Source organism: Lepisosteus oculatus, chromosome 7, assembly GCF_040954835.1.
Source record: "Lepisosteus oculatus isolate fLepOcu1 chromosome 7, fLepOcu1.hap2, whole genome shotgun sequence".
Lineage (NCBI taxonomy): Eukaryota > Metazoa > Chordata > Actinopteri > Semionotiformes > Lepisosteidae > Lepisosteus > Lepisosteus oculatus.
Genome location: NC_090702.1, coordinates 4,140,412 through 4,210,185, shown reverse-complemented (window position 1 = coordinate 4,210,185; position 69,774 = coordinate 4,140,412). Strand labels below are relative to the sequence as shown.

Here is a 69,774-nt window from a genome sequence, read left to right as displayed (position 1 = left end):
TGTGATTACAGAATAATCTTTGGAATTATAACCTACTTAGGGGGCGGAGCAGTGGCTCTGTGGCTAAGGATCTCCGCCTGTGGCTGGAAGCTTGCCGGTTTGTATCCCGCAGCCGGCAGAGGAATCCTACTCTGTTAGGCCCCCGAGCAAGGCCCTTTACCCCAACTGCTCCAGGGGCGCTGTACAATGGCTGACCCTGCGCTCTGACCCCCAGCTTCTCTCCCTCTCTGTGTGTGTCATGGAGAACAAGCTGGGGTATGCGAAAAGACAAATTCCTAATGCAAGAAATTGTAAAGGGTTAACAAAGAGATATTATTATTATTACATGTTAATGAGTTGTCGGTATGACACTGGAATTCACATCTTTTCTACAGCACCGCTGAATGGGGGTTGGGCAGAGAATATATTAATGGCTGTGCATTTTTTAACAAATGTTCATGAAGGGGGGAAAAAAAAAGATGGAATGATGGCGTCTTGAGTGTCTCAACCAGTGAGTGGGTTCACCCTGCGTTCTGACCTCCAGTTTTTTACGTTTTTCAGGGTGATGACAAAGACATATTTAATAATAATAATAATTGCTTACACTTATATAGTGCTTTTCTGGACACTCCACTCCAAGCGCTTTCCAGGTAATGGGGACTCCCCTCCACCACCACCAATGTGCAGCATCCACCTGGATGATGCAACGGCAGCCATAGTGCGCCAGAATGCTCACCACACGCCAGCTATCAGTGGGGAAGAGAGCAGAGTGATGAAGCCAATTCACAGATGGGGATTATTAGGAGGCCATGATTGGTAAGGGCCAATGGGAAATTTGGCCAGGACGCCGGGATTTCTACCCTTCTGCACAAGAAAGTAGGTATATTATGATAATAAATAACTTGTAGGTGTTCCAAGCAAGCAGCTTGTTAGTTCAATCAACGGAGCTCATCTGCAATGAAAACTAGCAGGTGTGGGGGCATCCAAGATCAGGACTAGAATCTCCAGTTTTAACCAGGGCGGAGCAGTGCCACTGTAGCTAAGGATCTGTGCCTGGGGCTGGAAGGTTGTAGGTTCAAATCCTGTGGCGGGCAGAGGAATCCTACTCTGTTGGGCCCCTGAGCAAGGCCCTTAACCCCGAACTGCTCCCGGGGCGCTGCATAAATGGCTGACCCTGCACTCTGACCCCTGGCTTCTCTCCATGTCTGTGTGTCTCATGGAGAGCAAGCTGGGGTATGCGAAAAGACAAATTCCTAATGCAAGCAATTGTATATTGGCAATAAAGTGATCTTAATCTCTTAATTTTATATAGCGCTTTTCTGGGCTATATAAGAGTAAGAGCTTTATAGGTAATGGGGAATCCCACCTGGACAATGAGACTGCAGCCATAATGCACACACTAATCTCACCCCACATCAGCTCTCAGTGGGGAGAACAAAGTAATGACACCAGTTCAGAGATGGGGATTATTAGGAGGCCACGTTTGGTAAAGGCCAGGAGGAAATTTGGCCAGGACATCATGGTTAACACCTACTGTTTTCGAGAAACGCCCTGGGATTTTTTAAACTACTATAGAGAGTTGGGACCTCGATTTTACATCTCATCTGAAGGACGGCACCATTTTACAGTATAGAGTCCCCATCACTATACTGGGGCATTAGGACCCACACAAACAGCAGGGTGAGCGCCCCCTACTGGCCCCACTAACACCTCTTCCAGCAGCAACCTTAGTTTTTCCCAGGATGTCCCCCATCCAGGTACTGGACAGGCTCACACCTGCTGAGGTTCAGGGGGCTGCCAGGGGTGAGGTGCAGAAATGGTTGAAATACTGATTTCTCTGTGGATCTATATTTCTTTACTAAACCCAACACCTAGCAACATCCTTGCAGATCTTCATTACTTCTTTCCAACTTCCCAAACATGAATTGGATTTCAGACTGATGGCTGATATGAAAGCACAGGAGCTGCATAAACGCTCCTGTGCTACTTAAACTTTCTACAGTTCAGGATGCCACTCATGCACTCTCCCTTCTTGAACTGTAGGAGCTTAGATGCAGCTCCCTTGCCCTCAGCACCTGGCTTCTTGTGCTGCTACTTCTCCTGAGTAATATCAAATTAAGCACAGGGCCAATCAGATGAGCTCTCTTCTGCCTGTGGAATTCCATGCCACATGAATCCTATCAGCCAGGCAAGGCAGGTGTGTCCAATTTACTCCTGTGCAGGAAGAGACTAAACCTTAGTTTGTTCCATTAACCTTCAGTACAGCATTGTGTTAGAAGAACACCAGATCCTAACTTTGTAAGCAGCAGGATTAAGCCCAGAGATGCCTTGGATGGGATAGCAGTTCATTGCAGGTGACTAGCAACATTTTAATGTCATTTTTAAATGGAGACTCATTTGTCCCCCATTGTTAAAAATGGTAACATGGGTTCTTTGCAGCAGAGGTCTTTGCTCTATATTTATTGATCTTCCTGATGTCGTTCTTAAGCATAACATTTGGGGTTTTGTGAAAGAGAAAACAAACATAAGACACACCCTTCCAAAGAGGACCTGAAAATGGAACAATTTAGGTTGATGCTGATATTCCCTTGATACAACTTGAAAAAGTATGGAATTTAAGGTGCAGCTACAGTATAAACACTGGCATGTGACTTCCAGTCTGTACTCCGTAAACATTAATGCTGTTTTATAAGAATTGCAAGGTTTCTAGGCAACCAAAACCCTCCTTTGTACACCTGAGATATTCAACATGTTCAACTTTTGTTGGAGCTGGATTGAATTTCCATTTGAGGTCAATCAAGCTACATCTCAAAAGGTGTGTTCACAAAAAAATGTGCAGGGCCATATTTTAGGACATTCAAAAGGAATGTTTGACATTCTTACATGGCTTACTTTGCTTTGATATCCTTTTACAAAGCTTTTATCGCACTGCCATATCTCTGTCAGCCTTATCTTGATTTCACTGTGCTCTGTGAACATTTACTCAATTTTGCTTTCAGTTTATAACCTTGAAAAGTTAGTAGAATATTATCTTTTACAACTTATTTTTGCTTTTGTTCAGCTATACACAGCATGGTTTAAGAAACCTAGTTGCTGTGCATAACAGCTTTTAATCATAGAGTGAAATCTATGCTCAATACTGATTGCAATCATTTGCTGTAACCCTATATAGTGGTTTATAAGGTTACCACTCACTCATTGCTGCCTTACACTTCAATAAAAAATGTGCAGCACCATGTGCATGCAGAATGATTTGCCAGTTATTCACATCCACATTAATGGGATCTTGTAAACCAGGCATTTCATCTTTTAAAGGTTGAGGTAGGAGCACGGCATCTTATTTAAATCACAGTGCAGTTCAGTGTGGTGGCTCTGTGGCTAAGGATCTGTGCCTGTGGCTGGAAGGTTGCCGGTTTGTATCCCGCGACCAGCAGTGGAATCCTACTCTGTTGGGCCCCTGAGCAAGGCCCTTCACCCCAGCTGCTCCAGGGCAAAAAATCAAATCTTCTCAAATCACTTGTTAATATTTGTCTCCAAGGCTGACTGAGCCTGTAAGTTATGCAATATATTAAACCCACAAACATTAACCTGAATGCTAAAAGATTGTATGGATACGTGTTTAAAAATGATCATGCTGGGCTTTACCTTCTAGTTCCTTTCAATGTGCAGATAATGGGGGTCTCGAGGTGGGCTGAACTTCTCATTTGTAATAAGTCTCGTAAAGAATTGTTTACCTGAGCACAGAAGCTTCTTTAAAACTGTACTTTCAAGTATTGTAATGCATATCTACAGTACAATTAGCCCTACCTCATTTTATATGGAAACTTATGGAACAAAGAACATGGGATATAACTAAAGAGTAAAAAGGGGAAAAGAGAAAATGAAATACTGAGTCACTTTGAAGTGACATGAGTCACTTCAAAGACCAGCCTGTGCTTAAATCCTCCGAATTTGTTTCCTGTTTTCGAACTGTCGTCTCTGTCTTTAGCGTAACCATGTTTTCCATGTTATCAGCTTCACTTGGAAGGGAATTCCTCACCAAAGAGGAAATGTTTACGAAGTCTATCCCTTTTGCTTAAAACCTTCCTGAGCCTTATTCCGGAAAAATCGACTGTAGTATTCCCTGGGAGGTGGGAACGCGTAAGTGAAATGAGTAAAGTACTGGCACATTGTGTCTTCTCAGTGTGGCAGCCTTTAACTAGCAGTATGCTTACACATTGGCCTTCAAATCTCACCTCCCAATGGCTCAAAAGAACAGTTAACATTGTCGGCCTTCAAGACCTCAGTTTAAGGAAGTATTCTTACCTCTGCTGAGAGTGTGCGTGCGTGCGTGCGTGCGTGCGTGCGTGTTCAAAATATTATTGAAATATTTCCAGTACTGGACAAATTCGATTCACCGATGAGCACAGACAACCTCTGGAAAATGTAAATGTTGAGCTTTGCCTTCCCTTGCAAAGGCACACCCATTGCATACAACTGTGAGGGTTAAAAGGGGAACTGCAGTCCCAATTTCTCAGACCAGTTGTTAAATCTCAGTAATGGACTAAATTGATTGACATTGTAGAAAACAATTAACACATTTCTAATTAAGCAAACAATTGTGAACTCTGTGAAGGTACTGTAAGTCGCCATGTTGTCTCAAAAACTCACCTTTGACTTCCCACAGATAGTGATGTGATGCAGCTCACTATTCGATCATACATTGCATGTGTCATTGCTGTGACTAAATAGTGGTTGTGCAGTACACATTTCACTGCAGAAATGTTCCAATGTGATCTGCATGCCAAGTTAAATGTAGTATTTGCCAGCAAAATGTCTTGAAATCAATAGCAACATTTCTATGGGATTGAAAGAGATGTGTTCCCAAGCTTGCTTGGTTACAATGTCATGGGGGGGCATGCCTCACCAGACGTTTTCTTATCTCATTCTGAATCACAGAACATGGTACTGCACAGACCTGGAAATTCCATCTAGTCGGTGATGTCAATTAGAGATTTTACAAGTTGCTGTGTGCATTTTACTTCTATTGCGGTTTGAAATGCACTCGTCAACGCCGATTCTTTCTAACCCCAAAGTATGAAATTAGTATCGCAGTTCCCCTTTAATTATTAAATCTCTATGGTCTCTAGGAACCTTTTTTTATTATAGGCAGGATAACAGTTGAGTTTGGGAGGGTCTAATAAGTGAGTATACGGGTATTAGACTGGAAAACATTTAGCTGTAAACAGCTGAAAGATAATAAATCTTAACTCCTCTCATTTTGGCATGAGGGCTTCGGTTAAACAAGGTGTCAACTATGACCACTAATGGTATTGCCCATTGCAAGTGGAAAAATCCTCCAAAATATATTAAAAACCATAAATATAAAGCATTAGAGCTGTAACGGTAAGCATTTCAGTCCATCTTGTTGATTTGTGAGTTTATTGATACAGGAATGATTCAAAGAGAGGAACTCGCAGATGAACACAGAGCAGGAGATCAGATGGCACCATTTTGCACTAGATGTAACTAAATATCTGCTGGGCTTCTCATTAATTATAATTGAGTATTTGTCTGGTTTGTATATTTAATGTATTAAGAGACCTTACTTAGCTTGATGACTTGCACTCATCTGCTGAGAATTTCTGATTAGGGCCTTTTCTCCAAGATCTTCATCAAAACACTCCTTTCAAAGGCCTGCTATACGTATGCTGTTTTTTTCCACATCCAAATCAACTTCTGACCACAAAATACATTTTTAAATTACACATATTTTGTCTTTTGTGCTGCTTTTTAACTTCTCGTTCCCTTTCTCCCAAATTCAGATCCTGAATAAAGAGGGTTAGTGCCCTAGAGAAGGAACCATAAGACCTCAAAGAGCAGAACTGCGAAACCTACGACTGTATCGGGGCGGGTTGTACCCTAGAATGTCAAAGAAACAATACGGAGAAACGGTTTGAGGGAAGTGGGTCCCAGGTGGTGAAAGGAAATAAATTTCGCTAATCCATCCTAACAGTGCTACGCAGCAATGCATCGCCAAATGGATTCAGCCCGTTCCAGGATTTTGAGTTATCGGTGGAACCTCAAGACCAGGACACCTCCATCTCTGACGGTAATGGTCTGGACTACAACATTGCTAAGAATCCAAAATGCAAAGTATTAGTTCTTGGAGGCTCCATTCTCTGAAGCAGTGCCGTCATTTTTCTCTCTGGAGCTGTAGAAGGTGAACAGGCTGCAAGTTTTGGCAGGCAAAGTCCAAGATGTACCCAAATCTACACGTGACATGGGGGATGAACAGCCCATTTAACATCCATAACAAACTCGAGCACTGTGGCCAGACACTCGCCAAGAGCAATCCATCCGGCACCAGGCATGTGAGCAGCTACAAAGTTTAATCTGATGGCACAAAGCACGAATGACGACATGGTCTGCAGAAGGTGGCTGCAGCCATCTTAGCCACCGGTGCCCTTGCCATGATCAAGACCATCTGCACAGACACGATGCATTACATCCGGACAAGAGGACTACCAGTCATCCGGGCCTGAGGATCCACAAAGAAGTCCAGGGGGAGAAGCCAAGGAAAAGGAAAGTACTTGGAGAGTGACGACATCGGGGGAAGAAAAACAAAACGAAGGCAAAGGTAATTAAAGACTTCTATCTAAATGCTAAAGCAGAATGGGATAGAATGGGTTTTTAGGATCTATGGAGAATTGATGACAATGCAAAGTATTAATAGACCTGAACTAGGGGATCACCTGCTGGAAGTAACATTCTTGGAAATAGTTGGCTTGTATTATAAAAAGCTAGCTCTTGCTAACCAAGTAATTTTTTGAGCTAGAAACAGCAGTGATGGACGAACACAGAGAATGTGATTGGGTGTATTTAGTTTTGCAGAAGGCCTTAGACCTGGGGAGAACGGATACTGTAAGGGCTGAAAGTTTGAATTAGGGTGGGTTTTTACCCCTTTGTCTCTGCAGAACCTGCTCAAGTTCTCTCAGATTAGCTGGGAGTGGTTGATTTGAATAGGGAAACAACAATTTGTATCTTTCCATGTGTGTTTTTTGCAAACTTCAGGTCAAGACTTTGATTTTTGCCACTCAAGGGCATTGCTTCCGTTTTTGTTGAGCCACTGGAGTGTAGCTTAGGTCTTGTGCTTTTGGTCATTGTCCTGCCCTTGCTTGATCCATTTTTCCCTTGGTGTGGACACATCTCTGATGGGGGGGGGGGGGAAGTGGACTCATAATGTATTGATATCACCAGCATGCTTCACAGCAGGGATAATGTCTGGATAATGCACTGTGCTGGGTTGGTGTCAGATGTAACACTAAGTGCAGTATCACTTAGTTTCTTTAATGAAAACTTCACTGATGGGTATTTTTTCAGTACTTGCAGACCAGCTTTGTGGAGTCATTGGGATATTGTTGACTCACGTTTCTGCCCATCTAAGCTGTTGACCACGTTCAAAGTCACTGTAAACGTTATTGTGGCATCCCTAACCAAGTCTCTTCCTTGCCTGGCTGAGCAGTTTGGTGGTACACCCTGATCTAAACCTTGTCTTTCTAAATGGTTGATTTAACTGTGCTCAAAGGGATATTCAGTCACCTTGATTTTTACTCCTTTCTCCTGATCTGTGCTTTTTGTGTAATTTTATATGCTTGATTTGTGTAGAAAACGTGGCCTTCATGGTTGGTTTTTTGCTTTTAATGCCAGACTAAGGGATCAGAGAGACAGGCAAATTTATTCTGGAAGCATGAGAACCACCCACTACAATTGCACATGTACAGAGGCCATTTAGCTATGTTCGTTCAGGTTATACTTATACAAGTCATGGGTTAGCAAAAGCTGCAAAGAAAAAAAATGACATTTAACTTCTTTCATTCATAAGCGTTAACATTTGTGTGTGTCTTTTATAATTCAACACAATGAGACAATATTGAAGAGAATTATACTTTCACATGACAATGTATAGTCGCAGTTCTTATAATTAGTCCAAACCTGACATTTTCCATTTTCTTCCAAAGCGTAACTCTGATCTATTCACACATTTATCATGACAATTGAAAAACCTTGATGTTGACAATCCAATGAAATGAAAAGATGAGTCTTTATAATATCTTCAGGCAGAAGCAATTCAAGACAAAAGTCTTTCATTTTACTGTAAATGAATCACCGCTGTTGCAGTCTCGCACAAGGCTGTTGCATTAATCCTGTGAAAGAGAAACCTAAAGAGGAAATCAAAGCAAATTAGGTTTTTGCTGGAAGGAAAACTTAAAAATATTTGTTGTATTGTAACAGCCCCATAGATTGTAATGATTGTTTTCACTGTTTTTTATTAAAAGTCGCTAAAGTTGACTTGTTTTTGAAGTCAACTGTATCGGTAGGCTACAGAGGGTCACTGGAGCACAATTACTGATTGTTCCAGTGATAGTTTCTAAACTTGAATTACAGCCCATTGACTTGGCACCATTCGGTTTGGAATCAAATGATTAACTCTTTAAATAAATATCCACAGCCTGATTAAAGTTTTACCAGTTGCAGTCAATAAAATAAGCGATCTAACTTATAAACAATCCACTTCCAACAATCATTCAAGACAAGGGTAATAGCCATTGATAAGAAAATTCCTGATGCAAGCAATGCGTCGATCATAAATCTCTAAAATTTACTTCTCTTACTGTACATGCAAGGTTGTGGGAATAGATAAGACTATTGATCCTGAAGGGAAGTTGATGTGTTACAGCAGCCCAAGACAAGCCAAAAAAAAAAGACATCAGGAAAGATAAAAAAAATTAGAATACGTACAGTAATACAAAATAAATACATAGGTGTGTGCAAAATATGATCCTAGTCACTGTAAAAACAAAATATGTGCATAGGTATATACAGATTTGAGTGTCCAAAAAGTACAATGGAGCAACATGTTGTCCATAGACGAGCAGATGAAGGGCGAGCAGGCCTAGCCTAGGGCAGTGTTATACAGTACACCCTGACAGCCGCCGAAGGAAAGACCTTTGGAAATGTTCCCTTGAACACCGTAGCTGGAGCAGTCTGTGTCTAAAAGTGCTCCGCTGCCCAGTAACAGTCCCATGAAGAGGATGAGAGACGTTCATGATGGCTGTGAGCTTGGTCAGCATTCTCCTCTCCACCACCACCTCCAGGGGGTCAAGGCTCAGCCCCAACACAAAGCCAGCCTAATAACTGATATCTAAGAATCCTAGAGTATCGCTTGTACAGCAGTAGAATAACATGAACATTAGGTCTAAATTTACATTTCATTGTATCCATTCAGTTTTTGCACTGTTGTTGTTTTAAATTTTCTGCTTTTTTACAAAGCTGGATGAATGCCTGCCTTTTTTCAAAGTCAAAAAACAAAACTAAGTTCTCTCGTCATTAATTCCCTCAGTAACTTTTCTCAAATTATATTAAACGATGGGTTTTGTGAACAATAAATAGTTTTTATTAAAAACAAAAGATGGGCTTTACTACATAAACCGGAGAGGCAAAAAAATGTAAGCACCTCCTTTTGGCATCATGTTGTACCAAAGACCAGAATCTAACCATGAAAGTAAAATAATGTGTAATAAGTCAGAAAAGAATCAATGTGATAGTACATACAGATGATTTATGAGGTATGAATGTTTTGTGCTATATATAAAACTTGTCACTGTGGAAACTGATCAAAGGAAAATAAAGTTCTTCCCCCATTCCTGTGGCAACTTTTGCAGCATGAAATTTTGAAATAAAGGATCCATTTATTAATAAATGTTACAGTAAGTGTGCATGGGGAAATAATGTAAAATTACGTGGCCTGTTGGCACAGTAGTTGGCATTGCTGCCTGGATGTGCCGGGGCCCTGGTTCAACTCTCGATCCAAGGTGTTATCTGTGTTGAACCTGCATGTTCTCTGACTTCCTCCCGCCAATACAAACTTGCGCTTGTAGGTCAATTGGCTTTTGGGAAAATTGGCCCTGGTGTACGTGTGTCCGCGATGGACTGGCATACCCTGCCTTGCACCCATTACATGCTGGGACAGGCTCTGGCTTCCCTGTGACCCTGAATTGGAAGAACTGGTTAGAAAACGGAAGAACGGATAATATTATACCCTGTTAATAAGTCACTGTGTCCTGCCGATGCTTCCTGGGATAGGCTCTGGGCCACTGTGACCAAGAGTTGGATAAGCGGTTATTGAAGGCGATGAGGTTGTTTGCTCTCAAGACACCCTTATCCAGGGCAACTGCCCCCATATACAATTATAAAATGGAAAAACAAAAATGACAAATTGATTATTAATGCTTGCTAGCCTGATAGAATTCACTGATATGTTTAACTAAGGTGTTGCCTATGATAGGCTGGGCACTTGAGTTTCACAGCAGTGGTTTGCCTTGTGTTTCTAAAATACTTTACAGACGGTGACTGAACCTCTAGTCTGGATCTCCTAAAGGTCTCTAATGTCCCCGTTCACTGGAAAATGGGGAAAGGCTTCCTTTCCTTTCTTAATAATGTATGGCTTCAGCAATTCTAATTCTCATATGTTAATTACAAATTACAGTAGTCTTATCTCTCACTGGCGCTGTCAACTGAGACTGAGCCCTGTGTGAAACCCTGAAGCTCCAGGCCGACTCCACAAGACTGAGGGCTGGCTTGTGTGTACGTCTTTCATGTCTGTAAATAGCCCACATGCACAGTTATCCCTTAATGTCAGGGTGTCTCCTTCTAAGGCATGCAGGATATAGTAAATTGCTGGTTTCTGCCATAAATGTTGCTATACAAATAAAGTAGGGTACTGTCTCTTATATTAAAGTGTTCATACATGTAAAATATCCAAGGTTTGTAATTTACAGAGCATGTGAAAAGCAAATATAACTGTTTCTAATGGCTGTTATCACCCTGTATTATCCCAGACCTTGCTGAGTCCAGATGACACAAAATATCTATATATTTAAATGGCAAATGTACTGGTTTTGGAGCTTGGAGTGCATTGCTTCAATGGGAATTGTACCTAATTTGTGTTACATGACTGCTGTCATGAGTTATCTTGACTTTTTTAAATTCATTTTCTTCATTGCCAATGATACAATTTTTGCTCCATCCTTTACTTCATCCCTGTTTGCAGCCAAATGAAAAGCACTTTGAAATTATCCTCTATCTGTCACTCAGACACATGATCATGGCTTGTGAGCTGTTTCATAGGACCATATATTGTAAATGCATATACTGTAGCAAGTATAAGAAGCCAGAGAACTAACAGATTCAAAAGATGTTGGCTTAACAATTATTCAGGTTTTCATATTGTCTGCTTCACTTCATAGTAGGATTTTAAAGTAATATTTCAACAGTCCTTGAAAGTCAGTGTTTATCATGTTCTCATTTTGTTTCTCAAGATCTAAAGGGGCCTCTCCTATCTCAAAGACTTTACAAGGTTATGATGAAAGCTTCGCTGCTCATCCTGTTATTGTTAACAAACCAAAGGTTTACAGCATTTTCTCACACTAAGCTTTGTGGAGCCATTTCAATGCATTAGGGCAGTTAAGCTGTTTACCACAACAAATAATGACATAAAATATGAGAAATGACCTCTCCAGGCTTCCCTTTCTCTGCTTTGCCCTGTTTCCAGTAAATGGGCTTTGTTGCGAGTCCTCCAGCAGAGCTCATTTAGGGGGATACAATCTTTTTGTTTTTATTAATTATTAATATCAAAGCCTTTCTGATGATCTAATCGCAGAAGGAATGGTTTCGGATTTTTAATCAGGCAAAAGGTTTATCTGGTGCCAGGCTCTTGTAGGGTGTGTTACGCAGCCTGTGAAGGGACCTTTCTGCACCAGAGTCTAAACTGCCTTCCTGTCTCTCCCAGAATCCCTTGGAACTGCGGTTTGTTGCACATAGCCAGCGGTGACCCAGAAATATTGCACATGTGCACAGTACTTACCCTGCCACCACTGGATTAGACCCTAGTGCTGAGCTTCACAGTGGGAGAGTATAAAGGAGAAAATGTTTTAAAAATACCCATGCTGGGGTTTTTCCATGCCTTGTATATTCTTGTGAATGCTGAACAAATACTATACTGTATATGTTGTTATACTCTGTTAATTCAAGTATTGAAACCACTTCATCATTTAATTAATTGGACCCTGCTTAGCTATTGAACAGCTGGGAGATTTTCTCATACTAGAAATGTTTCAAGAATGTCGTGCACTTAACTATTTAGAGGCTGAAAGTAGTTAAACATCCAGAATTGGATATGTATTTGTGCAGTTACTGTTGATTTCCATTAAGTTACCAAGAGCTTGACTAGAATGAAAGCTAGTACCCAAAGGGGTATTTTGAGACTGGTATTAATAACGAAAATGTATGCAGGAAATTAACGGAAGTATCGGGATCTTCATCTTCCTATGTAGATTTAGACTCGTCTGTCCATCTGCATTCGTAATGGTCAATACCAGTTACTTTGAGGCTCCAGCTAAAAAAAAAAAACTCCAAAAAATTACAAATGAGAGGAGGCCTTTTGGCCCAAAAAACATCCCTTGGGCTCAGCAGGTTTAATAAGCTGACTGGACAACACATTAAGAAACACCCACACTAATTAACTTGTTCTAATAAGAACCTGCTACCCAGCTTGTTAATGCATTGGAAATCAGGTCATGGTGTCGGTGTGATGATTGTCACCAGCCTCCCTGTTCTTAATTGTTTTGTGTGGAGGGGGAGAGCATTGAACTTCCTTTCCTCTTCCTGTGAAGCTGTTCCTTAGCACACATCAAAAGGAAGAAGCTTTGCAGCCAAGTAAATAAGCAGTTAAAAGCCTTGCTTCACTTCTTCGAAAGCTACTTTTAATTAGCAAAACTTCAATCCAGTCTGGTATTCATTAAACTGGGACGTGTGATGAGTCTTTGTAAAAGCTGAAGCAATTCTACATGATTTCTGCAGACATGTTTTTCCTGTTCTAGTGCAACAATTTTGACTATTTGCACAACCACGATGAGGAAAGTCTAACAGTTCTGTACTCATTGTTTTCGTCACAAAATGGAAAATCCACCCTGAAGTAGTGAATTACTGGTTTTGACGAGACCGCAATTCGACAGAAGCTGGTGACACTATTTCAATTTATAGTTTTTATGGGTATATTAATTGTATTTATTCCTATATGAACTATATGTTGGGGGCTGTGTCTCAGGCTAAGTCCGTTATTCCTTGCAGATGTTAATTCCCTAAGTAATTTAGATATAAACTGCAAGATGTACAGTACTATTATAACCCTGGAAATATATAAGAACCTACCACATTGTAATTGGATAGCTATAGTAAATGCAAAATAATAATAAAATTTAACTTTTTGTTCATGAATTAAAAGAATACATTGTTTTTCTTTGGGGAAAAGCTCCCTACTTTAAGTTTATACTCATATGGTTCAGATTCATTGTACTGCCATTGTGCTTATGGGGAAAAATTCCTCTTTACACTTTTTCACTAAACACTACATTGCAGCTTTTTGGCTCTTTCCCCTGACATACAGTATATTGGGTGCTGCCTGTTTTCTACAACTTTATGCATTGGGTGTGAACTCAAGTTTGCCCCCCAGGGGGAGCAATAAGCACTCCTTGCAGAGCAGAGTCTCAAGTAAAGAAATAAAGAGCCCAGAAGCTTGCCTTCGGAGCGTAGACCCTGGAAGAACTGAAGACAGCCCTCATTAAAATGTCTGCTAGCACCTAAATTCCTTTAGCCAGGCTGTTTTTTAAAGGTAATCCCCAGTGTCTATACTAGTAGAGGAATGCTAGTAAAAATGAACACTTCACATCTAAGTAGAGAGATTAGACTTGTTTTTTTTTTAGATAGGATGCTAAGATACAGGAGTGTGGGGAAGAGCTTGGTCTGCTGTAGATCTTTGCAGACAAGAGAGTTTCATATGTTTCCCTTACCTACTAAGTAAGAAATTCTTGTATGCAATCTATTCTAATCCATTAGGCGATCACATTTAATGTTTAACATATGATGTATTAATTTATTTGAGCTCAGTTGCCCTTGCAGGATGCTGGCTATATTTCATCCATCCATCTTCACAACGGCTTCTTTGAGGTCAGCGTCCCAGGGGACTCAGAACCTATCCCAGCAAGCATCCCAGTAAGGCAGGGTACACCCCGGATGGGACACCAGTCCATCACAGGGCCGACACAAACACACCAGGGCCAATTTTCCTAGAAGTAATTTACATATCACCCTCTCTTGGGACTGTGGGAGGAATCCAGAGCACCCGGAGGAAACGTGAATGTGGAAAGAGCATGCAAATTCCACACAGACAGCACCCCAGCTCCAGAATTGAATCTGGGGCTTCAGCACTGCGAGGCAGCCCTGCCACCCCACAAGTGCCTCCCTACTGCCACCACAACACAGACAACAAGCCCAAAGGTTAAAACTCCCAAGTAAGAAATTGGCCTTACAATGGTCACAAACATCATGGCAAAACACAAATTCCTCAAAAGTGTATCAGAAATGATAATAAACGAATCACAATCTTTTGAACAGGAACTACATAAACGAAAAGTGCAAGACATGTAAACAAAAAAATATATAATGCATAAGAACAGTTACCACCATCGATTGAAAGAAACCAGGGGATTAGCTTCAAGACCATGGTAGGGCAGCTTGTTCCATGCTTCCACCACTCTTTGGGTAAAGCAGTGCCTGCTGTTCTTGGTTTACAATACACTATCATTAACATTCTACTGGTCTACCCTGGTTCCTGATTCACTGCTACAGCTTGCAAGGAAAAAAAAGAGACATCTATATCTGATCTTACCGTCATGTGCACACATAATAAAAAAAAAAAATCCCCCGAAAAAAATACTAAGTTTCTTTGAAAGAATTAAAAAATATACATTTTCAATGCACCCCCTTTAATCTAAGTGATATTTCCATCATGAGTTCCACCTGCTTTGCAGGTTTTTCAGCTTCCCTGTGTGAGTGTGCAGTATCTTTGTGATTGTTTACCCAGGTCAAAGTCCAGTTTCCAGACTAACTGTGGAATAGTTAACATTCTCGGTTATCTCAGCAACTCATAATCTCTCCACTCCTTAACAGAGTGTGACCTGACAAATTAGGTCCCTCTAAATTTCCAATTGTGAGTGCTACCGAATCTGTAGTAGCTCCCTTAACTCGCCTAGTTCTATACCTATAATTTTTCTATCAATTGCCTTTATTCTAGACTGAAGAGATTACATTCCTGTATAGTTATCCATATGATAGTCATTTGCATCCCTAGAGACTAGAAATCAGTTTTGTTCCTCCTCTTTGCCCTCTTTCTAAGGCTATATTTTTTTGTGGTATGTCGACCAAAACTGTACATGGTAGGCTAATTGAGCTTTTGCTAGAATGTAACTTCCCTGAATTTGCACACATTTTTGCTATTTATATCGACACACTTTTTTTGTGCTTTTCTATTACTTAAATAGAAGATCTCTTTCATGCACAGAAATCATAATTTGATGTGGTTGGGGGTTCTGTAATGCACACAGTCTCCTGAACAGCAGTTTGCTTTTTGTTTGGTAGCTTTCTGTAATGTATTTTCTGAGGTTTGTAAAACAGTAGTAGCATACAATTATGAAAAGCTGAAATGGTGATAGTCTTGGTTTGGGATAGCATGTGGAAATGCTTTTTTGACTTTTTTTCATCCTGGATCTCTGTTTGGGCTTGTGTTGGAAAGGCCACTGTTGTTTGCAGGGAAAAAACTTGAAGCTGGCAAACCTGTCTGGATGTTTTTTTTTCTTTGCCCCTTAAGTAAACATGACCTGAGTCACACTGATTTTGCTTTGCACTTTGAGTTTGTTTTACTTAGGTTTTGGAGACAAGAACTTTGGCAACTGAGTTCACATTTCACTATTACAGTAAAAACAAAATAGTGCTTTTTTTCCCCCAACACCAGAACATTTGTTCATATCAGAGACCACACTGTTTAATGTTTTGTTTTTTACCTCCGGCTTTTGAATCTGACATTTGAAGTTAACCAAGCACAGTTTGAATTTTGAATAGGTGCTTTTACAGTAGCCGACACATTTACTGCTTCTGCTAATTGTGAATCTCATGAAAGACTAATTCACTCAGCACAATGAAGAAAGTAGTTTGGTGTGATTCTCAGCACTTGAGTATGAATGATTTCCTCATGTGTGTATTTTGTCCAAATAATGCAATATCCACATTGCACTAAAAAGGCCTTGCTTCTCTTCCTGCAAAATTTGCTAATAGAAAAAATAAATGCTGCTGCAAAAGGTTTACATTTGCATGGGAGTGAAACAATATGCAAATATTTTGTAGTTAAAGTTTGGAGTAGGGAATATTTGCTCCTGCTACCGAGTTCTAATAAGACTAATAATTTTATTTAGAGTAACACTGTATATATGCCTGCACTCTACAATAACAGTTATGATGTATATTTTATCCATCCACCTTCTGTTTCACAGCCTGGACAAGATGACACTCCATCGCAGATTAATGGTCTTAGTAAATCTTAATCACGGATATAAAGCAGGAGGAGCAAAAAGTCCAAAACCCTTTGTTAACCAGTTGTGGATCAATGTGCATGCATTACTGCTGCCTTTTTTGCCTGTTGAAAGAACTATGCTCAGCTATACAAGACCTTTGATTCTCTCTTAAAATGACACTGTGCCAGATCACGTAAAGAAAGGGCCGTAATTGCAGCTAATCAGCTGCTAGAGGCAGCTAAACAAACTAATCTCTGTAAATGGTTTCACAGCTGGTGATCATGAGATATTTGATTAGTGGTTAAGGCACCTTCACCACTTTCTCAGATGGGGTTAATTCAGACTTTGTTTATGAACGTCTGCACAGAGCTAATAGGGGCTGTTTATAACTTTAAACAAGCAGACTATTGGTTTCCTTAGAGCAGGTTCAACAACTTTGTTTTCTGGTGCCATGACTTTAGAAATCAGTTTTTCTAGAATATAAATCTGCACACATTGCAGAGTGACTTTGCATTCTCAGTGCATTTATCTGCGGACCGCCATACAGTATATGAAAGATGTTTTCCAAACTCTGCCTCGTCAGTTAACAACAGAAGAACATAAAACATACCACACAGGAGGGGGCCACTTGTCACTTTTTGCTCACCTTGATTGTTCAGTAACTAAACTTTTCTTAGAAGTACCAGCAATATGGACCACAAAAACCAGACTGTTCCATTTAGACTTGTGGATAAGCCCGACTCTTTGTGGAAAGAAGCATTTCCTAATCCCAATTCTAAATATAAGCCCTTTTAGTTTCTATTTGTGACCAAGCATCCAGTACTATGGTTTTTGCTCCACAGTGTGAAATGGCCTATGTTACAAAAGTAGGCAATGGAATTAATGCCTTGCAAAAGGTGTAAAATACTCAATGTACCTTATTCATTGTGTTCTCCATTGAAATATTCCTTGTGACCTTCTTTTAAACCTCCTTGGCTCTTTCTGAATGATTCATGTTCTAACCTTAACGGATTTATTTCACTATTTGGGCACCTTGTGTTTGCCTCTGGGATGGCTGTTTTCTGTGCTTCAAGCAGCATTGTTACCATCCATTTCCTGCAAAGTCGCATATCTATCCCATCTCGTTCTCCTTTTTCCTTCACAGTCGGTTTTCCTGAAGTCATAGACCTTCGTTTCGTAATTGACAAAGTACCCTTTAAAATGACTAGCAAGGAAGAAATAGTTGAGATTTAAGGACATCTGGTATCCTCAAATCTTCCAATCAAAACACCGGGTTTCAGAATAGGAGAAAACTATCGTGTATGGACTGGAACTGCGAACATAAAATTCATATTCTGAAGGATTACTATTTACTAATTTAAAAATAATTCCACTTGTGGATGGTTTAGGAATATGTAACTGGAAGGCGGGTCTAAATGGTTGGGCCTTGGATTACAGAATTATTTCGGATCACTTCCGACAAATTGACCTATAACCCAGAAATGACACACAAATGAAAAAAGCACCCTCATACCATTCCTTCGTTAAAAAAAGAGGGAAATCAAATTAGTAAATTTTATTTGGCATTGTAAAAGCTCAACATTTGTTTGTATTTAACAAAACTGAAACAAAAAAGTTATTTATAGATCACATTAGCAAAATCACATTAACTCCAACTAAAACCTTATAAAAGTCAAGGAAGTAGCTAAACTACAAGAAATGGAATACGAAAAATATGACTCATAAAAAAATGACTGCACTTACAGGGTTTTAAATGGTTTATAAAATTAGATTAGACAATATTTTCAAAGCTGTAATATTGAAATAGACAAATGAACTATTAACAATAAGGCAGGTGTCGACCTCTTTAGACAACATCTCTGGTATTGCGGATGGCACAGCAGAGAACCATGCTGAAGATCATGCCAAAAATCTAGAAAGAGGAGAAATTGTGGGATTAAAAGGACTTGCAGAGTGATAAATGTCCATAGGAACTTTACGATGTGAACTAAGCGAGTTCATATAAAAAAAAAAACCCTAAAAAAATTCTGAAAAATCTGTTCACACACACTGCAACGGTTACAGTCAATTATCTCTGAACGCTGCAAATTCCATGCTGCTATGGGGGAAATGGCACATGTCTCGCTGACCTCACTCTGCAGGCACCAGGAAAACAATTACCATTTCAGCAAAAATTAAAATTGCCCAAGATACATGGCTGACCATTGACGAGGTAGGCTGGGCATTTTTACACCGCCATTCTGAGAATTAAAGTCGGATAGTCGCGCGATTACTGTTTGAATGGGTGATATCGAGCTTAGTGGTTCTCGGTCCTAGTCTAGCAGTATTGTTTCAGCAGGGCCATTAATACTCCCGTTTTAACTGGTGCCTGGAACTGATAAAAAAAAAAGTCTAAAGCAACAAGGATTCACTGGTTTAAAAAATACTCGATAAAGTGCATTATTTATAGCAACAAATAGGATAGTAATTTAAGTATTGTCTCCTCAGCTTGCCGATTCAGAATTTTCTCCCTTATTTCTGACCGAATGGCTTCTTGACAGATGATCAATTGACAATGAACAGAGTCAGCGTTTTACCTTCTCTAACTCCCAATTTGCTCGATTTCAGCTCAAAAGGGCCTAAAACTCAATTAATTAACATGGGGCTAGTACCAATTCTAAGTTGCATTCACCTTCTTAAGAGCGGGAAGCAAATTTTTAAAATAAAGCCTCAAAACCGAAAACTGAAACAGTTTCAGCCCATGGTTAAGTACTGGGCTGAAGCAAAACCAGAAGACCTTGGTTAAGAAGGTTACCCAGGACTTGAACTGAGAATCACTGTCGTAGGACACATCTGAAACTCTGGCCTGGGTGCATAAACAAAGCCTTAACTAGAAAGCAGGTCCGTTACTGGCAGCAATCGGCACTGGCGATTAAGGGACAAGTTTAAACAAAAACCTATCAACTCAGAGTTCAGAAACCATTGATGTATGCTATAGGGCATCCCCTGTGCATTTTCTAGATAAGACTGGTGGAAGCTCCTGAATTATTTTGACTGTTACAGTTATTGTAGATACTTCTATCTCTGTAGCAGCACAAGTGAGAACTTAGGGTGTGGATGCTGACCTTGTTATTTTTCCATTCCATAGTGTTGAACAGGGTTCCGTTACTGAAATAATACATTTCAGCCTGAGGGATTTTTTTGCCCTCGTGTATTAAAACGAATTGCCACCCTCGGTTTTATTTTTTTAATTTAAGGTTTCGCTGAAATCGCGCCTTAAAAGCTGCTGACTCTGTGGCACTTTTGTTCAGTGCAAACCCCTGAACTGTGTCGGTTTTAATGCAAAGTCCAACCCCCTTCTGATGTCCCACCCGATGAAGGATTTTTTCTTGTGCTTTCTTGTAGACCATTAAACAACCACGAAGTGCTTACCATCACAATAGCAATACCAATTCCAACTCCAGCGATGATGTGCAGTTTTGACTCAAACACTTCATGAATGGCTTGCGGACAGGGCTGCAACAGTCAATCAAAATGGTGCACGTTGCTTTAACAGGTTTGGCTTATGGTTGTTCTGCATTGTATAGGTTAGTCTTTATTGTTCTGTTGTAAGTGACCTATTCAACTAGTGGTACAAGCACTTATTAAAGGCATTTTACAGGTAATGGGGACTCCCCTCCACCACAACCACCAGTGTGCAGCCCCACCTGGATGATGCAATGGCAGCCATAGTGTGCCAGAACGCTAAGCACACAGTGGCTATCAGTGGGGAGGAGAGCAGATATTGTAGATGAAGCCAATTCATAGATGGGGATTATTAGGAGGCCATGATTGGTAATGGCCAGGGGGAAATTTGGCCAGGATACCAAGGTAACACACCTACTCTTTTCAAGAAACTCCCTGGGATTTTTAATAACCACAAAGAGTCAAGACCTCAGTTTTATGTCCCATCCAAAGGATGGTGCCTTTTTTACAGCATAGTGTCCCCATCACTACACTGGAGCATTAGAGCCTACACAGACTGCAGGGTGAGCGCCCCCTACTGGTCCCATTAACATCTTCCAGCAGGAATCTTAGCTTTCCTAGGAGGTCTCCCATCCAGGTACTGGCCAGGCTCACATCTGCTGGGCTTCAGTGGGCTGCCGGTTGCGAGTTGCTACTGGCTAACTTAGAATTGATGACTTAGAAAAGTATTTTGAAATACATCTGGATTAGGCACTTACCTTCAAAGACAGTACAGCTAAGCCTTCTTTGGTAGGGCAGGTATCTTTCACGATTGGTTCAAAAGTGCCACCCATCCCACAGCAGTCCAACTGTATAACGAGAGCCATTTTACACTTCAAACATCTAGACTTTCAGTCAGACTGAAGCAAAAGGTGTTGAGCTGGACAGTATACATTTAAAAAGCTTTGATTACGCACATCTCCTCACTGTCCAACAACGCATAAAAATGAGAAGTCAGAATTTGTGGAAAAGCAAAACTAAATACTAATGCAGTCACACCAGGAGCAATAGGCATCCCCATCCCTGGTTGAGGTAAGCACCAATCCTGTGCAACCTAACTAATATCTCAACATTAGGAACACCTATTATTTTTAATTAGTGATAAATTAGGTGAGCTCCTGTCCTTGATTTACAAATCATCTGTAAATGACTCCAGTTAACAGACCTCCCTGTAGCTGATCACAGACCTGTTTGCCTATAAAACCTTCTGCATCGGGGCCCTGCAGAAACGACTAATGCATTGTACACTTCACAGCACCGATCTTAAATCGGAACGGAACACATTAAAAAAAAAACAGGAAAGGTCCATCAACAGCCGAGCACAGTGCACGGTAGCAACAGATCAGTCGGGCACAGAGTAACACATTTACATGTTAACAAAAACATCTGCAGGTAGTGAATCAAGTGAAAGGCAGAGCCACATAATACAAATCCACACTTCAAATGGTTTGGAAACACTGCAAACGCCCAGTCCTGACAGTAGGATGTTACTGCCCAGCATTGACTGTGTCTCAATCTTCATTTTGGCATAGGCATAGAAGGTGAAGGTGCTTACACCTGATGAAGGCTCCACGGCCAAAATGTTGTTTTCTTTCTTCTCTTATCAGCATGGAATAAACCTATTACTTGTTCCTTTAATACTTATACACAACTGGAACACTCTGTAATGGACTCTGGGGCCAAATGCACAAAACAGTCAACCAAGACTGGTCATAAATTTACCTTTGGGCTGCTGTTCACAAGAGAATATGACCAACAATCCAATTTATAAATTGGAGAGGTTTGAAGGCTAATAGTACACAATTGAAACAAATTAAATTATAATCTAAACATAGCTAACGTTATACAGGTTTTGCAATTAGCATTTTAAAGATCAGTTGGACCTGTAAAGCAATTAGTCTACCTAGAAGTATAAAATCACCCACGAACATCCGTAAACAATGCTTAATTGTAAAGCACCAGGTTTCACCTGTATTCCTCTATTGGGTCCTATTTCTTAGCTGTATTCATAGCAGGTTCAGATAACCAAATAAAACCATCTGATTTGTGAAGACTAGGTTTTTCAGCTCTTTTCCCCAGGCATTTCATTACACTGCTAGCATTGTGTTTTTTCAGCTGTAACTCCGGTTTGACCAGCAATTGAGAAAGAGGCAGCAAAACGCTAGGTGGGGTGAAGCTCCTCTGTAAACAGGCAGGCTTGTGAATCCAGCTCTTTTAATCCAATCAAAATATTGCTTTTGATTCCAGACAGTTTTGCTGACGAATACTACTTGTTAACATTTCTGTGGTGAGATGTCTGCGGTACAACTTGCCCATCACAGTACATTATTCACTACAGAGACTAGTGAGCAGGAAGGGCCACTTCACGTCACAATTTGTGGGAACTCAAATGCAAGTTTGCGACAATTTTACACAATTCATGATTTTGTGCTTAATTAAAAAACTGTAAGTTTATCCATGAATTTGTTACCAAGATTTAATTAACCGCCTGAGAAAATGGGACTGCAGTTCCTCTTTAATGCAATAAACGCTGTGATAGACTGGACAACATACAGGCCTGTACTCTCCCCTTAGTCGAGCTTTGATTCCTGAAAATCTTTTCAACCTACATCTACGTACACAATATGTAATTATTTAAAATAAATCTCAGTTGAATTTCAAAAAATGCCAATCAATAAAATAGCCCTACACCCATAAAACATACTTTCAATAACAAGTTAGACAAAACTGGCAGTTTGATAGCTGTGAGTCACACAAGAATACAAACACCTGTTTAAGATAAGATAACTCAAAGAATATTTTTGTAAATTAAAATGCCTGGTTATTGGCTGGACTCCTGATGACTTATCTTTCTAAATACAGGCATCTGTCAAATTACCAACACTTTTAAAACTACCGTAAATTGTTTAAATGGTCTAGTCCACCAAAATGCAGAAACCAGTGCATTACACTGCAAAACTTGCTCTTGTGAGCTAAATGGCATATAGCAATGCAAAACATTAGGGAAAAAATGATTAAGCCTTCCAGAAAATAAAAAAACTAGTGGCTACAATCACCTTTAGGATTACATTTAGCATGTTCATGTGATCTGTGGAAGAAAGCAGAACTTACACCAAAGTGAAATGCTCGGAGTGTTTCCTTCAGTGCTTCCTGTTTGGTTTTCAAGTAATTGTTGTAGGTCTCTTTGTAGAAATCCTCTATGTCCGTCACAACCTTTGCACAGAGGGAGAGAAAGAAGTGCCGTGATATTGCAATGCCATTAATAGAACGAACATTAGTTATTGGCTTACCATCCACAGACGTGCCATTTCAAACACGAGGGGTCTCAAAGACCACGTGCAACCTGTCTCCAAAATACTCCCAAAAACCCTTCGGTAAGGATGATTTAAAAAAGTGTAAGTCAGGTTTAGATTTTTTTCAGTTTCATTGCTGTTTAAGTGATTAAAGGCAGACGCACGGAGGAGATAAATATGACCTGTCCCCAAAACTGTGCTTCAGGTCATCTGCGTCTTTTCATAGAGAGGGGTATCGGGTGGACAAAACAGACATGCATTCTGCTGCAGCACAACAAGAGAAAAGCCTGGCTACATTCAAACCAGCCTGACAATGCTTGGGGGAGATATGCAGTCCCACTTAAGAAATTAGTCAAGACCAAGATGAACCACCAATCTCCGGATTAGCAAGACAGGCCTCTACTCTAATAACAGGCCTTTGCTTTCTGAAGCACTATATTGAAATGGTGTCGGAGGTTTATGGAAAAACCCATGAAGGGCCACCTTGCCAATAATTATTGATCAAAATAAACTAGGTTAAATGAGATTTTTTACTTTGATTATTTGAAATGACATTGATTGAATCCAGTAGGTGAAAGTAATACATTTTGTTAATGTGCTTAAAGAGTTGGAAATTGAGGTTAATGTCATATCAGTGTATCTTGCAGGTCAATCACAATCTATGTTTCGAAGACTAGTTTCAAAGCAAATGCAGGGAGTGGATATCTTACCTTATCCTTGTTTGACAAGCCCCAGATGCCAGCAGCAATTTCCACTGCAAATATGACCAGCAGGAAAAAGAAGAACTGCAAGAAAGGGATGAGGGGGGAATTAGGAAGTGTTCAATCTAAAAAAAGCCTGCAGAGTTTCTTCAAGGGGAAGTGAAATTTCTCAAGAAGCACTTGTGGCCCGTGAGGCTGGCATCTGTCCTCACTGCACCAGAGACAGGAGCTGGGAGACCAGTACTGGAGACATAGGGGCAGAGAGGTGGCACTTTGGCTCAGGATCTGTGCCTGTTGCTGGAAGTTTGCCGGTTAAAATCCTGCGGCCGGCAGAGGAATCCTACTCTGTTGGGCCCCTGAACAAGGCCCTTAACCCGAGCTGCTCCAGGGGTGCTGTATAAATGGCTGACCCTGCGCTCTGACCCCAAGCTTCTCTCCCCCCATCTGTGTGCCTGTGTGTCTCATGGTCTCAAGCTGGGGTATGCAAAAAGACAAATTCCTAATACAAGAAATTGTATATGGCCAATAAAGTGATCTTTGCTTATCGTATGCAGAAGTTCTAGGAAACAAAAAAAATCAAGCCCTTGTAGAGAAAGCTAGTTCCAAGGCTAGCACATAAAGGGAAGGGCTTTGGGCAACATGATGATGCAGCAGTCAGCATTGCTGCCTTGCCGTGCTGGGGCCCTAGGTTCAATTCCAGGCTTGGGATGCTGTCTGTGTGGAGTTTGCATGTCCTTCCCGCGTTTGCTCGGTTTTCCTCCAGGTCCTCTGGCCCAGATGTGTGTTTGTGTGAGTCCCTCTGCCCTTTAATGGACTGGCGTCATGTCCAGGGTGTATCCCGCCTTGTGCCTGTTGGCTGGTACCCTTGCTGCAGCAGGTGATTCGCCAGCTCAAGCACGGTTGCGTTACACTGTCTGTTTGATCATGTGAAAGGAGGAGTAGCAGTAAAAGATTGTTACCACCTTATTGAGCCTTTTTCAGATTGACTTACAGGGGTTACCAGCCCATGTTCCAGATCACATGTGCGTGATGAAAGACAAAATCCCTGCGCAGCATTTGCAAGTGTCACAGAATAACAGTAAATGGCTTTTACCACCATTGAAAACAAGTCAATTGAAGTTTGATTATATTGTTACGTGAGACGTAATGTGTTTTTTTTCTTGTTAAATAAACCTGTACAAGTTTGGTCACCAGAGTATTTTTAATTACTGATGGGAAGGTAGGTTAAAAAAAAAGTTGCAAGTAGTTCTAAAACTGTAGAGATTTGCTTATAGCAATTATTACCAGCCGGCTATTTTACTTTTTTTACTTACAGTTTTGGTCAAGTACCTTACCCCAGGGTAAAAAGCAATTTCATGGGGTTTCAATGCACAATCCTGACCACTGCTCCACACTGCTGAGGAATTGTAGTCAGGCACCTCACAATACCTTTAGCATCAAGTAAGGCTCTAGAAGTGTTTTACAGTGTAAGGTGGAATTAAAATGAAGAGTAAGAACAGTTCAAAAAGGGACTGGAGAGTTTTCCCAGCTGGATGTCCCTTGTAACTGTGAGACTGTGAAATTGTTCAGGAAAACTAGTACCAACCTATACAGAATTAAATGAGGTAAAACAGTATTCCTCCCCCCCCTTTTTTGCAGTGGTATATTAGTGATCCAAGTTTGGTGTTTGTTTCACTTTCGGTTCACTCATTTCAAAAACAGTGTTCCTGTGTGAAAATAGATATGTTATTTGAAATGCCACTTCCTGAACTTTTGAAAGAGCCAGGCTAAATGCTGTGACAGGACCTTTTGTATCAAATGGGGTGCATATAAAAGCGATACTGACCAGGCCGAGCATACAGGGGGATTCTTGAATTGCACCGCAGCACCCCAGAAAGCCCACGATCATCATGAGAGCACCGGCTCCGATCAGGATGTAGACCCCTGGGTAGAAACAAACAAAGGAGAAGTTAGCCAGAGGTGATCAAGACTCCTTTTGCAGGTCTGTGTAATTAAAGAACTCCATCTTCCCCGACTCCCCTCTTAAACCGAAGAGTATCTCATCTGGTCTTTTTTTTCTGCAGCATTGAGCTCCTTTTCTAGAGCCTGTGACTAAAATGATCAAAGTGATGACGTCCTGACAATGTACAACCTAGAAAAAAATGCTGCTATAGATGGCATGATGATGAATTGGGTAATGCCCTTACTGTTGACAAGAAATCTGTGGCACTCAGGGTTCAGAGGGTTGATATTGAAAACCTCCTTAAGCCTTCCATCAGAAAAGGAAAAATAAATGTTTCTGGTCTCTGAAGGCATCAGCTGTCTATTTGAACTCACTGTTGAGCCATCACAGTTCCCAGTTTCTCACCTTCCTCTCTGTCTGTATTCATACAGTGCCCTTTCATAGAGTGTACTTTCTTGTCTTTAATGGATCAGAGGTGAAATGATATCTGACGCAGAGCTCTAGTAACACGTATTGCCCCAAAAAACAGTATGGACCCCAAGGAGTCATTACGCCTTAACACGTATTGTTTAAAGAAAGCACCCGGAATTAATTCTGATCGGTATAAAGAAATGTTGGTTTCTCAAGTATATTATAGCAAGAAGTCAGTTTCAGCATAATCAGTTTAATGCCTGTGATGGCAACTTACCATTTTTGTAATAAACCTGTTTATATCACTATTGTATTTGATATGCATGCTTAAGAAGTAATAACGTGTATTACAGTGGTTATTACTTCCAGTATGTTAAAAAAAGTACAGGTTGATGCCTTTCAATAAAGGAAATGACGCTAAGCTTTCAAGATCTGAGTTAGAATAAATCTAAAACTTTTGTTTGGGTTGTACCATTATGTTTGGAGATTGCTGATCATTATAGATGTTGACGTTGTCTAGTAACAATTAGTTATTTAAGTCGGTTCTGATACCAACCCATGAATATCAAGTGTGTTCATTCGTAAACTGGCAAGTCTACTTACCTAGTAGACTGAAATTGGAAACAAGCTGTTCTGACAAATACAGCTCTTATCTTTTGAAGTTCTTTCATAGCTCGGTACTCTATGAGTTTTAGATCATCACAAAGAAAATTTTGCAGTGGTGATGCAGTGTATAACTGTAACCGGTTATCTAGATAATATCCATACATCCTCTAGTCTGCTTATCCTGTACAGTGTTGCAGGAGAAGTTGGAACCTATCAATCCAAGCAACAGGCTCAAGGCAGGTTACACCCTGGACGGGACACCAGTCCATCACAGGGCACAAACGCACACCATGGTTAATTTTCCCAGAAACTAATTAACCTGCCAGCATGTCTTTGGAATGTAAAGAGAGACCAGAGTTCTTGGCAGAAACCCATGCAAACGCAAGGAGAACATCCAATCTCCATGCCAGGAGCACCCTAGTACTCGAACCTAATGTCCCAGCACAGCGAGGCAGCGATACTACTCTCTATCTAGACAATATCTGGGGTGCAAATGCGGTCATGTAGCAGTTTCAGTTAGACCAGAGCCAAGTGTGGTCTGGTGTTTCAAAAACAATTTGCAACTCGCTTATCTACGCGAGATGTACTGCTATTCTTGATCAAAAAAGGGTTTCTAAAAACCTAAGCTGACCACAGATAACATTCATGTGGCTTATTTCATACAGTAGTTTTAAGTATAAACCCGTCAAAACAAAACAATCCCAACAGTCCTAATCATCCCCTTCTTTTCAAAACTCACTTTACAACTCTTGAGGAATATTGTACTCACAAAGTACTTTCTGTTCTATTGTATTTGCACAAACCCAAATAAGCTTTGCGAATAATAATACTAAACTATAAGCTTTCAGTTTAATCAGTGAAGAAAGTAAAACAGAAACTGATCTTAAGGAATGGTGCAACAATCACACTTACTCACCCACCTCTGAAGCCAAACATTTAAAACATCATACATTATTCATTTCACAGCATATTCCCCGGAATTAAGAATGTTGCTTAAGAGTATACAGGGGGGATCACAGCTACAGTATTATTGTACTTGCATTCTGGAACTACAGCAAAGAATCCTAGCTGAGGTATAGGTACACACCTTACAGTGCATAAGATTTAGCTAAAAAACTGAAACCAGTGGTTCTCAAACTGTTTGGACCAAGTACCACCCCTGATCAAAACAAAGCATCCAAGTACCACCTCTAAGTCATCTTCTCATAGGAACCCCAGAAAATCTCAATGACCAACATGAGCATGCATGCACACACACACAAAAATAGCACTGAGCACTTAGTTAAATTGGATTGAGCCGTCTTGTAGCCGTTTTCCTACGCTTGCCAATACCAGCAGTGCTGTCTGTGTCAGGTTCAGCAGCAGAGCTAGTATCGGTGGCCGATGTATAATCCTCCTCGTTCTCGAGAGGTATGCGTGATCTATCGGAGCTGGTGTTGGTACTCTTGGCGTCTATTCCTTTTAGCCATGACATAATACTTGATTTTTGCGAGGTATTCATTTTCAATCATTTGTTCTGTTGGTGAATGTGGCACTAAGCTGCGTCTCTGCAAGCTTGAGAGGAGTATGAACACTCAAGTATTCGCCTGCAATGTATCAGCGTACATAGGCTGTGTATTTGACAAACTAATTTTATTCAAATAGAAAGCCCCGTCTCATGCTTTCTGAAACTAATTAAGTAAATTACTGGTGAAAAATGTACATAATTTTACATTTTATTTTTTATTCCCAATTTTTTGGTGCACACAACAAATTTCCAGGGTCATCTGGCATACCATTTGGGGGTGCTCCTCATACCACTGGTGTACCACAGTTTGAAAACCACTGACTTTGAGACCAAAGACAAGCAGCTTTCAATCCACATACCAAGAGCAGAGAGAATAAGAGCAGTTCTAGGAAGTTATGAAGTACTTAAAGTAGAGAAAAACAGAAGCTGGTCTTAAGTAATGGTGTAACAATCACACTGTTACTCGCCCACTTCCTGAAACCAAACTTTTAAAAGATCATACGTTCTTCATTTCGGGACTAGGCTGTGAAATGAGTAATGTGCTCAAGAGTATACAGGGGGTCACAGCTATTATTGTACTTGCATTCTGGAACTACAGCAAAGAATCCTAGCTGAGGTATAGGTGCATTAGATTTAGCTAAAAAAATAATCTCCAGAGTTAATGAACTGGCAACATGCAGACGCCCGTGTAAAATGCCAGATGCTGGGAGCTACTTTTAATATGAATTTTAAAAGTAAAGCAAGAGCTATTGCAGATTAGTAGGGACACAGTTGATGACAAACAGCAATTATGTTAAAGGGGAAGTGCAGTCCTAATTTCTCCATTATTAAATCTTGGTAACAATAATTTAATTGACGGTGTCCTAAACTTTCGGTGTTCTGAATGAAGCACAACATTTTGAAATATGTGAAAGTACAGTAAGTCTTCATGTTGTCACAAAGCCCCGCTCTCATCACGGGTGAGAGCGAGAGTTTGCCCAAATTGTGACGTGAGGCGGCCCTTCCTGCTCACTAGTCCCGGTACTGACTGATGGACTGTGATGGATGAGCGAATAAGTACAGGTTGTGCAGCAGATGTTTCACCGCTGCGTGATCTGCATGCAGAGTAAACAAGTCGTATTTGTCGATAAAACCATCTCCAAATTGAGAGATTTCTACTGGATTAAAGCCTACTCTTTTCGAGAAACACCCTGGGATTTTTAATGACCACAGAAAGTCAGGACCTCTGTTTTACGTCTCAGCCGAAGGACGGCGCCTGTTTACAGTATAGTGTCCCCGTCACTATACTGGGGCATTAGGACCCACATGGACCGCAGGGTGAGCGCCCCCTGCTGGCCCCACTAACACCTCTTCCAGCAGCAACCTTAGCTTTTCCCAGGAGGTCTCCCATTCAGGTACTGACCAGCTTCAGTGGGCTGCCAGTTGTGAGTTGCAGGGTGAAATGGCTGCTTTAGTTTAATGGGAATGTTATTCTACCAGCCCAGATTTATTTAAAGGCCGATTTTCTTTAGTGACCTAGATTAACAGGGGCAAACAAATATGTACAGTGTACTAGCAGCCTGCCGAGAGGTGGGTGATGAAGCTTTGTGGTGTTTTACCACACCCCTCTTTACTTTGGTTAAGGGGACACTCCTGTATTTAGAATATGCGTTGTGTCCAATGACGAGAGCTACTGCAGTACTGAACGTGACCAAGCAGGATGTACATATGACCCTATTAGAAACGAGAGAGCCCATTTCTAGCCCCATTTGATAGTAGTTAACCGATCCAAGGATCGCACCCAGGTATTTCATGAAGCCAGGATACTGGTTTTAGCAAGCCTGGGTGGCTTGTTCCACTCTCCCACCACCCTTTGTGTAAAGAAGGGCCTCCTGTCCTGGCTGGAGGATCTCTTCCTGATGTGTCTCGAGTAAAGCCAGGGTATCGGCTTTAACATGGCAGGGACTTTGTTCCATCCTCCTACAACTCATTGGGTAAAAAAGCTTGGATTTAAACACACTTTGATGTAGTTTCAACTTGTGCCCCCAGTCAAATGTTTTGATTTTTTTTATTGTGAAGTAGTCTGCTGTCTTTTTTTTTTTGAGGACTTTGAACCTAATATCAGATCCTATAAGTCTTCTCTGTTCAAGATTCTGGGAGGTTAAATTCCTTCGTGTTTTTTATTTATTTTGCTGCAAGTAAAATTAACCATGTGAAGCGTAAAAAAAATTGTAAGACTCAGCAAGTTAAACTGCTTGTTTATGCCATTGTGGAGTATTCAACACAGTCTCGTCAAGTCACCCATGTGATAAGTTTCACAGGAGATGGAAAATTAGCCATCATCACATTACAAGCCAACCCTTGTCAATGTGCCAAAACTCAATTACAAAGCACATGTAAGTGTGTGTGTATATATATACACACATAGTATAATAAATCTCTGCTATGAAGTGTGGCTTATTTTTACAAGTACTCGCATACCTACTTAACTGAAGCGTTAAATTTAAAATCTTAATATAATGGGGCAACATACGACATTCTTGAGTTGGAAGAATCCACATCGAGTGCCTGCTATATGAAATTATGTATTCTGGAAGTGTTACATTTATCCTTTCTTAGAGGCATTCGTTTTGCAAACCTGCAGATTGCGCCAGACTGGAGACCTAGAAATCCTCTTTCGATTTAGTACCAGGTTTGAGCTATTCTGATTTCTTCACCTGAACTACTTAAGCTTGGGAATTGAATCTACCTTCTATAATGAGCATGTCGTGGGACCATGATTTAGGTTAACTGTGTGCCAAACACATTCACTTGTTTAGAATGTGTTTGCTCCTACTATGATTACATTCCAGAGTCTGTGAAACAGCAGTCTCCACCCACAGCCTCCCTCAGGGTTGGGATGTTTTCCAGAATGCTTCAAAGTGCAAGTGCACTTAAAATTGAAGTGTTTTTTTTACTTCTCCGTGTGAGCTACTGTGTAATGAGGCTGCATCCACATACTGCATCACCCAGGTGGATAAGGTCACTATTTGCCAGTGACCCTCTCTTCCCCATAAGCTTTTTAAGGGCTTGTTGAGCAACTAAATTTATCTTCCAAAGCAACTAGGGAGATGGTAATCGGAATGAATTTCTTAGTCTTCACAAGCACAATGAGATGGGATGAGAGCAGCATTCTTATTTTAAGACATTAAGAAAGGTTGCAAATGAGACCATCTAGCCTGTTTGGTATTGAGTAATTGATCCAGTCCATTTTCTTTTAACAAAACCAGTCTATCGGCTTCAACATGGGCGGATAGCTTGTTCCATACTCCCACAACTCTATAGGTAAAGAAATGTCTCCTGTTCCCTTCTATCTAATTTCCAACTTGTGCACCTTTTCAAAGTATATGCAGCAGAAGACAAAATTATCCATCCCTCCATTTTCTAACCGCTTCATCCAATTTAGGGTCACTGGGAAGCTAACCCTATTATCTCAGGAGGCAGGTAAACCCTGGACTGGACATTAGTCCGTCACCAGGCACACACTTATACCCAGGTGCCGATTAACTGACTAGTATGTCTTTGGACTTGGGGGAGGAAAGTGGAGCAAGAGGAGAACATGCAAACTCCACACAGAAAGCACCCTAGGATCAAAATTTAACACGGGGCTACAGCGCTGCAAGGTAGCAGTTCTAACCACTGTGACAGCAGGCCACACTAATAAAGAAATAAGTAATAGGTTTATTCCAAGCTGAAAAAAAGAAGAAAGAGAACACAACGTTTCGGCCGTGGAGCCTTCTTCAGGTGTGAGCCTGAAGAAGGCTCCACGGCCGAAACGTTGTGTTCTTTCTTCTTTTTTTCAGCATGGAATAAACCTATTACTTGTTCCTTTGCAGCCTACGCATGCTGACGCAGCTACCCACCTGAACTAATAAAGAAATAGATTGTTTTTAATATTAAAGATCCCAGAATTGGAAAAAAAAGTGTTATCATTATTCAACAGTACAGAGGTGACTACCTGACATCCAGGTTACAGTGAGGAATGTTTTTTAAATAAAGCTCTGGTGAGGGGTGTAGCACAACCCATTCTACTGACAGGCCAGGGCAGTCAGACACGCTGCTCTCACCTGTGAAGAATGTCGATGGGTTGGAATCCACCTCAAAGATGCCTTTGGTTCTGGAGTCAAAGCGCAGCCATAGTCCGATTGCCAGCACAGCTGTTCCTGCAAGCTGAAGAGAAAACATGATTAGTCCATTTTAGAGGATGTGATACAGGAAGGCGGAGGACTGAGGGGCTCACTGCCCATGACATGTTGCCTCAAACTGGAAAAGAAGGCCCCAAAAAAAAGTTTGCCTCTGTTGGAGTGCAACTACTGTAGTTTCAAGCTCCCTGTGCATTAGTATCTGAAGTGCTACATTTCCTGTAAACAGAGAAGGCTTTGGAAATAATATGGACTTTTAAACTTCTTTTCTGCACAACCTGGGTATCTCAAATTTACTATAGTGGTCTTTACGACCATGACTTCCTGTGCCTGGCTTCCTCATAAAAGGCTCTGGTTATGTTTTGGTTTCAACAGTGCCTCTATAAAACACAGAACTCCAGAGGCAAGAAACCAAGGAAGCAACAAATTAGTCACTCTAGACCACTGAAGTCGGTTTTCCAAACTTCCATGTTTTTGTAAATCGGTTTCAAATCGCAAAATTGGGTTGCATGGAATATTAAGAGTAAATTGTTATCTTTGGGGGGGTGGGGGGAAGGAGAAATGACTAGAAGTTTGTGTATGTTGGTTTGTCTGAGTTTTTTGGGTCTGGTTCATCCTAGATTTCTAGAGGTAAAGCAAAGAGTACTGTTTTAAATAAGAACCCAGGCTATGATCCGTCTGCTACAATCAATATATTGAGGATCTTCTTGTGCTGCAGAAACTAGCCACAGACTACTACAGGAATGCAACTTTAATTAATGACTAAATGTCTTGGAGAACTTCTGTGTATGGAGTGCTCTTTCCATTAATCTTTCAAGACCTCCCCCAAAGGTTGATATAACACTTAATGGTTGTTGCAAATGTGCGGGCACTGTACAGCCTGTCTAAACTGATACAGTTTTTGACATTTGGGCCAATACAACGCATCTTCCAAAACACTTGTAGTATAAAGTTAAATCAGTTTGATAATTTTTTTAAAAAAATTGATATTTATCATGGGGGCACACTGGTTAGCATGTGCAGTGCTAGGGTGTTGAGCTCAATTCTGGACCTAGGGTACCGTCTGTGTGGAGTCTGCATGTTCTCCCATGTTCAAGTGGGTTTCCTCCAGGTGCTACAGTTAACTCCCACATCCCAAAGACATGCTGGTAGGTTAACTATCCCTGGTGTGATTGTGTATGTTTGTGTGTGGTTTCCTAGCAATGGACTGGTGTCCCCAGGGTGTTTCCTGCCTTGTGCTTGTTGCTTGCTGGGATGGACTCCAGCTCCCCCATGACTCGGAAATGGATGGATGTTTATCATACTATCAAGTAGGAAACATCACTACTGAGAACAAAAAAAATGCATGAGCACTCTTTTCAATGTCTAAAAATAAAAGCATTGTTGGTCAGAACAGTTGACTGAAGGCTAATTATAGTTCTCAGAAAAGTTTCTCCATTTAGGAAATTACCAGAAAATGAGAGCTTTAGGCAAAAATAGGATTTGGGATATTTACGGTGCAGTACTTGAACATTCACGGCAAGTATTTTTTTTTTACGTTCCCAGCTTATCTTCAACAGAAATATTTAATGAAAATCTGAAAGGTGTTCTGCAAAGTGCAAGCTATTTGTTCAAGGTTACAAGACTAACATTGTTCGTAACCCCTCAGAGTGTTGCTGTTGCAAAACATATTAGGAAGGGGCCTTATCACTGAAGGCTATTCTGCAGAAAATTCTTATCATTCCACTTGATGACAAAAAAACCCTCTGCGTTAACACTGCTGACCTTCTGAGCTCGTCACACTGACGCATTGCAGTTCTCCAACTGCATTCATGTCTTGTTAAAGAATGGTGAAATGCATCACCCAGTCCTATTGCAACAACACTTCATCCTTTACTTTTAGATAATACCAGTTATTAGTAAGAAAAGTGACTAATCTGCTAAATACACCGTGTACTACTGCGATTACAATCCGATCGCCTGGAAAATAGACACTCTCCCCTTGTACACTTCACTGAGAGTTATTATATATAGTGACTGGGAAGCTGTAGAATATAAATAAACAGAAGTCTCACAGAAACCAACAGCAACACATACAACAGTACAACGAAAGTAAATGTCAAGAATCCCTCTCAGGCTGATTACAAGTTACCACAAATACCTGTTTTTTAAAAATAATAATAATCCATAAGAAAGGTAATGATGATAAAATCAGATACCCAACTAATTAGTGCACTTTTAAATTGCTTCCACACACACACACACAAAGTTGTTACAAAAGGTTAAAGGAGTCAGCTTCATCCTTAACCTGTGAACAAGGTTCAGAGAGAAAAATCAAAAACGTTCTGTAATTCAACCAGTGTTTCAGTTGTATAAATAGGGAACAAAAAGCCATAGGCACAGGGTTCATCAGTCCCTTTTTCCCAATACTTCAGAGCCTTTCATAATCCGGTTGTTGCCTTTAACCTTACTGAAAGCAAAAAAGACACTTTTTAAGTTTTCTCAACTTATACATTCATACAGTAACTACAGTATAAAGTGGGACAAGATCACTCAGCTGAGTACTGGCTAGAGCAAGATTCTACAAAAACCAATTCTAGAAAGCCACAGCTCCACAGGTTTTATAGAAAGCTTTAAAAAAAATGGAGCAGAAATGTTGAAAACAACTCCTACGACTTAACCAATTGGTGATGCAACTAAGGTAGCGAAGACCAGCACAGTGTGTGGCAGCACAGCTCGGTGTGGGTTTGAAACGCCTTCATTATGAAAGGAACTCCTGAGAGCCAAGCAGAGAGACACACCAGGATTCGTTTCTAAGCATTTTCACACCCTGGATAAGATGAGGGCCAGCCGATGGATAAGATCTCTTAAAATTCCTTCAACAATACTTGATCCCATCCAGTATTCCAAGAGGCACATTGGATGTAGCAAACTGGTTAAAAAACAAACAAACAACAAAACCAGCATTTACATGCCAATTATTTTAACACGGTTGCATTATGCTTCCTCCTACAGTGGCAGTCCTCCTACAGTTTTTGTCTTGCTGCTCATCTCTGTTGTCTGCACTGTAAAACAACTATCTCAACCCCCCCAAAAAATAGCATTGCAGCTAGACAACTTGGAGACACTGGCAAGGAATGTCAAAGTGAATGAGATTGTCTGAAGCTAACAAGTTTGGGGTGTATGTGCAGACTTGGACTTGAAAAATGTAATTGTACAGCTTCAAGTTTGATAAGAAGATGACCAGCTCTCGCCTACAGTACATCTCAATACTGCTGTTCAATTTTTTTGTTACTTTAAATATCATTTAAGGAAATATATTTGGAATCGTTAGCACACAGGTTCAGCTGTCAAGCATTCCTAAGCCTCAATTTTATAGATTTTCATTTTCTAGATTTCCATAACGGATGTACTGTTAGCTCTCTTAAACATAAAGGAACAAAGTGAACTGAATTGTTCAAGAGAGTAGCTCTGCAGACCCCTGAAGTAGAAACACCTGTTTCTGGAAAGTTTAACAGTGCCCTCTGTAACAGGAAAGGAAAAATGTTATTGGGCACATGGGTGGCTGCTACTAAACAACATATTAGCTTCACAAAATAACCCCACCAGATGTTTTTCTGCCAGTATATATGCTTCATTTCTATACAGCCAACAGATGAGCTGGGAATGTGCCTTCACAAAGCCCATTTCACCAGCACGTAAAGGGGAACTGCACTGCGATTTTTTTCTATTTTAAAAGTAAAATGCACAGCATAAACCAGCAGACTTGTGATACATCCCTTTTAGTCAATTAGAAATCTTGCTTTCAATTTCGAGACGTTTTTCCAACACATACTACTTATTTGTTAACTCTGCAAGCAGATCATGTTGGAACATTTCTGCAGTGAAATGTCTGCTGCACAACCAGTACATTAGTACAGTAAGTACAGTGACTAGAGAACAGGAAGGGCCTCGTCACGTTGTAATTCATGCAAACTTTCACTCTCACCCATGGTGAGACCGGAGGTTTGTGCCAACTTGCAAACATACAGTACTTTCACAAAGTTCACATTTTGTGCTCAATTTGGAATTTGAAAAATTTGGCCATACCCTCATCAATTAATTTAATTTGTTGCCGAGATTTAATAACAAGCCTGAGAAACTGGGACTGCAGTTCCCCTTTAAATTCATAGGCCTTGGTCATGCAGGTGAACTCGACTCAATTCGAACAGGAAAAAATACAGTACAAAATTCTTTCAAACTTTCAATGAGCTGAAATCTATTTTTGTTTTTGAAAGGACTTAATGGTCACCAATGAGAGAAGGTCATTTCACCCATGAAGCTTGTCAACTTGCTAGTACTGTAGTTAATTGATAAGGGCCAATATACCGTTGTCTCAAATGAAGCCAGGTCACAGTTTTAACTGAACCAGCTCAGTAAAGCCTCTATAATAGTGTATCACTACACTATACAGTTTTAACACACGTTTAACTCGCGTTTCAACACTTGGACCTTAAACAGTGTATTTTTAAACACTTCTCCACATTGTGCCGACGAAAGTATCGATTTACAGGCCTCAATTCTTTCGTAGGCAGCCTCATCCGTTTTCCTACACTTTTGTTGTCAATTGATTCCTTAACTCGTACAGTGAATGCTTTCTGAAACTGGACCTCACCTGTCTGTAAAATACTTCTAGTTACAAAGTTTTAAAACAGAGAAGGAAGCACCACAGCCAGATACAAGATTTGAATAAGCCGAAGAAATGAAATTCTAGCACCAATTTGTAAAGGCCCGTTTTTCATGACACACCCTGGCATTGAGTTGCTGGGTGAGTCATATGAGCCCTTTCAAATGTCCAGATTCCTAAGAAACTAAAGAAAAGGACTAGGCCTGCCTCACCTGACGAAGTCACTGCCATTACTTACTCTCCCCACTTAATAGAAATATTTTGTGCACCAGCTTAGGAAAGTAAATCTGACATTTTTCAAAAAAGTCTAGAAAGTGCACTACAAATATTTCTAGGCTACAGTATGTTAACTTTTCATACCTAACTAGAGACTCTCCTGGGTTTTTTTCCTTTATACTGTATATTCAGACCTTGGAATTTGAAGGTACAGTATCACATTAATTCTTTCCCTCACTCTTCATTAAGAGGGATCTGGTTTTTCAGACACTTCCTAATAAACTATATAAAATTAGTTTTTCATAAACTATACAAATAGAAAATCTACTTCCATTTTTATAGATACTAATGAAAACAATGATACTGGGTTATTTGTACAGTATGTACTGATAGAATCAGAGCCAAGACCAGCCACTTGCACATCTTCCCCTTAGACTGAATTTGCTCTCAAAGACCTCCACGTAAATGCAAATTCAAATTAATCTGTTAAGAAAAACCACAATAATCACAATTCAAACCACTCAGTTCCAAACGGTTACCCACGCATCTGTCCCTAAACAAAATGCCTGCCATTTCCATTAAAATACATGTATGGGCTTAAGCCATAGGCCCTTGAAATTCATTGTTTTTCATTTTTACAGTGAATGATGTATTGCTGAAGTTTGAAAAAAAGGGTAGATCATATCTTATTTTTAGTTTAAAAGTTTTTAAGTTTCTAATCAGTCCTCCTGTAATGCAAGATAACTAGCCAGCATTTGATCAGATATGTGCAAACAAGGCACTTCTGTTTTCAGACTTGCACCTGAGATTGCTGGAATACTTTTAATACTTTAAAAGGAACAAGTAAAGGGTCATTACTTGTGTGTGTTCACACCTGAAGAAGGCTTCACAGCCAAAATGTTGTCGCTTTTCTTCTCTTTTCAACATGGAATAAACCTTTACTTGTTCCTTTGTAGCCAACGCATTCTGATATAGATTCTTACTTGAACTACTTTAATATACACATCCTGTTGTTACCTGTTCAGAACAAAAAGGTCCACAACACAAACTGGTCCAAAGCAAATGGCGTTTTGCCCATTCACTCCAAATGTCAAGAGGAATATTTCTAGTGGTGATGCAAATAGAGTTTCAGGACACACCAAGATGGTCTTGGTTCTTTTGTTCTCCTTCAAAACTTGTTTAGCCAGTTACAATCCAACTGCAGCGAGTCCAGGGAAAATGTAAACCTGTCTAAACCAATACAGTGATTCTTTTTCCTCACCTAAACTTTCCACTTGATTCTACTGGAACACTTAAAAATAGAACTAAGTTATCCTTCATTAACTAAATAACTTTAAAACTAAAGCTAATTATAAAAAAACCCAGAAATAATTGCCACATTATGTAGAGTATTTCAGAAGACTTGTTGGTGTTTTATAGATTTTATAATCTGACCTAAAATTGTATCTCTCTCTTCACTCCATAATAACCTTCGTGCTACACTACCTTGTTATTTAAGGAATTTGGAACCTGCATGAAAGCTTTTTAAAATGGCTTCTAATTTTCCTATTTTTTCCTAACAGTCCACAACAGAGAATCATGTTTCACGTTCACTCTCACTGTTCTAGTCTTCATCTAAGCAGCAAAAGTATATTAAGCCTTTGCCTTGTAGCTCCTTCTCTCTCACAATGAGCACTGATTCATTGAAAAGTCAGTCTATTACCAAACGATTTGCCCCAGTAAAACCAGCCTAAATGATCAGAACAATTTAAATGATCATAAATTGACACAACTATTATATACAGAAATATCCCGTGAAGATAACCCAAAATGCTATTACAATTTGTAACAGCTTGCTTTTGAACCAAAATAATAGTTCTCAATGAACGTCTTCTTAGGCAAGACTAGAAAACACTGAATACTTTAGAATAATTACGCACCCTGACCACACTATTATGTGATGTGCTCAGCACTCAGCAGGTTTCACTGTTTCACAGCAGGTACTGTACTAGAATAATTGTGAAAGACAATCCTCACATTCAACTCTTCAGGTACCCTCCCTAATCCTTCAGTAGGAAAATAACCTCCATTTGACATTAAAGATTTTACTGCAAAGCTTGTTTGATAGCAATCAGTAACTAACCAACTTGAAAAGTAACATGAAAAAATAGTTTGCCTACTGTATATACAGAACGAAAAGGTCCTCAGATAACTATTGCACGGCGCAATGCTTTTTTCCATTACACTAGTTTGAAGTAATTTCTGTTTATTCCATTTTGGAGTTCTTCATCTCTGCCAACAAGCTTTAACATTTCACTTTAGGAAAACCACCTCTGTGCTTAATATTTGGAGGCGTACTTGGACCAAAAAGGTCTGCCTCTATGAAACCTACTGTAAATCCTACTCGAGGGGAGAAAAAAAAGGTTGCAGAGAATAACCCCCACAGGCTTAGCTCTTACAGTCACAAAACACATTCAGAATCCAAGAAACTAAAAACTTACCCAGAATAGAAAATTAAAGGCAAACATCAGGTATTTAATGCATTGCATGCCCCCTTTCATGACTGCTTTTTTTGGGTGAAGAGAGATTTTAAAGAAAAAGAGGTATCTCCACAGATCTTAGTGCTTCAGAAGACTGACCCCGGCGCTGAAGGACAAGGTGCGCTTTTGTGGAAAAGCTGAAGTTAGTTGGAGGCCACTCCCTAATCTGTCTCACCTGTTCTTTTGTGAAACTCCCAGGCAGGGGGAGGGGAATTATTTGCAAGTGGGTGCGGAACAGAAAAGCAAAAACTGGCAGTGAGTTTAGAGGTCTGATGAAACTGAATGGGAGTCAACATTACCATGAAAAGAGATTTACTCGAAACCTTAATGTCTACAAAAAAAAAACTGAATGGAATCGTGTAGCTACTGGTCTTGTGTATTTATGTAATCACACAACCCTTTAAATCCCCTTAGGGCTCACACATGGGAAAGCTGCCCTTTCAGCTTGTGTAATCAGGAAAAATCAGAGTTACGCTACCACTGCAATCAGCTAGTGAGAGATAGGAACACAAAAGACTTCCTGTGTGGGGGGAAATAAATGGCATTCATTTTCTCACATTCAAGTACATAAAGTCAAACGATCAATCTCTGTGAGCTACTCCAAATGTTTTATTGTCCGATTATGAAAAACTGTATTGCACTGTGGTGTCCTCCTTATTTACTCTTGTAACTATTTTAGCATCCCATATACTAAATGGATTTGTGGTGCTCAATTCATTCTGTCAACAATAATTTGAAAATCCATGGAAATTCTTCAGATATGAGCTGTAGAATTAACATAATTCTTAGGGAACATTTTGACGATGCTTAATATTGTACATTTTCAATATGATTTGCAACACCAGTATATTGGCATGCATTAAAGTGGGTCTCAATACTTATTTGTTGCATGTATGCTGCCTCTCAGTTTTGTACATATAAATGTCTTCCTCTCTTTACTCATTTGTAGCCTATTTCTGGTCTCTCCCTACCTTCTCCACATAGCTGATGAGTCCAAAATGTTTTTCCTTTTTAACATTCTATAGTTCCATTAACCCATACTTGTAATTAGTATCCGTATTCTGCATTTGCACTCGAGCGCCATCTGTTTAACAGAAAAAAACAAAATAAGTCAGGCCATTGTAATTAATCCATGCCTTTTGCACCTGTTTTACCTAAAGGTAATCAGAGGACAGATGTCTGAGTACTATAACGGCACAAGAATCTTGCAACTAAGACCAGTTCCCCACTGTGAACAAAATGCTCTGAGTCCACAGTAATGGTCAGCTTCCAGAAAGTTTGCCCACTTTGAAATTCATAATATAATAATGGTATAATATTTCAGCTTGTCTTGTTTCCCTCATTTATAATGTAAGCCAAATTTCGGAAAACACAGAAAACACTCCACAACTTACATGTGTGTTGTGTGGTTACACAAACTAAAACCTTCGTTGGCCTGACCTTGGTTAGGCTGGTAATTAAATAACTCCACCTGCTAAAAGCTCCACTGATATCAGTTCACTCAGCATTCCTGCATCACAAAGATAGAGTTTTAGCTTGTTTCTATGCTATTACACATCCTGTTACTTCATTTACTCGAACCTCCTAGTGTGTACTCGCTGGAATGAGTTTGTGTAGAAGAAATCATAAAGAGCTATAATGGACATGGATAGAATAAGTAATGATCTGGTACTTAACATACCAGTGAGTAATGTTGTCATTGATACCTGAGGGCCAGTCTGCAACTGTGAGCATGTGTACAGTATAGTGTGGTCAGTCACATATTTTGAAATAAAGGCACCACAGCCTTGAAATCTACAAATAAGACTGTAACAGCTTGAACCGTGAATGTGGCTGGAAAACATTTTTGCTTCAGTAGTTCATATACAGTACCTTTTAACCCGAGTCTCATTCAGTGCGGGTCAATGTTTCATCCGAGACTTTCTCTGTTTCCCAGGTTCTGTATAACGTCACAACAGTGAATCTGAGCAGTACCCTACAAGCATTTAGTTCTCCATATCCATAAATCCATTCTCTAACCTTACTGTCCAGAGGGTTGTCGGGCGGCTGGCAAGTAATGGGCACAATGAGCTGCGCACCCACAGAGACACTCACACCAGGGCCAGTTTTCCCAGAAGCCAATTCGCCTACCAGCCCGCCTTTGGACTGTAGGAGGGAACTGGAGCACATGAACATACAGACAGCACCCCAGCAACTGAACCCAGGACCCCAGTGCTGTGAGGGTGCAATGCTAACTATGGCGCCACCACGCCACCCCATTTCTCCATATTAATGATTGAATTTGTTTCACGTTTTATTGTAAAGGAGAAGCACTCTTGCATTGCGTTTGTGTCGTTTCTAAAGCTATAACTCCAGTAGTCACCAAGAACTCGTCTTCTCCGCAGTGTCAAGTTACCGTGCAGGCCTGCTACTTCTGCCCACTGCTTATTTGTGTGCAATACAAATTAGTTGTATACAGTATACGATATTTGTATACCGTCACCAGCAGTACCTGCTTGCTTTACAGGATAAACATTTGAATGCTCTACTGCCGTGTACATGGTTACAATGGAGTCTGCAGCTGATTCAGAATCTCCTGCTTCTAAATAGGCGAGTTCAGCAATTGAAAATGAACGGCTGAGAGCCATCTCTCAGACAGCGGGATAGGTATGGGATATGCCCAGTGTATTCACGCACTGAATTTTAAAAATGAAAAAAAAAAAACTGGTATAAAACAAAGTACAGGTTTTGCATCACAGCTGGGGGAAAGCCCAAGCCATTCACCAGTTTACTTCCAACATTTCATTTTAGGACTTACTGTATTACCAGCAGTTTTGTTTAATGTCATGTTTTATTCTCGGTTTACTCAGATAGTCCCTCTGTCTGCTAATTTCAGTGCTGTGTTTATTGAATAGTATAATAATGTTACATGTTTGCAACAAAGGAACAGTGTCAATTCTTATATATGTATGGCTGTAGTTAGGACTGTGGAAGCAATCCGTCTTTTCATTTTCTAAAAATTTCATCTTTAAGTATGCAGCGCTTTGCAAACACATCCACCCCATTTTCAATGATGTCCCATTGTGTTGAATTACAAATGATTTGTAAATGACGTCGGGATATGTCTCATCAAGACGTGAATGCTCAACCCAAACACTTTCAAGGGTGAAAGAAATGAAATGTCACCTTGTCAGGAAATCACATTTGATTATTAATTAGAAGAAATGTGACCGCACAATGCCTTCCAAAAGTATGAATACACTTGTGCTGATGTCTCGTTTTGATGAATTATGAATGATGTAAGTCACTTTTGACAATGTACTGTATGGGTGAAAGGAGTTAAATTATCAGCAAAACCTACACAGAAAAATCAAAAGCTAAAATATGTTGATTGAATATGTATTCACCTCCTTTGCAAAGGAAAACCTAAATTTATCCAGTTGCAAAAGATAAATCGCACAATTGTTTGACTGGCCTCGGTGTGCAATAAGTGACTCGTATGATTTCAGAATAAATATATTTGTCCCTGTGGTCCAAGGTCCTTCAGTCAGGTAATGAATTTTAAACAAGTTTTAAGCACAGCACAAGCCTGAATACACTGTGTGTATTTTTTTCATTTTGTAGATGTGCTCGCATAGAAAACCATTTACAGCTGAATTGTATTCTTAACATTCACAGGGGCTATCCATTCCAGGGTGACATTCTTGTGACTCACAAAGGCATAGTACTACTGCTCTGCACACAGTTCTTCAATGAGCACTGTGAATTCTGCAAGTTGGAAATCTGAAAAAATAAAAATCCAAACGGAATCCCAACAATTCAACTAGGAATATAAACATGAGGACATTTCTGCTCCAACAAGATCAAAATCACAACTATGAGTCTAAACTTCTGTTCCTACCCTAATTGCAATTTACCAAAAGTTAGTAGATGCTTGCTTGTTTTTCTCAATGTGTGCACCAGCAATAAAGACAGCCGTGGTATAATCCACAAGACTAAAAAAACTGACCATTCTGTGGTCCATGACTAGGCAGTATCTGGACACTTTTAACAATAATAACTGTACGGTTGCAAATTTAGAAATCCTTAGCAAACTACTCAAGTATGTTTTTACTGTTCGTCTGTCGGTATCTGACAGCTCTTCATAAATAAGGCAGGTGGTGCTTACACCAAATTGTGTGGATTTCTAGAATTCTGCTGCTTTGAAAATATAAGTCAAATGGTGGTGGTTGACAAAAATTCAATTTTCTCTTGAAGCAGGAACACTTCCATAAAATGCAGAGTGAAGACACGTTCAATATTCTTTTTTTTGGCTTCCCTGCAAAGAGGTCTAACTAATTTGAAAGTCTTTCATGAGTCGCTATGAAAAAAGAATGAGCGGGCACGGCAGTAGGTTATTTTACATGAATAACCTGTACAACTGCAATTATTACACAATGTTTTAACAAGACCTTCGACAGAAAACAACTTCAGAATTGATTTCATTCAGAAAACCCGTTACTCTATCAAGAAGATAAAATCCACCCCTGTTGGCTAAACAGGAGCTTCAATGTTCCAGAAAGATATACACTCATGAAAAATATAGATAACAACAAAGTGCTCCATCACAGCTCTAAACTAGTCAACATAACTGGCTAGCCGAGACCAGGAAAAGAACTGTATACTGTATGACACCTGTTTCCTGCAAAGGAGGCAGTAATAAAATAGCATTAGACAGTGAAACATCCTCTGGAAAATTTCTAGATTCAAACTTTTCTGAAACCCTAAAACGTATTTTTGTTGTTTTCTGTTTCTGATTTCATGCCGAACAATACATGACAGAGGAAATGACCAATGCAGACTCAGAACCCACAAAAGAGTTTTTGTTCTTTTTGTAAAAAAAATGGATATATTCGTGCAAAAAATCCTAAACTGTTATATATTGTAATGAATCAAATGTTTTTAAAATTGGATTTTACATACAATTAAAGGTTTTTATACTAGGTGGCATTGTAGCATGGTAGTTGCTACTGTAACCTCACAGCTCCCGAACTCCGGGTTTGAGTCCGGCATCAAGTGCCTGTCTATATAAGATAAGATTTTATTGTCCCCTGAGGGAATTTTTTATGGACACCCCACACTCCTGTACATTTAAAAAGAATGCAAATAATAAAAAAAAGATCAACAGACAAACATTGCACATTATTCTATTACAAAAAATAAGAAACGCATTGCACATGTACAGTATAACACATAACAACATGTAACATTTATAACAAGTCACAAAACATATCGCACTCAAGTGGGTTGTAAGAGTCAAAATTGTTCATCCTTGACATTTGCACTGACCGCTTTAATGGGTAGTGGAACAAAGGGATGTTTGTATCTGTTTGACTTACATTTGGGAACCCTAAAACGTCTGCCAGAAGGAAAAAGTTGATATTCAGAATTGAGGATGTGGGAAGGATCTGATAGAATTTTTCCTGCCTGTTTGATTATGGATTTTTCCAAGATTGGCTGCAGGGAGGGGTGCTGTTTCACTCCCATGACCTACAAAGCTGTCTGGATGAGGCGGGTAATTTGCAATTTTAAATGAACTGATAAATTGCCAAACCACACTGTAATACCATATCTGATAATGCTCTCGATTACAGCACGGTAAAAGAGTGGCATTACTTCATTACTACATTACCTGTCGGACCCCAAACACTCTTAGTCTTTGCAGGAAATATAAGTGCTGCTGAACTTTGGAGCAAACACTCTTAACACGAGTAGTCCAGCACAGTTACTGTCTGTGTACACCTACAGTAAGTACTTATATGAATCGACCTGAGAGATAAATTCGTTGTGGATTACTACCTGTGAGTGATCACCAACTGCTCTGGGATGGAAAACTATTTGTTTTTTTTCAAAATTCCGAATTAGGCTATTGTTGACGCACCCTTGCACAAACCTTTGGATTTCTAACATGTATATGAGCTGCTACCTCTATGCATTAAGCCAGGCACAGCTGTATCATCTGAGAATATGAAAATGAAGTTGCTTTGACTACTGCTTGTACAATCATTTGTATAAAGTGTGAACAGAACTGGAGAGCTCACACAGCCCTGAGGGGCACATGTGTTAATAGATTGCGACTCGGAAAGAGTTTTGGAGTCTGCATGCTTTCTCTGTGCGCACGTGCGTTTTTCCTTGGCACTCACACTTGTGGACAGAGCTGATTCAGTGTGGTGACTGTCCCTTTCTCCAGTCCCTGTAATGAAGTGGTGTTGTATCCAGGGAGAGAGCAGTTATGTGTTAGTCCCACCCTGTGCACGACACTTCATGGATTGGCTCCAGTTTGCCGAGACCCTGATCAGGATAAGTGGTTTTCCGATAATGGATGTATGGCTTTTAAATGGATTGTGTTCTGCAGTTCACTAAAGAACATCAGGAATTCCATTTAATAGCACAGGGTCAATGTCATTTTCAAAAATGCCTGCAGTTAGTGATTAAACCTGCACTTTTGTCCAACGTGGACTGAATGCAATAGAGAGTGAGCCATACTGTATATCGCATAACATTCCATAATATTATAGTATACACAGTACATTTCACTAGATAGTATTCATCACAACAACTGCTGTACAGCCACTTACAGTAGGGCCTTTCAGTTAATTAGAGAGCTGTTACTTAACAAAGGAACCCCCTAATGTCATTATAAAGGGGACTTTATTTTATCCACTGTACTAGATAAGAAAAGTAGACGACAGTAAAGACCACCTGGCAGATGCACTGTCTTGCAGTAACTCAATTAATGATTTAATGAAACTTAATATATTTTTAATGTTTGTCTGTCAGAGGCTATGATCTCTCTTCAGAAATAAGGCAGGTGGTGCTTACACCCAATTGTGTAAATTTTTAGAACTCTGCGGCTTTGGAAATGTAAGCCAAATGTTGGTGGTTGACAAAAACTTAGTTTTATTTAGAAGCAGGACCATTAAAATTCAGAGTGAAGACGGGTTCAATTTTCTTGTTTCTTTTTGGCTTCCCAGCAAACGGGCCTAACTAATTTGAAAGTCTTTCATGAGTAACTATGAAAGTATCTACGATCTTGGGCAGCTACCACAGTCAACCCTGAGCTAAACATCAAATAAACCCTAATCCCCTATAAACGGTGAGGCAAAAAGATACTGTTCTGAATCAAGAATAACACCCTAGATTAACAATTTGTCAGTAGTTCATGAAACTCTCTTAACGCGGAGCCCAGTTAAATCAGTTGTTGTATTGCTTATGTCATTATAAATTATAGCTATTGCTTTAATATAAAGTATACTGTTTGTAATATGTGTGCCTTGCAAATGTATTCAGCCCCTGCAAAGTTTCTACAGTTTTTCTCTTTTTTCTAGTTTTTTAAATCGAATTTTGATTAAAACAGAACAGCGAAAGGATTAAGCAAAAATTATGGCAGAATGGAGATCAATTTAATGTTTAACTTTATTTAAAAGATTCTCAACTCTTACTCAGCCCAGGCAACCCTGAATTTCAGGTGCAAAAGAAAAACTGAACAGGTCGCAAAAGAGGTGTAATGGCCTCTCTCTGGGTGTAATCAAAATGGTTTAACTTCACAGTAAATTAATCTCTCTGTATGTTACCCTTGATAGTAAATGTTCCCAAAATTAATCAACCAAGACCAAGGGGAAGACCAAGGAGCTCTTAAAACCAATCAGGTATAAAGAGGTAAAGAGCACAATAAGTACAATAACTTTCCCTTTGAATCAACAGTTTACAAGTGGAATTATATTACACCACTGAATGCTACTGAGATCTGGCTTAACTGGGTAGCCTGGCAGGAAGGAAACTGGTAAACAATGTTGCTGTGAAGTCAAAAGTGATTTAAAAAAGTTTCCAAAGTTTTGCAGTACATTCGAGATGGGAATTTCTGTTTGTGTATCAAATCCCGGTCCCTCTGCTGGGGCCTGTTTTTCTGAGTCGTAATGCTGTTAATGCAAAAGACATGTTTCATCCCATATGAGATACCCTACAGACATGTGGCAGAAGGTGATATTATGGGGTCAAAACATCAGTCTAAATGAGAAGTATTTCATCGGTTGCAAGGCCAGAAGAGAACATTGCCTAACCTGGACCATCTCAGCTGTCTCGCCTGGTGGATGATATCGGCATGCTTCTTATAAGCAGGGACTGAGGGATAAGTAGTGCAGTGTCCAAGTGAATCCTAGAGGAAAACCTACTGCAGTTGCCCGGAGTGCAGTCCAGGACAAGGACCTGAAAGGAACGGGCAAGAACGCACTGAAGTGGTCGGATAAGAGCGGACTTGAGTCCAATAGCAAAGCTTGATGATCCTGCAAGCCTAAACAAACTTGTCAGGACCTGAACAAATTTACCAGGACAGTGAGACAAATTGGATGAGGATGGTACAGACCTGTATAAAAAAAAAATGCTGAGAGCAGTTAATTGCTTAATTGGGGAGGCAAATACTTAAGCAACCAGAGAATTTCACTTTATCTCATTTGTAGATTTTGTTATCCTTCAGCCTCCTTCACATAGTGTTCAGCTTAAAATATTTATTGGTTCTATCTATCCATTTTCTAACCGCTCTATCCAGTAGTGGACTATGGTGGTGCTGGAGCCTATCCTGGCATGCAATGGGCTCAAGGCAGGATACACCCTGGACAGGATGCCAGTTCATCACAGGGCACACGGGCACAAACACACTCACACACTCACACCAGGGCTTGTTTTCCTTTAAGCCAATTAACCTACCAGATTCTCTTTGGACTCTGGGTAGAAACTGGAGCACCAGGAGGACATCCATGTGAACCCGGGGGGAACATACAAACTCCACGCTTAGGAAATGAACCCAGGGCTCCAGCACTGCAAGACAGCAATGCAGTACCACTGTGCCATAAAATCTATTCCTTGGAAAACAAAATTCCGTTGAATTCATTGGCAGGGCACTTTTGTAAGGCACTGTATCTGTGGGCTCCGAGGCTCCAATCCGATATCTCGAATCTAAAGGTTTGACTGACCAGCAGTAAGTCCTACAAGGAAGTGAAAAGCGGTATAATAGAAAAATAAAAGTATAGGAAAAAGAAAAAATCATTTTTTTTCCAGTTTCTATTTGTTGAAAAAACTAAAATGCTGTTGTTAATCACCGAACAGAATGAATAGCTCTTCACCTAAGCCAATAATTCCAAAATCAATCTAAACATCAATCATTCATGCCAATCAAACTAAAACGTATCCAGTGAATCAACAGATGAATATTAAAACTTCTGTATTCTGTAGGAGTCTAAGGCAGGGAGTCAAGACTCTGATCCTGAAAGGCTTAGTATCTGCTGTTTGTCTATCGGAGTTCTTAGTTAACTATCTGATTATCTACATAACTGTAATATTACCAATCTGGCTAGTTTCTAATCAAACCTAATTTCTAATCTGGCTTTTATAGATAACTGTACTTTAAGTTATTTTTTTGAGTGATTAAAGGTAAAATATCTTAAGGAAAATCCTACACACCTCGAACTCTTAATTGTTAAACTGACCACTAAGGTGGAAACAAAAGCCAGAATAAACTGTGTTTTACAGGGACTTAGTCCAGGGACAGAGTTTGGTACCCCTGACTAAGAGGAGGACAAACTGGTTCCCAGGACCACTAGCCCAGAAACCTGGGGAAGAATTAACGGTACAAATGATCAATTTAATTACAGAAATACATTGTCCCAGGGATGCTGGAGGCCTGTCCACAATTTACAGCTCTTAAATACAGCCTAAGTAATGCAGAATTATTCTGGAGAGCTACTGATATATGATTTATACAACATTAAACATTAATCCAATATTGATTTTTAGTTGATGTAATGGCGTTCTCTTGAAATGTCCAAATTGGAAAGCAGAAGAGAAGTGTTTGGCTATACTACACTTCTCTAGAAGTGCTTTACCTACTGACTGACTTGATATTGAAATTTTGAACTGTTGTGCACTCTGTACATGGATGTTTACAAAAACCAGACACTTGTGCCGACGCCTTTTAAAACCCAGCTCATTAAAGTTCAGTTTTAAGTAAAGAAAAGCCGTGCCCTACTCCCACTTACAGAGGAATGTCATGAAGCGACTGTTTGGCAGCTTCATTGTCAGAAGGGAGAAATCTGTATAGGCTCGCTGATGTGATTAATGCAGAAAAAAGAATAAATTGAAGCAACTACGGATATTATCTGTGCAGGTGATTCAGTTCTTGATAGAAAGAGATTACTGCATAGCTGTTTGGAAGTACAGTTAAATTGGACCCTTGACCTCAGTAATCCCTCGGGTATTCCCCTGTAATGTATGTCTCTTTGACACACCGGGAGTTTCCATTACTCCCAGGAAAAAAAAAAACTCCAGCAACAGATCCTAGCAAGAACTAAAACACATCTGTTACAAACACATCTGTTAGATCCGTCAACAAGCAGCATAATCCCATAATGCACCAGGAGAGACGTCCGAACTTTTGTTTCTATCCTGTATTGAAGATGCTTCTCAATTATTTCTACATTATCGCGCCTGCTGATGCCTTCACCCCCATGTCAACTTCAATTCTGTTGCTAAAAGAAAACCCACATCTTCAGGAATGGTGTTCCTACTTTGTGCTGTATTATTAAAAGGTGGAATTTGTTTACTGTTATTCTACTCTGATGTAACTATTTTTTGTGGAATGTTTAGGTGGCTTTGTAGTCTGCTACTAACCAGGATTTAATAGCTACCGTGCAACAAATATTACCATGTCAATATTTTAAAATATTTCATTTAATAATGGCATCTTTGAGCTTTGGTTGAATCTTTATGTAATCTCAAGTTTTTTATATCATTTTATTCCGAACAAACCCCAATTGCTGAAAGTTACTGATGATAGTCACTTTCTGTATGTGTCATTTCCTGGTTTATTTGTATTTTCCATTTCACAGGGTGTATTTCTGTGGACAGGAAAACACTGTAATCCAATGCTTGTGGGAGTTATGGGAAGGCTCTGAGTCATGAGGCTTTGGGAGAGAAATTCATTAACTTGTGAACAAACAAGGAGAGGAGTGGACTGAAGTATGTAAAACACTGGTGATTTTACTTAGTTGCTCATATTTTTAAAAGAATACCCACAAGTCTTGCCAGATGAAAGGCACTGGGTCCTCACCCAGAACATGGAAACAGGTGACGACTGCGTTGAACAGAATGGAAAAAAAAAATCCCACTGTGAGCAGAATAAATTAAAAATCACATGACTGATACTGAACTGGGCACCTGTGGCTGTTGACTCACTGTCACATGGCTGTTGACTAAATATCACCATTAAGAAAATACGTGGAAGTGATAATGCTGTAAGTTCACAGAATGCTGTAGAAAAATAGAATTTGCGCTAAATATGAAAGAAGATAATGTTAAAAGTCTCTCTCGGATAGTTCCAGGTGGCTGGAGACAATCTCTTGTTTAAGAAATCTGCTTTCAGTCGAAATCTGGTTTGGTTTCTGAGCTTTTATTTTCAGACTGCTGTCTGTGGTAGTTATTTTGTCTAAGGCTTGTATTAAATCTAAGCTTCTACTCACCCACCCATCACCAAAGACTAGCTTAGCACTTTGATGTGGAATTCCTTTTCGAAGTAGAAGAAACCTCTAGTAACCAGAAAGCTGTCCCCCTGTACAATGTGTATAATTTGCATGTGGGTCAAAATTATCATTTAAACCTGGCCCACATCGGGATAAATTTAACGTGACGCATTTAGAATTTGTGATGCTGAGTGGGCGATTGCAGTCAGTGACATTTTAGAAATGTTTATAGGCTTTATGGTTAACCCACGATTTTTATAGCCTTTCTAAGAAGTATACAGTAAACGTGAGGCACTGCTCTTTAGGTTGAGCCCCTGCCGCAGGATAGTGTCATTGTGAAAATAGTCCATAGAAAATTAGTGGAAACAGTCTCTGCCTTAGGTCTTGGAATGCCCAAATCCTTTAATTTTTCTCAATCAATGGTTAAAGATTGGTAAATTACACAAGAGAGGTTGGCCGGTTGCAATACTAAAAGATCCTCTTGCTCAACATGAAAAGTTCAAAGCTTTTGCATGTCAAAGAGGACAGTAGTTTCGGACAACTTCTTGACCGAAACCACATTCCTCTGAAGGTAATAGGGAATTACCTGACCGACTGGGCTGGCAACGTTTAAGACCACGAAGGCGATATTTTGATGTCAGCTGTCAAACTCTCTACTATACACAGACCCAGAGCGGAGAGGTTTCCTGGGATATCAGTTTTGTTTGGGCCATTTTGCTTGGTTTGTAGTTGAGTAACAAAATGACTCTAAAATTTCAACCAGTTGTTTTTAGAGAGTCCGCAGATTAGGCTCCAAGCACCCGGCTGGGAAGCCTGTTCCATACTCCCACTAGTCTTTGCTCAGTGCTGATTCTAACTGTCCTTTATGAAGCCTTTCTAAAGCTCTAAAATTCTTTTTTTAGTATGGCAAGTTACTTTAGATTAATGTGCCTGCATTACTTTCCACCCCTTTTGCTATAAACACAAGAATTACTGCCTGGCTTTTTCACTACTTCTCTATATTGTCTTGGCACAGTCATGGGGGAATTTACATAAACACTCAGTTCCCTTCATGCTTAGATTTCTGCAGTTGAGAATCGCCTGTGCAATATACTGTTGCTACTACACGGATTGATCACTTTTCATTTTCATCTGTCCGTTTTCTACAGTTCAGGGTTGCAGGGGAGCCAGAGATTATCCTGGCAAGTAACAGGTGCAAGGCAGGTACACCCTGGATGGGATGCCAGTTGATCACAGGGCACTTACACAAATACACAAGGGCCAATTTTCTCAGAAGCCAATTAACCTCCTAGCATGCCTTTAAACTGTTGGAGCAAACCGGAGGGAAAACACACCTAAACATGGGGGAAAACATGCAAACTCCACACAGACAGAACTCCAGGTGCAGTGCTTCAAGGCACAGATGCTAATCACCGTGCCACCAGACAGCCCCATGCTACAGTACCTTTGTCAAAGTTAAGTAGAATTTTCCAAACATATGCCCAATCCATCGTTTGTCTATTTGCTGCATTGCCAGTTTGCAACTTGCATTATCTGAGAACTAGTTTGAAAACAGTATTTGAACCTAATAGAAAGTGAAAATAATATATAGTAGATCAGGAAGAGCAACATGCCTAAAACAGATGCCTGTGGCACATAATTACTTGCATCCTCCCAGGTAGAGTTTCAGTTTTTCTTCGTGGAGAAAACTAAGCTTCTTGTGTACACATATGATCATAGCCATTGACATCAGCCTCTGACTGCAGAAAGCTATTTCAGTCATTTCCCATTACAGATGTCCACAAGAGCAGTTTCCTGTATTATTGCAATGCTCTTAGTTTGAGACTTTAAGAAGGACCATCATCTCTTAAATGGTCACTGTTTTGGAAGCAGTCTTGGTGAAGCTCAATTGTTTCCATAACTTACTTGGATACTGGTAAAGACAAGCTTAGTCTGTAGTTTTCAGATTTGCTTTCGTCCCTTTAATGACATAGAATCATATCTGCCTTTCGCAATTCTCGGCAAATGGGGTGGGTGGCACTGTGGTTTACTATTGCTGCCTCACGGTGCTGGGGCACTGAATTCAGTTCTGGACCAGGGATTCTGTCTGTGTGGAGTTTGGGGTGGAGCGGTGGCTCTGTGGCTAAGGATCTGCGCCTGTGGCTGGAAGGTTGCCGGTTCAAATCCAGCAGCCGGCAGAGGAATCCTACTCCGTTGGGCCCCCGAGCAAGGCCCTTAACCCCAACTGCTCCAGGGGCCGCCGTACAATGGTAGACCCTGCGCTCTGACACGCTCTGTGTGTCTCATGGAGAGCAAGCTGGGGTATGACAAAAGATAATTCCTTATGCAAGAAATTGTAAAGGGTTAATAAAGTGATGTTATTATTATTGTATGTTCTCTCCATGTTCATGTGATTTTTCACCCGATGCTCCGGTTTCTTCAAAAGACATACTGGTGGGTTAATTGGCTTCTGGGAGAATTGCCCCTGGTGTGAGTATGCGTGTGTCTGTTTGTGTGTGCCCTGTGATGGACTGGCATCCTACCTTTGCTTGCGGAGATAGGCGCCCCTTTGACCCCGTATGAGCAAAAATGGATGGATGGAAATCTGTGGGTACATCTTCCATCTTTAGTGAACTTAAATCACCTAGTTATATATAATAAATTACAAGTAAAGGTTTATTCCATGCTGAAAAAAAGAAGAAAAGAAACAGTGTTTCAGCTGTAAGCCTTCTTCAGGTAAAGAAGAAGGAGGCTCCACAACTGAGTTTCTTTTCATCATGGAATAAACCTTTACTTGTTCCTTTGCAGGCTACTCATGCTGACATAGCTCCCTACTTGAACTACTGTCATACAGTAAATAACATCCCTCACTCACTAAAGTGTGAGAGGTGTGAATAAAATCTGATCCCCTTCACTCACACCTATCGTCAGGTACCAGTGATCTTAATTTGAACTCCTCCTACTTCCTGTAGAGCCTATGCCTCTTGCCAGGATAAATTCTGGCCTACTCAGGCCTTTGGCCTTGCCTTCCATATCACAGGAAGAGGACTTCCAAAATCTCTTCAAGGTGAGATTTTTAGGTTTGGTACACGAGCGGTTTTGATTTTGTACTTCTCTGCGGTATTACCCCCTAATAACAGGGTCAACAGAGTTACATCATCTTTAGTCGCCTCAAAACACGGCAGTTTTCTTTTCCTCCCTAGCAACGAAGGTGCGTTCAGGAGTTAAGATTCCAAAATGAGCCTGGCAAACATTTGCCCTCCTCATTACCTCAAACAACAGTTTAGGAAACTAGCAACAGCTGCGCCACCACTCCTTCACATTCTGCAGGTTTGAATAATCCTTAAACGGACTGAAGCACTCATGACTCGCAACACAATTTCACATTTCTTCACCTTGAAGTCTTCTGTAAGACTCATCTAGCCCTCACCTGGATCTTTACAATGCTAAGCAGGACACACCTTTTAGTATTTCGATCCTCTGCCCACGTGCTTTACTTTTCCATCTCGCAAAGCACGCCACAGTGCTGCTTCGTAATCGGCCCGACTTCAAACGGCACGTGCAGAACCTTTTGCGTGCTCATTTGTACACTTTTTAACAATGCTGTTTGTACTCTATGTAGCCCAGCCGAGAGCATCTGATCTGGAGATTTCATGATTGGCCCAGCAAACACTCAACTTCCCTTGGTGAGTAACTGTACATTGCTTCATTCCAACACTAGCTTCTTTAGAAGAAGGCTAATCAGCCACGATTGCAAGGACAACACTTAAGTAATGGAGCCCATGACACCATATGATGCAACACTGAGACCAGTCCTGAAAGGCACTAAAAAGGCACCAAAAAGGAAATGAACTCAACTTGCACAACAACCTTGACCTTTTCCCACTGTATGTGCACTGTGAGTTCCAACACTAAGCAAACCGCCGAAGGGAGATTCCCGCATCTCGTGCTTTGATTCATAAGTCTCTTTACGCAAAATTAGATTTGCAAAACCGAGGGATGAGCAACTAGCAGATGGTCTGCGGTTCCTTCTACAGCACGGGGCATATTTTTTACTTATTCCATCGTATAAATCGGAAGGAAACCATCCCATCCGTTTTCTCACCCATGTTGTCCGTTAGAAGGTTACTGGGGTGGTTGGGATGCCAGTCCATCGCAAGACACACCCAGACATACCAGGGCCAGTTTTTCAAGAACACGATTAATCTACCAGCATGTCTTTGGACTGTGGGAAGAAACCGGAGCACCCGGAGAAAACCCACAAGAACACAGGAAGAACATGCAAACTCCACGCAGAAGGACACCCAGGTGCAAAAAATCGATTGAACAGAAACAGTCCTCTTTTAACTTAGTGGGCCCAGAAATCCAGGTGAAGTTTCATAGGAATATATGGTAATATACAGGAAATATGGGATGGTAAAAAACCAAAAGGCACCATTCCTGGTTAGTTGGCAAGATCGTCTTTTTGTGGTAATGTTCTGTTACATAGTTTACTTCAATTATTATTTTTATTGAGTAATTTAACTGTTTGGTTGATTAGATTTTAACAGTGTTTTCTTCACTCTTTACTTGGTTGTGGTCACAGTGTATTATCGGCAAAAGAAACCTTGCAAATAGAACTGCTCTGTCTGTTTTTTTTTTTTGGTTCCACTAGAGCTGTCCAAACAATTCTCGGTAGATGACCAAACAATGATGTAAACAAGTAAGAAAAAAACAGTTTTTTATTTCTTGCAAGAACCCAACAGTGCAAATTCTAGATGTCTATGTGAAGGATGTTTTGAAACCAAGTATGATATCTTGGGGCTCATTTCGAAACCTTTCTAAACTTTCAATATCTGAAAACACTTAAAAAAGCAAAACAAAGCTGAATTATACACACAATTGTGGTAAAGTGCTTAATCTCTCCAAGTAATAAACAGCTCTATAGTAATAAACTGGATCAGGATTACGAATGATCATTCATGTCTTGGAAGCTATTAATAAATACACCTCATTTTTAATGCAATTTAGGTTGTAACAAAAAAAAAAACAGCAGTATTGTGTCTGGTTTTCTTTGTAATAAATCATACAGAGAAGCCAGTTTCGAAACTTGAAAGATCTCAATGCAAACAGTACCACATCGGTTTTTTTAATCTTTTGCACTCGGAGTAATCTGTCTATGAAAGGTCATGTCACGGGTCTTAACAGGAACAGGAGAAATGTGTAGACTGAAGATTTTGTTGTTGACTGTTGGAAGTTGATATTTTACCTTTTTGGCAGCTCTGATTAATTCAAACCAAAAAACAAACAAACAAACGATGGCGTTGTTGATGATTAAACACGTTTTTTTTAGTATTACAATATGCTTAAATATTGGACAGAGAAAAAAGGAATTTAGACGTTTGCCTTTGATCACTGTCAAACCACACATTTAACTCCTTAACTACAGATGTATGGCTGTCTACAGGAAACACCCAACAGTAATGAAGGCCTTGTAATCTTAATTTGTTCAAGGGATTAGCAATTTCTATTTATAGTCCTACAGATTAAAAGCAATCGTATAGCAGGCGTCTGGACTTGTTTCTTTATTATCTGATAAACAGTGTATTGTAAATGCATTCAATGGGAGAAGGGATTTCGCCTTATAAATAAGACTAACTACTGCACGAAATAAAGAGGATATGATGGCTACAGAGATATGCTAATCCAACACCTTCGAATTAATGAAAATACGCTTTACAGAACTTCACCATTTCCCCATCTTTTCGGCCTCCTCCGATGTACAGTATCTATCTGCAAATCGACGGTAAAAATTCACACTGAAATGAACACTGCACACGATCACTATTCTGTGCCAAACAGGAATTAAAAAAAAACCCACAGTGTCGCACATTACTGATCAAAATGACAGGAAGGCGACAAGCTCCTAATCCCAGATAACGGAGCCGCCTGATTTACTGTAGCATTTTCACTTCAACAAAAGAACTGCGTCCGTTCAAAAACTATCTCCGGGAAAATGACGATTTAAATATGAGAGTTTCAGTGGCGTACATTTTATGCGTCCCCAGTAAGGTATTTAAAAGTTACGCCTCTTCACTTACAGACACACAAAATAATACAGCGCTATATCAAAATAAGCACAGATGCTTTCCTAAATTCGGTGTGAATCTTTTTCGCGACTCTCAGATCTCACTTCTTGTATGCGGTTGCTGTTTTTCCTCTAAACACAGAAAGAGCCATGTGTGCCAACAGCGAGCTTCTTATCGTCCCCAGTCCATCAGATCTACAGTATGATGACCTGTCTGAGCGGACAGTCCGAAAAACTTAACTCCATTCCATCCAAAGATCAGCAAACCGGCAACTTACCCAGAAAATGAAATTGAAGACAAACAGCAAATATTTGATGCATTTAGCTCCGCCTGCCACTGGCATTTTTAAGGATGTTTCCACCGGTAACTTTCACATAAAGAGCAGGACGCACACAGTTCGCCGAGCGTTTGTTTCGAGCGCAGAAAACTTCTTTGCGGTTTTGCTTTTTCTAGTCCGTCGCTCGCTCACGCTGCGTGCTCCAGGCAGCTGAATTTCGACTCAGACCAATGAGCTGTCGATGCGAGTTTTTTTTTGCCTCCCACGTTTTATCTCCTCTTCTTTTAATTGCATTTCTCTCGAAATAAACAAAACAAAGAACAAAAAGGAGTTAGAAGTTCTTTTATTTTTCTGTTCTGCCCACTGTTTTCTCTGTGACGAACGGTTCTTCAGTGTCTTGACAGTGTTGAAGGACTACATCTGTTCAGCCTGAGCTTTTCCTAAACTCATAACCCCCTTTTCCGCTCTTGTAAGAATACTTTAATAATGTCTCCTGTACATTTACTGTATCTTTCCGCAAAACTGGGGATGACAAGGCATAGTTGTAAAATCTGTACAGTATGCGGCTCGATTGTCATTTACTAAAGCAAAGATGGACTTTACGGTGTTTGAATATTACTCCACGGTTAATCTGTCCGAAAATATATTACGACCAGAGGAACTCTGCGTAAAGATACAATTTAAAGGACGGAAAACGTAGTTAAGAGCTTTTTAGGGGTCACTAAGAAGGATTTCACAGATCGGTACTGTGGCTGTTTAGCTGAAAGCAGTTTTTCATGTCTGGTCTCGAGTACTGCCTTACTGCTGAAGCAGAGAATAAGGGGAGATTTCTTAGAGTGATTTGTACTCCATGTGATGAAATTGGTCTTGAATTGTCCCTTCCAAAATGGCCTTTACTTAGAAGAATTATAGTGATACAATAATAATGTTTATCTTCCTTTTCGCAAGACATGATTATACTGTATACTGTACCTAAACTTTTCTTTAAGGCAGGGTTCTCAAAGTCAGGTTCTGGTGAACTTGTCTTCTTTTGTTCCAATCTGATGGATATAATTAAACAATTAACCCGTTTTGTTTTCTAAATTATATATAGTGATGGAAAAAAGAAACATAATATTTTCTGGAATGAGAATACTATAGTATGTACTTTCACAAAAAGTTGTCAATTTGTTTTAAGCCTTCTGACCAGCAATACAGCTTTTGCAGTGAGGCATTGCAAATTGCCAATCACATGAAAGCTCGTTAGGTGCACTTTTACCCAACGAGGGCCAGGTGGATCAATGCCTGATCAGGTCACCTTTTAAAAAGGCCTTGATTCAAAGCTTAGGTCACTACAAGAAAAAGGCCACACTTAGTCAGTTTTCTGTGCATTCCATAATGCCTCGAATGTCACCAGAAGCAAGGGAGAGGGACATTGGCATGCTGCAGGCTGGCATGTCATGTGTCACCATTGCCAGACACTATGGAGTAAGCTGCTCCACTGTGTCCCAACTGCAGGGAAGGTCTCAGGTGACCTGGAGGACAGATGACTGTCCAAGATCCGGTCGCCCTCGAGTGACCACACCAGAGCAGGACCGACAAATCAGACTGGTCCATCTGAGAGATCGTTTCAGATCTGCCACCCATACTGCTTCTGAAACTACTGGCAGACACAATGCCCGCATCAGTGACAGGACAGTAAGGCTCCATGCTCCTGGTCTTGGAGCAAGGCGACCTGTCAGAGGCCCTCTGCTCACACCTCCTAGGCGTCGCATCTGACTGGCTTGGGCCAGACAGAGGCTGCGATGGACTTGTCAGCAGTGGCATCAGGTCCTCTTCATGGATGAGTCGCTCTTCAGCCTGTTCCACGTAGATGGGAGGGCCAGAGTGTGGAGGAGGAGGTGGTGCATTTCTTTTTTCCATCAGTATATATTGTATTTTCCAGTTGGTTACACAAGACATTCAATTCACAAGACAAAGAATACAGCCCTCATTGGATTATGGTATTGTTGGGTGATAATCTTAGGAAGGAGAATGAAGGGATATGTTTACCAATAACCTATGAACCACACAAAACTATACTTTACAAATATTTGTATTGTATATACAAAAATATGGCTAGCAGCCATATCACCCTGTAAATCACAACTGATAACCCACAAAAGGCAAGCAGGTGTGCGCCTAGTACCTAGATGGGAGACCCCTGGGAAAAACTAAGGCTCTCATCCTGCGGTCTGCGTGTAATGTCCCAGTGTAGTGACGGGGCACAATATTCTGCAGAAAGTCACCATCCTTCGGATGAGAAACAAAACCAAGGTCCTGACTCTCTGTGATTATTAGAAATCCCAGGGCATTTTTCGAAAACAGTAGGGGTGTTACCCTGGCGTCCTGACCAAATTTCCCATTGGCATTTACCAATAAAGGCCTCCTAATAATAATCCCCATCTCTGAACTGGCTTCATCAATCTGCTCTCCTCCCCACTGAGAGCTAGGGTGGGGAGAGGACTGGAGCATCATCAAGGTGGGGCTGCACACTGGTGGTGGTAGTGGGATTCCCCATTACCTGTAAAGCTCTCTTAGTGTCCAGAAAAGCACTAAGTGTAAGGAATTATTATTATTAATAAAAGACCAGAAAAAAGTATATGGGAAAATATGTATTTATGAAGAAATTATTGCCCCATAAAAACTGGTATGTGGGATTGTAAAACTTCCTGGGGTGAAGAAATGTGACTGTGAATCACCAAAGTTTTGAATTGAGGCATAACTGCACATATTAGCGAGACCTGTAGTGCTTTGAGCTGTGCCACTTGGAAGAATGGAGTCCATTGTTTCCACCCCGTACTGAGATATCTTTATCGCAGTTTGGTACTGCCCTCCCAGTTGCTGGCATTCCATCAAGTTGTCTAACATCTGTACAGACATTCTTCTGCAAACAGAAAGTGCTGCGATTGGCAGGTTAAAGCAGAGAGGTGTCACAATAATGATTTAGCCTTTGCAGTATTAAAGAGGTCAGTAATGGGACACCACTGTAAGGATCTCCTCTGATTTGGGGCTCTGGATTCAGAAAGGGAAAGTCTGGGGTTAAAATCCTGGGTAGAGCAGAACTAATTTATTCTTGAACAAGATTATTGACCTGTATTTCACCAGGAAACAACAATTCCTGCTGTACAGGTGGGTACAAATGCAATTTGCTTTGAATGACATTATCAGCCAAATTGATTATTATTAAAGTCTTGAAGGAAAAATAAAGGATGTGGAATCTTCCACCTGATGCCTACTCCTCCCCCCTCATTTAAAACAACCTTATATCAGGTTTGTTTGACATTTTTAGCTTTTGTTTTAAATGCCATTGACTAGCAACACATTCATATCAGAAATACTTTCCCCCATGTACAGTAAATATGAAGTTTAAGGTACCAATTGATGTGGAATAACTACGAAGATTTGATAATGAGTTAAAGAAAATTGTTAGCACATAACTGTGTGCAAAATAAATTGATTTTACAGATGCTAAGGGATTTTTTTAATCTTTCAGAAGGGGAAGATGCTGTGTCTTCTGTGCAGCATCTAAACAGCACATCAGAATTTGACAAAAAAGCATGACAAAACAAAACAAAGGCTCTTTCAATTCGTAGAACAAAAGAGTTCAGATTCTCCTCTCCATTACCAGCTTAAGACAGTGCCAGCACAAAAGATGTTTAAAGCAGCACATTCCAATGGAAAACCAGATACAAAGCTGCAGAAATAAATGAAGATTGACATTTCTGGGTGTCCTTGGATAATGCTCAGTGATTAATATCAGCTACCTGGTTCAAAATGTACAAAATTGTTCAGAATGTGCAACGTGTATGGTGACCTCCTCCAGATGCACATTAACAAAACCCCATCAGAAGTGCATTCTTCTGAAGTCCTGGATTTTTTAATTGTTGTTAATCTTAAAGATGGCACAATAGGATGAAACATCATATACTGTATAGCTTTTCTCTAAGACCCTACATATTGTGGACTTCATTGTCGCCTCCCTGAATAATGAAAGAAAAAAGGAGAGTTCTGGTTATTGAAGGAACAGCAAAAGGAAATTCTAAGACTACATCTCCCATCAAACCTCCTGGATGACATACTGTACAAGCTGGACACAAATACAAGGCTCATGTGTGCATTAAATCATCCTGTCACATTTAAAGGTAGGCCAGATGATAATAGCTTTGACTGGATAAGGATTTAGCTTGTTTAAGTTCCTGAAGCAGAGCATTTATATTGCGAGCATACAAATGTATGATTTAGTGAAAAGCTCTGTGGGGAAAAAAAAACTAATTTAATGTTGCATAAAAGAATGTTTGTTCCTGGAAACAGCTTGGGCAGCTGACAAGTCCTCCTTTTGTAAGGGAAAAAAAAAAACCTGATTCTAATATAAAAAAAATAACATAAGGACACAAGAGACTTTTGTAGGCTGAGACCCTTATCTGTGAATGGATTAAGCAAGGAAGGGATTTTGTAAAGCAAAACAAATAGACATCTACAGTATTACAGTTTCCAACAGCAATTCAATGCCAAACTAAAATCAGTTTTTCAAATGCAATCTTGCTCCGTGTTGTGGTTCCTGATACAGAAGCCTCTTGCTTTTTTGTCGGGGGGATGGAGGGGTAAAAATCACAAAGTTAGTTACAAAATAAGGTAACATAATACATAACAGTGCAATATGAATTGAATAAAATAAACTCAGACAAAACTCAATATAAATAGAGCTGCATGTGTCCAGGGTGTATGCAATACATTACGTCCAAGTAGTGCAGTATGCCCAATACAGTGGCAACTGTGTGTCCATGTAGCCATTACGGGTGATTTGCTGAAGGAGCTGCAGCTTGGCTATTTAGCAGTCTTATTTCCTGGAGGTAGAAGCTGTTCTGTAATCTGTTAGTTTTTGACTTGGTGCTTCGATATCGTTTACTGCACAGTAGGAGAGAAAACAGTTTGTGACTGGGGTCCTTGAGAATAGACCGGGACTTCTTAAGACATCTAGCTGAGTAGATATCCTGGATGTTTGGTAGCTCACAGCCAGTAATGAGCTGTACTGACTTCACCACCCTATGCAGTACTTTGCCGTTCCCATACCAGGCAGTGAGGCAACCAGTCAGGATACTCTCGATAGTGCACCTAGTCCGGTCGTTTTCAAGACAAGAGACTTAGGTCGATACATGTACGTTATAATTACTGTTGGATCTCCCGGGTTTTTCCTGACATCCAAACTTTTGACTAATTTCTACCTCTCTAACTTGAAAGAGGAAAAATACCATCTGACGTGGTTAGTTATCCTATATCGTACAACTTGCATGGGAGAAAAATAAACCCTGGTGATCTGTAATGAATATTTAGTCTCCCCTCCCTTTTGCTAAAGTCGTGTATTTATGTGGAAGACGCGGGGTAATTATTGCTTAACTACAAAGCCCAGTGTTTGTGTTAAGCATCTGCTACCCCTCCCTCTAGGGACCACCTACTGTACAGCCCAGCAGGGGGATTCAATTTTCTCACTCCTCTATCCTGGGAAGTTTTTTTCTTTTCCTCCTGTGGATTCTTGCTATCCTTCAGGTTCAAGGGTACTAAGAGCTAAGCAAGTAAAAAAGGAGACCCGTTAGCGTTTGAATCCCAGCCCCTGGAGGCTCCCCATGTTGCAGTGCTTGGCCGAGAAGCCTCCCGTAGACGTTTTTAAAATTCTGTGGTTTTTGCAATGCCTTTTTTTTTCCCCCTCCCATGCAGGGTGTGTGCAAAGATAACTAAGGGCACTTTGATACTAAAAGTGGAGCACGAAAGCTGGGCACCACAGCCCAGATGTCTTTTACCACACCGTACTCAACAAGGCTTTTAACTAGCCAAACAAGCAGCCACACACCAGAAACTTGGCTGTCTGGCAGACCCTACAAGCTTCTAATTTATTATAAGTACACAGCACAGGCCTGAATCCCCGCACACTAACTGCAGACTATTGGAAGGCGTAGAAACTTCCTGCGAGTAAAAACCACAGACACTTATTGGAGTCATCTGATCCTGGCTCAATGTAACATTTGGGTCAGTTGCTTCTTGGCTGTGTAATTTGTGCTACGTAATGTATAGCTGACATTTTTAATAAGAATGTTTCAAAAAGCAGAGAGAGGGGGGAGGTACCCCCACAGAACCACTAAAGGCTTGCAGTGAGCTGAAAATGGGCAGCGCTTTACATGTCTTTTCAATAGTAAAGGCATCTTTTACAGACCAACTTCTGATGTGAGTTGAATTGAGCCATAAAATCCAGGATTTTCTTCATCCTAGAACTCTTGCGTGGGCTAAAATAAAGTGTGAATGCCCTCCTACATCTACTGTATGGCACTGCAGGATCCTTCTGGAGGAAAAGGAATGAATTATTTGGTCATGAATCAGAATATGCTGTATGCCACAGTTAAGGATTTATTCATGCATGTTGTATCCATATAGGCCTTCTGGGTAATCTTTGTCCTGGCTTGGACCTTCCTTCATGGTCAGTGAAGGAGCAGACCTCTGAACCCACACTTTTTAACAGTGGAAAAGCAAAAAAAACCCAAAAAAAAACAGGTCATTAAGTCAGAACATAACTCAGATCTCTCTAGCTGATGAAAGTGTGTTGTGACCAAGGTAGCTTTCAGTACAGTTTGCCACTGCCCACACAGACTGGCAGCAAAAGCAGACTAAAATCACATTCAAATACAGCCCTCTCGGCCCATGGTGGGGGGGTAGATCTGCTTGTAAATGCCCGCAAAGGCAGGTTATCCTATTGTTTTATTTTACAAAGGAAGCATACCTAGTACAGCAATGATGTTAGCAGACACTGGCGCACTTGGGAGGCAAATGCAGGTCTGTTTTCATTTGGAATTTTTCTCGTAAACAAAAAAAAGTGTTTTGCAACTTTTTAAAAAGGAAAGGTTTGTCAATGTTACGAACAAGGCTTTTTTGATATGGATACAGGAGCATAGGGCAGCCTGTTGGCACAGTGGGTAGCATTGCTTCCGTGGAACGCTGCGGTTTTGGGTTCAATTGCTGACCTGGGGTGCTATCTGTGTGGAGTTTGCATGTTCTCCGTGTGTTTGTGTGAGTTTCCTGTGCGTGCTTTGATTTCCTCCCACAGTCCAAAAACATACTGATAGGTTAGATGGATTCTGGGAAGTTGGCCCTGGTATGGGTGTGTTCGTGTTTGTTTTTGTGTGTGTCCTGTGATAGACTGGTGTCACGTCCAGGATGGACCTCTTGTGCCTGTTGCTTTCTGGGATTGGCTCTGGTTCCCCTGACAACCTAAATTGGAAGATGTAGTTAGAATATAGATGGATGGATTAAAAGTGCAGTTTATGATTCCTATTAAGAGTTAAATGGAGTCTGTCTCACCATTACCCTCACATAAACTTCAAGAGGTCAAGTGTAAAATGAAGAAACATCATAGAGGAAAATCTTTTGAAAGAGGTGTGATTGATGAGCTCATGGTGAGCGTGCACCTTTTGGTTTAAATATTTTAGGGGTCTTTGATGCAGTTCTGATTTTCCAACAGAAACTAAACTGTCTATATCAAACTAGAAAATGTATGATTCTGTTCTAACCGGTGGCCAATTTGTCATTTTCATTTCTTTTTTCCTAATTTAAGATTTTTTTTTAGACATTTTGTATGCACATTTTTTATCGCCTCTCTGGTTCCTGGGCAGAAATGTTATTTGCATAATTATGATGACTGAGAAGAATTTGAAAGCTCTGTGTCGTTGGCCCAGGGAATGATCATGCCTGGGTCAGGGGAAAGGAGAGAAAGCAGACATTTAGAAAGGGGGAGAGAAAAGAATATACTAAGAAATTGCAGCAGTAACGAGCAGAATCAAATGGTTGGCGAACTGAAAAGTTGGAAAAAAATGGAGAAAATGACTCCTGTGTGCTGCATGATAGTCTTTTGTTTGCTCTTTTTAATTAGTAATAGAAGGAACACTGCAGTGGTTTTAATAGGAACATCTGTTTTCTTACCATTACAGAGCTACAGGTGACCATCGAAATATAGTATATATTATATAGAGTGTATATATTATATAAAGAATATGAGAATAGTGTGAAATTATATATAATTCGCTTACAATTAAATTTAAAAATGTAATGTAGAATATAAAAAATATATTATTTAGCAATCTTATTAATCGAATAGTTGAAGTGGGTCTGCGTCAACATGCGCAGTCTGCAAAGCACTAAGTAAACACAACGTCTCAGCTGTGGAGCCTTCTTTCGGCGTCTCCACTACCGAAACGTTGTTTCTTTTCTTCTCTTCTCAGCCTTAAATAAACCTTTACTTGTTCCTTGTTAATCCAGTCTTCACAAATATAAATTGATATATAGAAGTCTAACGTAATTGTTTGCTATATATAAAGCAAAAATAGCAGTTTCAACCTCATTGTCTTAATATATTTGGAGAGAGTTGTCTTTGATTTACATTTTATATGTTCCAATTAACTCCGATTTCCTCATACTGTCCAAAGACGTACTGTGAGATAAATTGGTTTCTGGAAATATTTACCCTGGTGAGAGTGTGTAAGTTTGTGTCGTGTTTCCTATGATGATAATAAATGTTATTTTATATAGTACCTTTAAAGGTGGCTTCTCAAAGCACTTTACAAAATGACAACAATAAAATAGGCACAATAAGAATACACAGTAAGAGGAGAACGTGGATGGCGGTACTGAATACAGTAGGAGCAGAAGGGTTAAGAACAGAACCAGTTAAGTAAAGGCTCTTCTAAAGAAGAAGGTTTTGAGTCTGGATTTGAAGGAGTTTAGAGAAGGTGACTCTCTGATATCCTTGGGCAGAGAGTTCCAGAGCTTGGGGGCATAACAGGAGAAGGCCCCGTCACCCATACAATGTAGACGGGCTTGGGGGACAGTTAGGAGACCAGAATTAGAAGAGCGAAGGTTGCGAGGTGGGGAGTAGGGCTATAATACAGTAGTTCAGACAGGTACTGAGGTGCCAAGCCATGCAGAACTTTATAGGTAATCTTTATGGTGGACAAGTATCCCATCCAGAGTGTATCCAGACTTGTGCCCGTTGCTTGCTGGGATAGGTTCCGCCTCCCCAGTGACCCTGTATTGGATAAGGTGGTTGGAAAAGTGTTTTGGGGATACCTTAAGTGTTATCCACTGTTCAAGTCATGAGGTTGGCTAGCATCTGATCAACATAGAAAAAATCCCTTTGAGAACGCTGCGATAGGACAGCACATGGTGTAACTGTCAGAAACTATGCAAGCCACCAGTTCCCAATAACTGTTGCACAAACTGCTTCCCAAACCATATAAACACAGCAGCTCTCACTATCAAAACATACTAAAACAACTTTCTGCTCCTGTAATCACAGGAAATTCCACTTCAACAAAGGAGTCTGTTGTTTTTGTTACAGATAGCTGAACTCATAACAAACAGACCTATTGCTACTGTATGTCATACTCTTGCTTGTAGGTTTAAGGACACAAGCAGTTGTACAATCAGGCTGAAGAAAGCTGTTTCCTATATTTCTAACACTTTTTCTAATGTTCTGATATTGTTATACAGTATGTAAACAAATTTCAAAGACAATAAAAACATTCAAATTATTTGCTGACCGTTGTTTCAAGAAATGCTTGCACATCACATCAGATAGATATAAATGATATTTGCATCTACAATGATATTTGTCAATATTGATAGTAATTTATACTACTACAGTTGCTCAACGCCTTAGCACACAGAACTTTATGCTCTCTCTAGTTAAGGTGGTGATTAAGAGTATTCTCCCTGATTTATGACTAAACAGCTCCTCATAGGTGATCAAGTGCTGACAAAGTAAAATGAGTGTGAATGACCCTATCAGACAACAGCTCCCACATAGTTGGGGCTTTTCCTTCTCCCTTCATATTTCAGCTAAGATACCTGAATGGAGACAGCCCTGAATCCTACAGATTAGCGTAGACTTCAGACCAGTTACATGTCTCATTCATTTTTTTAAGAACTGAAAGCAAATAGAAAATTGAAACAGATTAAGCTGTGATTAAGAGCCAGACTGGAGCAATACCAGAAGACACAGCGTTTACTCAGACACAGGAAAAGGGAGGAAATAAAAGCTTAAGCATGCAGATCAATTACTGGCAACCAGCACTGGTGACTGGAACTAAGGGTCCACTTGGTAGAAAGACCTGCAGGGGAACCCCGGGACTAGAATGGAGATCCATCGCTGTAATTGAAGAGCTGGCTGTCGTCTTGTACGACGCTGAAGACTCCCTTCCACTGAGGGAAAGAATGATAATCCCACTTAACAGCAAATAGTCAATGAGTAGGTGCCATGCTTCAGTTAGATAAAAGAAGCTAGATAGAAAGTCAATAATAATCACATTAATAATAAACACAGGCAGTGTCAGTCTCATTTTATAATGATCGGGTATTTTAGAGCGCAAATTTCGAACAGATACTGACTGAAGATCTTAGATGTGGAAACGGCACGTGTTAGAATTTTGGGGGGGGAAATACAGCAGGCAGCCATGATCATTTATGCAGGACTCAGACACTCAGTTGGCTTTGATGGGACAAGACAGCCCTAACATGGCACAAATGTTGTACTGTAGTTACAGCCTATATTGGGGAACTGTGGAAAGCTGTGAGCTACGAAGGAACAAGTAGACGTAAGCTTCTTGCTGAAAAGTGAAAAGGAGGAAGAAAACGTGTGCAGGGTCATTCTTATGCGACAAGATTAAAGTGGGCCAACACACATCCTCGTGCAGATTGTGTAAGAACAGCTCTCTTGTAAGATCAGTGTCTGAGGTGCTCTTTGTTTTGCCAGACATGAGCCACATTTGACATCTGTGGGATGATTTGGAGTTAAGTTGCGAGATATGATGAGCTTAATGATAAAGGGAAGATCAGATCACTTTATTGACCATATACAATTTCTTGCATTAGGAATTTGTCTTTTCGCAGACCCCAGCTTGCTCTCCATGAGACATAGAGAGGGAGAGAAGCTGGGGGTCAGAGCGCAGGGTCAGCCATTTATACAGCGCCCCTGGAGCAGCTGGGGTTAAGGGCCTTGCTCAGGGGCCCAACGGAGTAGGATTCCTCTGCCGGCCGTGGGATTTGAACCGGCAACCTTCCAGGCACAGGCGGAGATCCTTAGCTGCAGTGCCTAGGGCTCAGAGAGGAAGGGTAGAGAGTCTCACAAGATAGCTCCTGCAATCTAGTGTAAAACATATGTTGCAGACATACAGCTTGTACTGCTTCCAAAACTGGACACACATGCTATTATCCTGGTGACACAGACCCCATATCGACCGTCTCTGTCGACGACAAATGTTAGTCAACATTTTCAAGAACATGGTTCACTAAGTGTCAGTGCACCTGCTACCCTAAAAAATAGATCATCTTATTCCTGCTAACTGCAAACTTGCAGTAGAGATAGTTCTTCTGAAGCTCAGTATATAGTGTGAATGACCTCTTGCTTAATGTAACGCTTTACCATAATGGCTATCATAGTTTTTGGTCTAAAAAGAACAGATGCCTTTGGTGCATTAAAATAAAGACTTACAGGCCTGCCATTCAGAATTAAATTTGCTTTCCAAGATGCTTGTCTTTGCCAATGGGCATGTTCACCTGGTTTTTAAACAGCTCTTATTGTGTATTCTTGATAAGTGTTTCTGCATGACATCATGGCTGTTTTATCTCCTTATGTAATATGTAACACTCTGAGCTATTAGACTCATCTAAGTAAATAAGTAACATAATTGGTGGAGATGGTTCCCAAACCCCTTATTAAAATGCCAAGAGGACTAACAAGGAGGTTAATGATTCATATGATGTCATACTTAATTAGAGGCATAAAAATAACAAATTTGATAAAGTATATTGTGCTGGCTTTATTTAGAGATCTGAAGTCATTTAGCTGAACTGCACACAATGTTGTGGATGGGTGGGGTCGTGCACCACAGAATTATTGAGTAGCATGCTGCAATTTTTATTTTTAACAGGTCCACAAGTTTTCTTGTACTTCACCGT

The 69,774-nt window shown here is 40.3% G+C and overlaps 1 protein-coding gene across 2 annotated transcripts; it reads right to left on the bottom strand.

Annotated features, from left to right (window-relative positions):
• Positions 1-17,964: 17,964 nt before the first annotated feature.
• On the bottom strand, positions 17,965-57,960 carry cd9b (CD9 molecule b). Of its 2 annotated transcripts, none has more exons than XM_069192036.1 (8): positions 57,760-57,960; positions 32,453-32,555; positions 25,727-25,824; positions 23,911-23,985; positions 23,019-23,120; positions 20,627-20,716; positions 19,836-19,919; positions 17,965-18,336 (listed from the first exon to the last, which is right to left on the bottom strand). In XM_069192036.1, the coding sequence occupies exons 1-8, from the start codon at positions 57,823-57,825 to the stop codon at positions 18,271-18,273; spliced, it is 684 nt and encodes a 227-aa protein (XP_069048137.1). In that variant the 5' UTR covers positions 57,826-57,960; the 3' UTR covers positions 17,965-18,270. The 2 variants fall into 2 exon arrangements, with proteins under 2 accessions (XP_069048137.1, XP_069048138.1); XM_069192037.1 differs by lacking the exon at positions 57,760-57,960 and adding an exon at positions 39,869-40,042.
• Positions 57,961-69,774: the final 11,814 nt, after the last annotated feature.

What these genes read in the sequence shown, in the direction of transcription:
- cd9b (XM_069192036.1), bottom strand. Translation starts at nt 57,825, where the DNA reads ATGCCAGTGGCAGGCGGAGCTAAATGCATCAAATATTTGCTGTTTGTC. An exon ending in CCCATCGACATTCTTCACAG is followed by an intron (nt 25,825 to 32,452) that starts GTGAGAGCAGCG and finishes GTTTCTACCCAG; the next exon opens with GGGTCTACATCCTGATCGGA. An exon ending in CCCCCTGTATGCTCGGCCTG is followed by an intron (nt 23,986 to 25,726) that starts GTCAGTATCGCT and finishes CCTTTCTTGCAG; the next exon opens with TTCTTCTTTTTCCTGCTGGT.